Source organism: Hyalella azteca, unplaced genomic scaffold (genome assembly GCF_000764305.2).
Source record: "Hyalella azteca isolate HAZT.00-mixed unplaced genomic scaffold, Hazt_2.0.2 contig3150, whole genome shotgun sequence".
NCBI lineage: Eukaryota > Metazoa > Arthropoda > Malacostraca > Amphipoda > Hyalellidae > Hyalella > Hyalella azteca.
In genome coordinates this window covers 136,935-206,506 of record NW_025933402.1, presented here as the reverse complement: position 1 = coordinate 206,506, position 69,572 = coordinate 136,935, and the positions used below count along the sequence as shown (strand labels likewise).

General features: G+C 38.8%; 2 protein-coding genes across 3 annotated transcripts; one reads left to right on the top strand and one right to left on the bottom strand.

Annotated features, from left to right (window-relative positions):
• The first annotated feature begins 10,452 nt into the window (after positions 1-10,452).
• Positions 10,453-29,433, top strand: LOC125177552. The gene is made up of 12 exons (XM_047879476.1): positions 10,453-10,849; positions 11,243-11,382; positions 12,435-12,470; positions 13,333-13,797; positions 13,929-14,240; positions 14,885-14,980; positions 16,507-16,673; positions 17,277-17,549; positions 18,268-25,762; positions 26,332-26,514; positions 27,448-27,697; positions 27,981-29,433. The coding sequence occupies exons 1-12, from the start codon at positions 10,810-10,812 to the stop codon at positions 28,994-28,996; spliced, it is 10,473 nt and encodes a 3,490-aa protein (XP_047735432.1). The 5' UTR covers positions 10,453-10,809; the 3' UTR covers positions 28,997-29,433.
• An 11,379-nt stretch (positions 29,434-40,812) lies between these two features.
• Positions 40,813-43,431, bottom strand: LOC108672172 (ras-related protein Rab-7a). Of its 2 annotated transcripts, none has more exons than XM_018159800.2 (4): positions 43,170-43,431; positions 42,545-42,742; positions 41,671-41,915; positions 40,813-40,998 (listed from the first exon to the last, which is right to left on the bottom strand). In XM_018159800.2, exons 1-3 carry the CDS (start codon positions 43,356-43,358, stop codon positions 41,676-41,678), a joined length of 627 nt encoding a protein of 208 aa, XP_018015289.1. In that variant the 5' UTR covers positions 43,359-43,431; the 3' UTR covers positions 40,813-40,998; positions 41,671-41,675. The 2 variants fall into 2 exon arrangements, with proteins under 2 accessions (XP_018015289.1, XP_047735434.1); XM_047879478.1 differs by lacking the exon at positions 40,813-40,998 and adding an exon at positions 41,599-41,631 and having other exon boundaries at positions 41,694-41,915.
• Positions 43,432-69,572: the final 26,141 nt, after the last annotated feature.

Here is a 69,572-nt window from a genome sequence, read left to right as displayed (position 1 = left end):
TATTGCAGATATATTAATTACAAGTTGGTCTTTGCAAATAGATAATTAGTTATGGAAAAAGGTGTCTCGTAAGATGTGTAACACTACAACTCAACTACTCAATCCGCAGTCATTACTTGAATACTTTGTATAACAACTGACTTGGCATTTTTTGGTCCTAAGTGAGTCATCCTGACGCAGTTTTAAGACAGGCAGGGTGGTCCATTTTTTGCAGCTCAGAGTGCCAAAGTTGTAGCAGTGAGTTCGCCGTGTTGCGGGTCAGATCCCAGCTACCTGCGATAATCCTGTTCACGTCGATAATGGGACCGGGAGTTAGAGCACAATAAACTTGAACAGTGAGTTGCGTGTTCGGGTCCGCAATAAGCTGTGCATATATCTTCGTTATGTTGAATCGGTGACTGACTTAAAAATGTTCAACCATGAGTCACATTAACAGAAAACAGGCTGGTGTGGTCCTTCGTCACCACAAGTCTTCAAACCGGCAATACAAATGTCGTGCCGAAATTGCGGAATCGGCAGCCAGTTTGCTGAATATGTAGAATCGACCAACATTTCTATACTATACGAATCTGAGGTTAGGTCAGCCAACCAAGTTTATTTTTAATATGTACGTATAAAGGTTCTTGACCAAACTTGACCTATCCTTTTAGAACTCTGTCAATTTATGTTTTCATAGTTGAACTTTATGAGGGGGCATGGAACTAGTGAGAGGCAGGGTGGCCTAGTGGTTACAGTTCAAAGTACCAAGATTGTCGCAGAGAGGCGCGGCTTCGATCCCAGCTCTGTGCGCCAGTTTCTGGTCAGAATCGGCGAGGAGGCCGGGCGGTTAAGCACCGTAGAATTTGAATCAGTGAGTTGTGAGTTTGAGACCGCAACAAGCTGTGGATGTTCTGCGATGTTAGGAATCGGCGACAGGCCTACGGCCTAATTAACGCTGAAACCGCTATTATTTATGAGGTTGACCCACGTTCAACCTTGTGTTATATTGACCACGTTCAACCTCACGTCCATACTACTTCAACCGTGTACGTACTAAGTCTAACGTCCGATTTTCTGAATTAGCAACAAATGCTGGTTCAACAAATTCGGCAAACTGGCTGCCGATTCCATAGAATCGGCAGTTCCGCAATTTCTTGATGACATATACATTTATAAAGCTGGGTATAGGGGTGGCCCAGTGGTTAAAGTCCATAGTACCAAGATTGACGCACTAGAGAGGCGCGGGTTCGATCCCAGTTCTGTGCGCCAGTTTCTGGTCAGAATCGGCAAGGAGGCCGGGCGGTTAAGCACAGCAGAATTGTAGCAGTGAGTTGCGAGTTCAAGCCCGCAAAATGCTGTGAATGTTCTGCGATGTTAAGAATCGGCGACAGGCCTACGGCCTACTAAACGCTGAAACCGCTATTATTATTATAAAGTCCTCAACCATGTAAAGGCCTACCGGTAATCATCGCTGATATCGCTATAAAACTAAACATAAGACAAGCATATTCAAGTTATCCGCGGTTTAGGAATCACTCAACCTCGTCATAACGGTTGCAAGCTCAATACCGTTTCTCATCGATTTCTGTTCACGTTAATTCAATTCAAGCATGATGGTTAAAATGATCCGTGAACTTGCTTCCTTCGTGCAATTCCATTAATGATGAAATATTTTTTTTATGTTTTTAAATACATCTAAATGTATTAAAAATAGATGAAACAACATATATTTGTTGTCAAGGTTCGATTAATTGATCGAATTCTTTGTGTTACAGTGATGCCACTGATGTGTGTGACAGTCACACTGTGACTCACAGTGTCCAAACGACTCACAGTCTGTGAGTCGTTTGGTTGGGCCAGTTTGGCTGTAGAATCTGTCTATTCATGCTATTGCACCATTAACCAAGTCACTACGTGAGTTCGTTCACTCCCATGATAATTGTTAATCATGTTATAAATTGATTTGTCAATCATCAATCTTGAATCAAAATAATATGGTTGATCAGAGACTCAGAGTCTTTTTCAGAGATGCCACATTGTTTTTCAAGTAGGGTAAACTGTAAACGCAGTAGCATGGTGGCAGGGAATTATTGTGAGTACTTATGCGCCAGACTGGAATAATGGGCAGGAGTCACCCGTACAAGAGCAAAAACCACCCGTCAACGAGGGTCAATTTTACCCGTGGCCATGTATAATTTCACCCATAGTGGCAAAGCAGAGAGTTTTTTAGACTCTTCCTCAAGTTCATTTTTGAGTCCTATAAGTAGACCAGTAAAGTATCTTGGATACCAGAATTATCATACATAAGAAATCTGTTAAAATCTTGAGTAAATGAGGAATTTAAAAATGAACTGATTCTAAAAAATCTCTGGTTTGCCACTATGATTTCACCCGTAGCCAATGGCCATGGTTTTCTTCACCCGTGGCCATGGATAAATTTAACCGCGCCCGTAGAGCTACAATTTCAACAGTAATGGCCAAAAGCCCTTAAACAGCACATCGCCAGAAAAAATTCATTACATGTAAGGCTGTACTGAATTCGTCGTACCTTTTCTACTGGTGTCAGTAGCGACCTTGTAACTTCTACTGAGCACAATGTTTTCTACTGAGCACAACGTGTCTTTCAGTAGATTCCTCTTGCTTATCCGTGAGTGACGCGCACAATTAACAATATTGGGATTTTCTCTGTGTTGCCTGACGTAACGTTCATGCCGAGGCCGATTTCTGACGACCTGCAAACCTGTTTCTAGTTGCCACTTGCCTGGAACGTTTTTTTTTCAAGGCGGAACGCTTTTTTTTAAGTGAACCTCTAATCTTAGATTTCCACTCTGCCACCCAGACCCAGTGAGTGAGATCATTGAAAAATGTGTCAAAGTTGATAGTTGACCTTGCTCTACCAAATAGTGATAAACTGTTTGTGTAGAAAGAATATTATGGTTTGAGACTCTTAAATAATATGTCTGTGAATATATTAGGAATCCTTTAAGTATACTTGCCATACCCAGGATGGTGCTGTTTTCCGCGGATTAATCCAGCGTATAGAAGGTTCTGAGAACTTGCCCCGGCGTACGCCTTGGCGTACATCAGAAATAATTTGTGTACTTGAGGTACACCCCCGGCGTACATCAGGGAAAATTTGTGCACTTGGCGGCAGCGCAGACACCCAACGTACATCAGGAAAAATGTCGGCCCTGCGGCGTATCGCAGTACCGCCACTATGGTACCTCATACAATACACGCATACATTTCTAGGGCTGTGAGCGCAGGGCATGGTAGTACAAATAGAAATTGTTAGCTAACACACAAATTTATTTTAAAAAAATATAGATACACTTACGGTACTGGTATATAAGATTTTAAATGTTTTGATACTTTTTTTCGTTTCAGATTCTGTGGCCAATTATAGATGCCGACACACTAATGTCGGCTGGGAACAAAACGAAGTCCGATATCCGCTGCTGCGATTGGAGAATCTCTGCTCTCCACATCGCCTTTATCGAACCACTACAAGCAGCTGCATTTTGCAGAAAATATTCCCATCGTTCATTCGATTAAATAAATTTATAAGAAATTATGTTGATATTTCCTCTTTCCTTCACGTAATTAGTGAGAATCAAATTTTTAGTTTATAAAAAAACTAGATGATACATTACGAAGTGCGCAAGCCGTAATGGATCAATCCATCAAATCCTTGTCTTGATCGAAAAGGGCGCTAAATTGTCAAAGAGCTAAAAAAATATTTTGATAATAAAAATAGTTACGTTTGTCGAAAATTTATAACACGTTATAAGCACTAGCTTCGAGAGGAAGGGCATCAATCAACTACGTAGAAACACTGATCTGGTTACGGTCACTTGTTTAATGGTTACATTTTTTATCATGCAGGCTGAACTCATCCATCCAGATTCCATTAAACAATCTTGAATTAACAAAAACGACGTAGCGCGTAGAGTCACCACCTCTGAGTATACCGTGATTGTAGTGTCAATTGAGTGTCAATATACTGTAGTGTTAATTGAGTGACAATTACTTTCTGTACCAGTAGAACAATTCACCAGCCGGTCTTCAGATTCTTAGCAAGCCTAAAATATTTTCCAGACCACTGAACAGATTCCGATTTATCTAATTAACTGTTGACATAAATTTGAAACAACTTTCAATGATAGTTACGCTGTAACAAATTTTTTTATTCACCTCCCGTTACTATAACCTCAGGTTAGTAACCTCGCGACAGGTTACTAACCTCAGCTTTAATACCGTCTGGACCCTTTTGGGACAAAACTTATACCTAGGGTTGCTCTATTAGTAAATTTTACTGGTTAGGAAGAAACTGGTCAATTGTCAAAACAGTATTTGGAAGAATTTTTTTTAGCGTAATGGACATGTTACTTCTATGCAAATAATCTGCAAGTGAGGACCAGTTTATTTTATAATGTATCAAAATCTATAATTGATTTAATTTTTTCACTTCTGAAATTGAAAAGTTCTGTCAGAGCGTCTCAGAAAAGTTCTCTCTGACGCTTTAGGCAACATTCGCTTTGGTTATTTATCACAAAACTTTAACCTCGAGCATCGACAACAGAGTTCACGGCTTCAAACTTCCTGGTGTTTTCCTTAATCCAGAAACAAACAGGCCCAAATGTAAGTATTTCTTTTTCAATCAATATAAACTCTAATTTCAAGATTTGGATGATAATATAATGGACGTAATGGCAAACGTCGTACTGCATAATTAATTAATTATATTGCTGAAGCTTCTAAGCCGAAGCAATATTAAACTTCAATCGTCTCACTCACAGTAGTTACTTGGTTGTGACTTTAACAGAAACGATCTATTTTATGAACAAAAATAAGCTAGACTAGTAAGATCTAGACAGCAGCTTTGCAATTTCTATGTGTCATGCGGTAATAAGACTTTTAAATCGTACGTGAGAAGCTCGGCATTGCCGATGACGATGCTGAATTACTCCCCATAAGTTGGGACGCGGCACATTTTCTTAACTTGGTATTTACCGACTTGCGTGATGACGAGGTACATGGTCTCTATTTGCACTGGTTCATTAAGCGCGCCAACCTTTTCGCTCACCTGTTTGGACGCGGGCACGCTGCTCTCTAGGCTGCCTCTGAAACAGGAGCTCGCGCAATTTCGGCATTTGCAGTGCAACGGTTTGCCAGCTCGCCGATTAAGTAATGGGACACAATTGCATCCAGCTACCTGGAGCTACACAACGCGTTCCGTGTGGATAACAAGGAGCTTCAATATCAGCTATTTCCTATTTGGTAACGACTTCGTTTTCGACCTGTGCTGCCTGTTGGAGCTCATGGAGCCAATTCGGTGGCTAATGGAAATTGCTCAAGACTTGCAACTTCTTCACTGGAAGATTGCCGTGCTTTGGCCCAAGGTCTCCGCTTTCTTGTCGCAGCGCGCTAAAGAATTTCGCCTCGATGACTATCCACGTTTGAAAGAGAGCTATGAGAACGTGCATCCAGGTGGTATCATTGGTAGGTACAAAGGTGTACCTCTACTAGAGGGATGGCTGGTGGAGTCTCAGAAGGGACTCCATCAGGCCCAGTTGTTTGGCGAGTGCAATAACAGAAGGATATGGAGGCGAATGAGGTGAGTTTTGCCTGTGCGCTTCATCGGAGTTTCAATCTGCGCATCGCCAAGTGCATCGGTGAAGCAGGTGCTGATTTTGTTATTTTAGACGCTCCTTCCATCGTGCGCCAGCTCGCTGAAGAAAATCTTGAAGAGTTCTTGGAAGAGTACACTCAAACCTTGGCAGCCATTTGGCTAGTTAACCTGGCAGCAAGACACGAGAATCTTGAATCATCTCTGAACGTAAAGCTCGCTCAAAAGTACATTGCACCCTACAACATAATAACAACGTAATAACAACCTGGAATAGTCTGCCCCAAAGTGTTGTCGACGCCCCATCAGTCAACGCCTTCAAAAACAGGCTGGATAATCACTGGAAGTCCCTCCCCTCTCTCTATGACCCATCCTGCTACCACTAGTGACTTGGTATCACCACACGCACATGCAAGTACCATGCAGCTAGCAGCACAACGAGCGACGAACATGGCCCAGGAGGGCCTCAAACGTCAGTTCAGTTCAAGTTCAAGTACATTGCTGCTATTCACGAGTCTTTCTTATCTGGTGTTGGCAGGGATAATTGGCTGACACCTGCTGTCACCCTGTCAGGAATGCACTGCCCTATTTAAACTTACAGATGCGATCTCGGAAACATTATACTCAATGATGCGGTATCAGAAGCAAGAGGGAGGACAGCACGACACTCTGCAATGGCGGGCAAAAGTTCGATGTATGCTACTGCCTGTCGGTAGTATGACACTGGAACGACTGCTTGGATAGCGCGGCAGGCAAGGTTTTTCTACGCAGGTGTTCGCAAACATGGCCTTCGCTCCCACCGCAGCCCTTTTTTACTGACGTCCGAGCTACTAGATGCGACGTGAGCAAAGTCATCGACGTAGGCGTCTTACTTCAGTGTTCATTTGTTGGCCTAGCTGAAACGCTGGAGCGCAAGTGGACGAGTAAGAGGAAGCTCTCGATTGATAAAATTGTGCGATGAAACTTTTTCCAACATGCTAGGAAAAGCTGTAGTTGATACAAAAATAAGAACAGACGCTTCTATTCAAAATTTCGTGTAATACATAAAAGTTTGAAGCTAATCAAGAATAAATTAATAATGCATGAATTATACAAAATGTAATAAATAGAAGGTAAAAATAATTAATGAGAAGGGTAATGATAGTCGAAAGCTGCAACTGATTTTCCTGGACCAGTTGTATTTGTGTTTCTTTTCGGTGCTTTGTTTTCCTGTGAAAGGATACTACCACTTCATTTTTGCACAAGCACCAGTCTATGAATTATCAGTTTTCTTGCTAAAGCTTCATTCTTCTTTGCTTCGTTTATTTCCTTATTTTTAGTTGCTGATGAATCCCCCCTTCTTCTACTGCTGTGCTGTCTAATTCAAGAACAACGCTTGAATCTGTGGTACAGAAAAAATATGAAAATCCATGCATATACTTATCATCGAGCGGCAAAGTCTTGATGCAATATAAATAATGAAATTCATAAATTGTAAATATTTCATGAAAATGTACATGATTATAAGTCGTAAGAGATATGTTCATGAGCGTATAAAACAAAGAACAATGTAAATAAATATAATCAGAAATAATTAAAAAAAAATAATCGTTAGAATCGTTCCACCCTACGTTAAGTTGTGGTAGACATTGCCTGTCATCCCACAAAACCACAATTTAGTGGATTCGGTGTTTTGTAACATTTTCGTTGGGGCTACATGGATGTGTCTTCTAAGCTCCCATAATCCCGTTGGCATAAAACAACAAACTATAGAAGAAGATAACATTTCTGTTGTGGCTTTCATACTTACCTTCAATACCTTGACTTTTTATTTTGTTTGGCGTACATGCTGCATTGAAGGCTCCGGACCTCCGGCGTACACGCAGCACCATCCTGGGTATGGTATACTTGTAGGCCTATTTGCAGATTTCAAGTGGTAAATAAATTAATAGATGATTAAGTTAAGAAACAGATTTAGACACATAGAAACTAACTCTGACACAACTTGAATTGGACACACACACCTCATTCCAAGCTGTGTGCAGAAATTAAAATTTTCTTAATTAAAAGCCTAATAGCTGTTAATTAAAAGCCTAATTAAGTAGTGTTCAATATTCAATAGTGTTCTAATTCAAAGCCGTGTTGTATTCCAATACAGCTCACACAGCAATCGGAATTCGAACACAAGGATGTTGGAATTACATATTAGTAGAGTTTGAAGCGCGGCTGGAATTCGTCTCACAACGTGCCAAATTTAGTTACACACAGCGTCAAAATATAGGGATTTGGTAGGTTTGCATTCTAAAGGCTTTTAAATAAATATGGCAACACTTTGTGACGTTTCATCGTTGCTGGCGCGTAGTGGAGTGTTTTCAGAGTCACGTAAAGCAAACAGAACGCAAGTAACGCATAGGGTTATTTTTTTATAGTTTTTCATTTCTCGATGCGTCCTTGATGTGTCGGAATATACTGCGTTTACCCTTCTTGAAGTTACATTATACTTCTATTAGTTCTATGCGTTCAAACGGGGTAGCCCTAATAAGGGACAAGCGGCCGGAGTAATAAAGGACAGCCCTCCAACATTTTGTAGAAATGTAGTACCGTAGCAGCTAATTTAGGCTAGGCCTAATTTAAAAATTTAAAACTAAAAATAGTCGCCTAAAAAATCAACATTTTTCTTATCTATATTACTATATAGCATAAGCCATAAAGCAAGTTAAGAAATCATACATTTACTACCTCTAAACAGGGCTGGAAAAGTCCTATTTTTGTCTGAAATATCGCGGCTCTAATATCATATTATTTCAGTAGGTATGAAATCTCGCGGCTCGAATGTCATAATTTTTTGTTTGATTGGAAAATCGAGGTTTGCACTTCACAAACATGTCACTTCATAAAATTTTCAACTTCCGCAATCCGCATTGCTTTACCGTTCCTGCCAAAATATCCTGCAGAAAAAACATAAACATTGTAATGTAAACAAATCAACTAAATGTTTTGTTGAAGATTGCGCATAGTTGCGGTCATGTCAAAGCGGTCAGACTGCATTAACACATGCTCAACTTACAGTAAAGTCAAATTTTATTGTTGCCATTTGACTGTTTTAGGGTAAAATTAGAGATTTGGGGTAACACTTGCATGGACTTTGTAAATAATTTGCGCCTTGTAAATGGCTTTTCATGGCCTAGATATGGAATTCACGGCTCGGTTAAATGGAATCACGGCTCAAAGAAATGGAATCATGGCTGGCAAATCCATAAAACAACGGCTCAAAAAATTCAGTCGCGGCTCACCAAGTAGATATATTCCATGCCTGCCTCTAAAAAATCCCTGAAAAAATTGTGAAAAGTGAGATTTTGGAAAAGTAGCTCTGCTAAGGTCTGTAGCTAGCAAAAAATTTTTTGCCATATTAAATAATTTTACTCACATAAAAGTTGCACACCTATGTGGGCTTGTAAGTGTGATTGACTGAATTTGGGTAGCTCATGCCCCCAAAAAATGACAGCAATTTTGGTGTGATGATGTAATAGGGACACCTTCCCGGGGGTAATAAAGGACAACCCTAAAAACACATTTACAGCAGAACCTCAGTTTGCAAAGGCACCAGACGCCAAGTAGCAAAAAAATCAATTAACAACAAAGAATTTTGATTCAATTTACTATGTTAAATTATTTAACAAATAATTTTACTTAACAAAAAATTCATGCACATACTGTCATCACAAAATTGTGCATAGAATGTCATAGATAGAATTGTGCACTGGTCAACATATTACATAGAATGAAAAGTAATTCACCTAAACTATGATTTCTTTATTATAGTGAACTCATTTGACTCAATTGAAAATTAAAATGGTGCAAAATTACAAGCCATCCTGTAGGCTGTAAGCTCACAGTTACAGAAGAAATGCTATATGGCTGCTGAAATGAAGCTTGCAGGGGACAAGGTTGTTGTCAATGCTCAATGGCATGTCCATGGATACAGTAATATCACATCAATAATATGGTAATGTATGGATATGGTAATGTCATATCAATAAAGAAAAAAAACAAATATAACAGAAAATGTCATTTATTCTACATCTACAAAGGAAGAGGAGGACTTCATAGTACTGTTAGTAATGGATGAGTACACTCTGCATGCTTGAAATGTTTTAAAATTGTTTTATTTCAAGTGTCCCTTATTACTCCGTTCCCAGGGGTAATTCAGGAGGCTTTTATTTTGCTCCTGGTACCTTATGAATAGCATATGGAATTTTCCCAATTTCTTCTGTAAAAAAAGAGAAACAACTTATTTTTATCTGCAATTTTATAAAATTACTCCTAAAACAATTGTTTTTGCCTGCTATTTTAGGAAACTTCTACCTGATGCATGAAATTTTTCAAAAGGGACTTGTAGAACTCAGGAATAAACTTGAAAAAGAGTCTAAAAAGTTGCTGCTTTGCTACTATGCAAACAGGATTCAAATTTTCCTACTTATTTGGATATCTCCTGGCTTAAAACTGACAAATTTTTTAATACAGTTGAAATTTTGCATCCAGATTTTGCACATTTATTAACAATTAGAAGGTAATTTATCTAGCAAGAATCTCGAGCTTCCAAATGTTGTTGGAAAGCTCTGGTTGCTGCTTGAAAGGTAAATGTATGCCAAGCCTGGTAGCAAATGAGGACATTTTTCTTTTGGGGTCAGGTAACCTTGTTTGTGTCAATATAATATAGGTATGCCTTTTCACTCCAGTCCTTATTCAAATAGTGTAAATAGTAAGTGATGAAAATACAACTTAGTCTGTTTAAGAATTTGCTAATTTTTTTAAATCTCTTGCTTCAATACTGCCATTTAACCTCAATAATATTTATGTTTACAGCCATATTCAACAGTTATGGAACATATGGATTTGTGGAAAGAGTGTGAATTTCTAGAGAAAAGCTTTCTATCATAACATAAGTACCTTCTATCTAAATTTGAATCAATATGCTGCATCTATCTGTTGGAGTGGAAATATGGTCCTTAATTTTTAATGAATTTAATGATCTCTGAAATTATCTGCTGATGTTTTGATAAAAACATAAAATGAAGATTATCCACTCATTATTTATATGATCTATGTTCAGCATTATTTATTCAAGTTTGAAAATTCCAATGGTGTGTCAGGGAAATGAATGTCATCCCTGCAGTTGTAGAGCATCTGTGATGCTTCTCCTTGTGGGGATTACAGCACTCATGCCTACTGCTTTATCGGCTCCTACTCTGCCCCTTCATGGTGAGTCTTCACTTATAATGTTGACCAAGTGCAATGTTAGCATCAAATATTCTATATCAATTTTACTTAAAGTATTATGGTACATTTAAAGGCAAATTGTCATTAATTATGACCGTCATGTGGCATGTGCATAATGAGATTTTAGAAACTTGCTTGACATTGACTTTATTATGAATATTAGAAATTTTTTGTTTATATCATTCCAAAATATTCTTCCATGAATACAACTTTGCTTTAATATTTTATAAAATATGATAACTGTGTAATGGAACATACAGCAAGCAGAAAATAATGCTAGCAAGCATTCAAATAATTAATGAGCAAAATAAGAGTATAAATGCTGTCACAAAATATTTTGTTCTGCCAGTGTTGATAATTTTATTATGATTTCAGATGATGCTGGGATCGAGTCTTACTTGTCAGGCTCGAGTGTAGTTGCCAGCTGGCAAGTGGTGGTCTTGGCGCTGGTGTGCATTGTCTGCCCTGTGCTGGTGCTCACCATGTGCCTTTGTTGCGGCAAATCAGTTTTCAAGGTTTGTTCTTGCAGGACAAACAAAAACAAAAATATATAACTCAGTACTCACTGCAGTGAGTGACAGAGCGCATTTTCTTGCCAACGAAAACTTGAGGTCACGGACGGATGGACAGACAGACGGACATGGCCAGCACAATAGTGCATTTTTTCCATAAATGAGAAAATGCGCTAATTATATACATGAGGTTCTCCCAATTATGATGACCAATGACCCAAAACTTTAATTTTTTCATAGATCTCAGACCAAAGGGCTCCTAGGTTTCTCGTCCTTTGGTGTTATCAGTGTCTGCCTGATCCCCCAATTTTCTGATAGAAGACTCTCCCTGAAAATGTAATCATTTTTATTGAAATTGATATGGCAAAAGTTATTTCAGCACAATTTTAGTCTTTCCTATTCCTATTCTATGCTTGTTCTTATTTTAGACATTGATATTGAATTCTCCTGCTTAATAAATTGAGGCTTAAATACATTGAGAGGGAGTTATATATATGTACCGTATAGCATAAATTATTTAACATTCAAGAGACATGAAGTAGGAATCCATTAAATTAGGAAAGCTTTCTTTTTCCAAAATATCCTAATATTTATGATCTAATTGATTTTAATAAATTTACTTATACGTGTTCATGTAAAATTATGTCAATAATAATGGGTCACTCCTAACAACATTTTCATCCATTTTATTTTCTAACTAAATTTTTCTCTTTATATTCACATTTCTATAATCTAATGGATTTTTAACATTTAAAGTAAATTGTTTTAAAAATAAGGGTCCTTCCATGCCTACCAACTGCCATTCTGTACCTATTGCCCACACTGCCACTTCCCTTTTACCTGCCTGTTCCTATATCCTCTACCTGTTTGTCATCTACACGTTTCACATGGTTGTCATCTACACGTTTCATATAGTTGTCATCTACACGTTTCACATGGTTGTCATCTACACGTTTCACATGGTTGTCATCTACACGTTTCACATGGTTCTCATCTACACGTTTCACATGGTTCTCTTGGTTTCTTGTCTTCTAATATGACTTCTTGTCTTCCAGTCTACAAGGTTTACAGAATCTACATCCCAAATACCTGTAAGTTTATAATTACTTAAATTCATCTAATTTTGTGAATTAATTGCCAAAATTTATCTGTTTTTTTTTTAAATCATATTGCTTAAATTTTCTGTTTTTTAAGAATTTATTGAGTAAGTTTGCAATAAATTTGTTTTGCCAAAACAAATGAATTTTTGTGCATAGATTTATAATTTTAACTGCAAGAATGCTTGAATTATGAGTCTCGAATTACTAACTGGCTTGGTAATAAGGAAAGGTTCTTGAATTCATGAAAGTTCATATACTCTGTGCATTTCAAGTTTTATATCCTTCTCTTCACTGGGAATAATTTCTATGACAAGCTTAAATTTATTTACGTATATGTTTTTCTTATAATACAAAATTGTTGTTTGAATATTTAATTCTGACGGAATCCTATTTGCCATTCTCTCTTTCTTGTAGAAATGGTACGTTGTACTCGGCACATTTAGCTAATAATTTGCGTGGTTCTTGCTTACAATTAACTCAATTGAATGTAAATTATTTGTTTGTTTCATACTTTTCTGTGAAATTATATTGATGTATTGTAAGAAGTGTACAATGATTTTTATTGAAATTATTGTGTTAATGAAGCATCGTTAATGCAGGAGGTGAGAATTATATTGATGTACGGTATTGTAAGTATATGATATAATTGGTACTATTGAAATCATTGTGTTAATGTAAGAGGTGAGAATTATATTGATGTATTGTAAGAAGTTTACCTACCATGATTGGCTCTGAAATCATTGTGTTAGTGAAGTATTTTTAATGCAGGATGTTAGAATTATACTGATGTATTGTGAGAAGTATATGCTATTGGTATTGAAATTATTATGTTAATGAAGTATTGTTAATGCAGGAGGTGAGGAACATCAGCTCCCAAGTCTCCCAGGACGTCCAGCTGCATGGCCTGCCCCCCACCCACCAAGCTCCTCTACAAGACCAAGTTCAGTTCGAACCTCTGCCAGATCTCAGCCATGTTTGGAAGCCATCTCACTTCCCCAGCCCAACTGCTGCTAGATTTTCTCAAACATTTGACGAAGATTTCTCTGAAGATTCCGCATCAATCGTACACTGGTTTGGTTCCCCACACCAGAACTTCCCCCGCCGCCAGCTCCAGTATGTCCGACAGATCGGCATGGGGCGGTATGGTTTTGTGCTGGAAGGTCGCGCTGTTGGTCTCTTCACTGACCACACCAGCACCCCAGACTCTTGTACCTCATCCCCGAGATCGCTGCCCAGTCCTTCATCCCAGCACATCCCTGTGGTGGTTAAGACTCTCAGAGAGGAGGCTGACCAGCAACTGCAGGCTGCGTTCCTCCAGGTCTGTAGTCAGGGGCTTTCATTGCAAACTGAACCTTGATATACGTTTAACTTGCAATCTTAACATATATCCATATATAATATTTTCTACTCTATTACTAAACCTTTTCAAATGTTTTTATTCTTCACCAGGAAATGGCACCATACAGAGTTCTTGATCACCGGAACGTTCTTCGGGTGCTAGCGGTGTGTCTGGAGAGTGCGCCGCTGCTGGTACTGTTACAGTTCTGTCAGAAGGGCAGCCTGAAGCGCTACCTGCAGCAGGAGGGTAGTGCCCTTACACAGCGACAACTGCTGACGATAGTGACGGACGTGGCGGCAGGCTTGGCTCACATGCACCAGCACAACTTCTGTCATGCAGACCTCGCCGCTCGTAACTGTCTCGTTGACGCTGACAATGTCGTCAAAGTTGGAGACTATGGCTGCAGTTTGGATAAATACAAGGTGATACTTCAATGTTGTCTGCTGTTTATATGTTGTGTTTGAACTTTTTTAGGCTATTACTCATCTCACAAGTATGGCTGAACTTATTTGCTTGGCAGCGAGCAACATTAGCGATAAATCATCACCCATAGTGCCTTTCTATTTTAGTCCTTCAAGCCATTGTAACAAAAGCCCCAAAGTTAAGCGGAAAAAGTAAGGAATCCATGGTCACTCTAGTGGAAAAGCATGTCTGCCGCACCTCACGCATATTTATCACCTAAGTTTTCATTTTTGCCGTCCCGGCCCTGGTGGTAAGATGTTCATGCCTTGCCGTACACGTAGTATCAGTGGTAGTCGTATCAGTGGTGGCCTTCGACTGGCATGTCGTTACCTTGAGCACCGAAGTGGTATGGAATTTGCGTGTGCTCAACCACTTCATTTGCGTATGGTACCCAACTTGATAGGTAAATTGCCGTAACTTCAGTTTGTTGGCGTTTAATTCTAGCCTACAGAACCTTCTGATATAACACGTTTCTCCTCAGGTCAACTTTTATTCTCTGGTCGTATTTAACGCAATATTACCATGGCATTCCTAGGTACTGAACAACATGTTATCATCGTAAATTGTATGCATTGTTTAACGGATATTTTTTTCTCCCCTTGAGGCTGAATATTACCTGGCTGGGGACATCGCTCTTCCTCTGCGCTGGTGCCCCCCTGAGAGTCTTGTCTGCACCCCCACCACCATTCACACCAGCCGGGTCAGTTCATTTACATTTATTATCTTTTTCAATTTTACTATTATCTATTTCAGAATATAACATGTATGTAAATCAATATGTGCAATAGGGAAAAAATGAGAAGTATAAAAAATGAGAGAAGTATAAACCAGTGCCTATTCACAGCTCTCCACTAACCCGTTGGATGAATGCGATCGAACGAAGTATTTGCATATAACTGGTATATTTGCATAACTGGTATATTTACATAACTGGTATATTTGCACATACCAGTTTCATAGCTCAAACCTTCTGCTCGTCGTCTAACATTTGCAAGTTTATATCATGAACTGAAAAAAAGTATTTTCACTTTTGTTTTCTGTATTTGTTATTTAGTTTCTTTAATTTTTCCTTATTTGAAATCTTGTAAGATTTCTCTCTAATGATGTTCTTCCAGGCTTTTAGGAACGTCAGCTCATATCCTTCATAGATCGCTGCTTCAAGTCTAATGGTTTCGAACCTTTATTTTCTACGGCTTTAGAACTTTAATTTCAACGATTTTGAACCATTTGTTTTCCGTGGTTTATTTTCACACGTTACGATATTATTTATCATGAAGGGTGTGATATCGAAAATAAAATGAAATTAAAGCTCGATCTTCTCGAGATGGAACATTACAAAATGAACAACGAGGAAGAATGAAGAATGTGACGTGTACTTGTAAGGCTCTCAGATACTAACATTCCTAGTAGATACGTTTATGATTAGTTTCCGCACCCACCTTGATGTTTAGGGGAAATAAAATTTTCCATCGTTATGAGAAAAGGCATGAGGCCTAAACAAACGGGCTCCCGTTTTCTCCTTGTTACTCTTCTGCCATCATCCAAATTAAAGTTTCACAGATTGGGTAAGTCATTTACAATGAGCTCATGTTTTGCGTTACGATCGTTTCAAATGCCTTGTTTTTTATAAAGCGGTGAGTATTTAATTGAACTTAAAACTTAACGAGTGTTTTGATTGCTGTCCACTTGTCCTTTCTTAGCCTCCTCGAGATGATAACGCCTCTTTCTCACCTCTTGGTGAACGCCTCTTTGATACGAGATGATAACGCTGCCTCTTTCTCGCCTCTCAGGAACTTTCTGCCACGCGTTCTTTGCCATTTTTTCGCCGCATCGAAAATTCTGTGATGATTGAGACCTTTCACCTTGTTTATGATCAATAACTCTAGTCTTCTTTTTATGAGAAATCTTCAGAAATAAGCCTCGGTAAGGTTCCAGTCGCTCTTATTCCACCACATACCGGTACTCTTATTTCACCACTTGCTCTTATTCCACCACTTCCACTTATTCCACCACTTCCACTCATTCCACCACTTCCACTTATTCCACCACATCCACTTATTCCACCAGTTTCACTTATTCCACCACTCCCACTTATTCTACTCATTTCACTTATTCCACTTATTCCACCACTTCCACTTATTCCACCACATCCACTTATTCCACCACTCCCACTTATTCCACCACTCCCACTTATTCCACTTGCTGATGAACGCGTCATTCGTGCAGGTGAACACGTGGGGCAACGTGTGGAGTTACGGCGTGCTGTGCCACGAGGTCTACGTGCTGGCAGCGCACTTGCCCTACCCGCACCTGTCTGACGAGGAGGTCCTCCAGCAGGTCGTCGTGCAGCAGACACTCACGCCCGACCTGCCTGCCGACCTGCACACTCAAGTGTCAGTTCCTTGGCCTGCCATGTGTAGGATCTTTGGCCTGCCATGCGCAGGATCTTTGTCCTGCCATGCGCAGGATCTTTGGCCTGCCATGCGCAGGATCTTTGGCCTGCCATGCGTGGGTTGTGTGTGGCTGTTGACCCCGGGATGTGCGTGGCTGTTGACCCCGGGATGTGTGTGGCTGTTGACCCCGGGATGTGCGTGGCTGTTGACCCCGGGATGTGTGTGGCTGTTGACCCCGGGATGTGTGTGGCTGTTGACCCCGGGATGTGTTCGTTAACATCCTTGGATGCTTAGTTTTTTTTTTTCATTTTTCGCAATTAAAAGTAAAGTCTGGATCATGAAAATTATTATTGCCATTTGGCTTGGGTGATGTTATTGTTGCGCTTATTTTGTTCAATATCTTGAACACTATTGAACACTATTTGAAAGTGTTCAATAGTGTTCAATAATAGCGTTTACTTTCCTGGAAGTGAACACTATTGTTCAAGTGTTCACTTGAATAATATTGCTGAGTAAATAGTAACTTGCCCTCCATACTACTACAAAGTAAGTAGCCAAGTATCGTTGTGTTTGTACCTGAGATAAATAATCGACGTATTGCAGGCGTTGTTTGATCCAGCAATGCTGGGTGCCGGAGAGCAGCCGTATCAGCATGACAGCCTTACACAGCGGCCTGTGCCAGCTGTTGCTGCAGCTATATGGCTTCCAGCATCCCTCTAGTGACCCCGACAGCCTGCCTTCATCCCTCCATCTCCCCTCCTGCCCTCGCTCACACGAAGATGACCTGGAGGAGAAGTGGAACAAACTGGAGCGGCTGGAGCGAGGAGCTAAAGATCACAGTGTCTCTGCTGTCGCGTCTCCTCGAGAGCAGCTAAGGTATGTGATGATCTTCAATGTTGTTTACTTCGTATCTTCACTCACGGGTTCTACATTAATGCGGTTTTGTTGGTCATTGATGACAGGTGCGAAAAAATTTGAGTTACACGCCTTTAAATTTTCGCTATCCCATTCGTTTTATTCCTTTCGCGTGCAAGCTTAAAAATAAACAATAACTGAAATTTCTGAAGCCAGTATTATATGATATATTTACTTGTATTTATTTTTAAAAGTTTTGCATATTGCAGGAGTAAATCGTACTCGAAGAATTTATTGAATGCGATCACTTCGCCAGTTTTCTTCATTATAATTCAAATTTAGTTTATGAAAGTGTAAAGAGTAATAATTCAAATTTAATTCATTATATATATTTATGTTTTTTATAAATTTATAATACAAAATTGTATTCAATCGATTTGCATGATATTAATGTATTTATCCGTCTTTAAAAAAATTGCGGATAGAGCGTCAATTCCATTTTCCGAGACGAATCATTCATTTAAATGCTCTTATTGCTATTTTCTGTTATGATAGGATGAGATGCGTATGGAAGGTATGTCAGATAATCGCTGATTGCCACAGGCATGACAACGTAGACTCAAACACTGACCAGTGTTAATGGATTCACATTAATGTTTGATAAATTATCTGGTGAACCTTGGTGGGTGAAATATTTATTCCATGGGAGAGTGGGAGTAAATTTTTTCTTCTGGCACAGGTTTGAAAATGACTTCGTAACGTCCGTGGACGAAGATCTGGAGGCCAGAGTGGCGGCCACGTTTGGGACGAGCGCCCCGTCGTGGCTGGGACTAGACCCTGACCAGCCCATGGACAGCCTCACCAGGGAGATCAGCTCAGCCATCCAGCGTCTGGACGACGCACTGGCCCTCCCCGCTCAGCTGGATGCTGAGCTCGTGAATTCAGCGCCGCCCGACGCCGAGTGTGACGACCAACTTGTTCCTGCCTTCGTCATCGGCAAAGACTCGCTGGTGACTCGAGCTCCCAGGAGCCTTGCTAGCCTCAGTGCCAGCACCTCCAACCTCACCAGCATCGGGGCCGAGGCCGCGACGCCTGCTGAGGCGGGGCCTCTTGAGTCCATCAATAAGTTTGTGCACCTGAGTTCCAGCGCAGGGTTCATGTCGCAGATGGGTCTTGAGGACGATGGTCTTAGCTTGCGGCTTGAAAAAGGCGAGTTCGCTGAGCTTGTTAAGCAGAAGAGCATGAGTGTGCAGAACCTCATGAGACTAACGGTCGTCAACTTTGATGATGACTCGGGAGAAAGCGACTCCTCGTGCAAGTTTAGTCTTGGCCACAAAAATATGTATCAGACAACTTCCGAAATTGAAATGCCTGGCAGTACTGATGAGAAACAGCCGCTGGCATTAATAGGCAGCAATAGCAGCCTCTTGTCCTCGGCATTAAGTAATGAAAATTCCACTCCAACTTGCTCGTCGTCTGTTCGGGATCATTTTTTAGTGGCAGCTAACTCCTCTGAGCTGCTGCTTCAGGAGGAGTTGTCAGAACGCGCTTCTTCGTCACTGACGGGCGACGGCAGTGAATCTAATTTGCTACAAGAAACTGGGCGCAAAAAATCCACTTTAGATGCTCACGCCCTCTACGAAAAAGACATTGTGACCGGCTCAGTCGACTCGCTGGCTGGTGGCTTCAACATAGGCTTGGATGATGCGAGTAGCCAGGACGAAAAAGACCGGCAAGTTATGGAAACTAATTTAGTGCAGTCAGATCTGGAAATTCCGCGCTACCAAAGCGACGGAGTAAGTCATGTAAAGAATAGTTCCAGTGACAGTCCATGGACATCCGAAAATTCAGTTTTTTCTTCCAACTCAAAGAATATAATCACTACTGAAGCTCACATTTTCGCAACACCCGACGTAACGCTAGACGCTTGTCACAGCCTCGGGTGCGGCAGTGAAGTACAACAACAGGATCGTGCTGCCTACGACGGCTGTCTGGCCCCTCTACCTGATATCGTTGTACATGATCAAGTCACTCACAACACAAGAGTGAACAATGAGGCTAAAGTCAATAATAAAGATTCCTGTTCGGTTTCCGTCGAAACCGAAACGGATTCTCTTCGGCTTTCGAATGACAGGCTAGGAAATTCTACAGACTACGAAGATCTGAATTGCAATGAATTGTCTCATTCTCTAAGGAAAATTAGTACTGTGTTCGACAATACTGGTAATGGAGAGAGCACTCCCGGAAATTCACCAGAATCTGATCTTGAAATGATCAAATTTGACTTTAATGCGTCACTTGAGTCGACCAGTGAGATGAACAGTTCCCTAAAGTTTGACTCTGAGCTGAACTCAACGTTCACTATATTGTTGAGTAAAGATAATCAGAGCAGAGACAGTGAAACATCAGGTATTGGGACAGGCGCAGCCACAGCGTTTGATGAAGACAGCCCGAACTGCAGCAGCATTTTCGCCTCTGAGAGGTTCTCGTCGGACAGCGTCTTTCTGGACGGCACTTTTGACATTGTGCGCGAGGACTCGACTCGAGACCAAGCTAGCAGCCTCGAGCTGCAGCTGGCAACCGCGCCTGAATACGCCTGCGCAGTGCTTGCTTGTGACGGGGCTATTTCAACTCCAATAAGGACGGAATGTGAAGACGTCTCTGTCACAGGAACTGAAAATAAGGACGTCACTGTCCCCGTAACTGAAAATAAAGACGTCACTGTCCATTTAACTGAAAATAAGGACGTGACTGTACCTATAACAGATAGTGGAAACGTCAGTGCCTCACTATCTGATAGTAAAAACGTGATTGTTCCCATTGCTGACAGTGAAGACGTTATTGTTGCCATGAGTGATTGTGAAGACTTCAACGTCAAGAAGGCCAAAGGAAAAAATGTCCCTGTTACTACGGCTGGAGATGAAGACTTCCATGTCCCAACGGCTGGAGATAAGGATGTCTCTGTCTCGACGGCTGGAGATGAAGACTTCCATGTTCCAACGGCTGGAGATGAAGACTTCCATGTCCCGACGGCTGGAGATAAGGATGTATCTGTCCCAACGGCTGGAGATGAAGACTTCCATGTTCCAACGGCTGGAGATGAGGATGTATCTGTCCCAACGGCTGGAGATAAGGATGTCTCTGTCCCAACGGCTGGAGATGAAGACTTCCATGTTCCAACGGCTGCAGATAAGGATGTCTCTGTCCCAACGGCTGGAGATGAAGACTTCCATGTTCCAACGGCTGGAGATAAGGATGTCTCTGTCCCAACGGCTGGAGATGAAGACTTCCATGTTCCAACGGCTGGAGATAAGGATGTCTCTGTCCTAACGGCTGGAGATGAAGACTTCCATGTTCCAACGGCTTTAGATAAAGATATCTCTGTCCCAACGGTTAAAGGAAAAGACGTCCCTGTAACGGTGGCTGAAGGAAAAGACGTCCCTGTAACGATGGCTGAAGGAAAAGACGTCCCTGTCCCAACGGTTAAAGGAAAAGACGTCCCTGTCCCAACGGTTAAAGGAAAAGACGCGTCTGTCCCAACGGTTAGAGGAAAAGACGTCCTTGTAACGAAGTCTGAACGAAAAGACGCCCCAGTCCTCATAGCTGAAGATGAAAATGTTCTAGTCCTGACCGCTGAAGATAATGACGTCCCAGTCCCGATGACTGTAACTGCGGATAAGTTTGTTCCGATAACTCCAAGTACCGACTTGCTGGTCCCAAAAACTGGAGGCTCTGAATCGAGCCTTTTTGATGTTCATCGGGAATCTTTTTCTACCTTAGAAAATTCTGACTTTGCCGTGAATTTTTCCTCTGACGTCGTCCATGAGATACATGCTCGTGATGGCTCTGTTACCGAGGGATGCTCCTTCTCGATGGCTAAGTTATTCCCCTTGAATGTTTTAGATTGGAGCGTTGATAGCCTGCCTCCCAACAGCATCCTCGACCGCCATGCCGGTGGACGTCGCTCTGTGAACAGCGCTGTCTTAAGTCCATCGAAGACAGAATGTCCCGCCGTGACCGAGGAAAATATCATAACTGGAGTGACAGAGACGGGAGTTGTTACAGAGATAGGTGATGATGGTGCAGTTCTTTCTCCAATTATTCCTATAGATTCACAAGGAAGCTCTAATGATTCTAGACTGAATGACGAAACTATCGCAGTTGTGAAAAAATCAGAAATAGATAATTGCAACGATGTGTCGGATCATGATGACTTGACAAAATTTATGGATGTTGGATCTAAGACGTTTGAAAATGATAAGGATGACGCTAGAGAAATTGTATCTTCATCGGATGGAGATGCTGGTTCTGAAAATATCTTGTCAACATTCAGTGTTCCAAGCGATGTATGTAACGCTGAGGCATTTTCTACTCCGGAAAATAAGCCTGGATTTACCATGGACGCAATAAATGATCTGTTCAGTGTGGATTCCAAGGAAGTTCATATTATTCATCACGACTTATCCGGTGCCGATATGAAGAATGAACTCGAAAACGGCGTCTCACCTTCTGTTAACAATTTATTGCCTCTCAAGTTGATGTCAAGTCGTGGTTTTGACAAAGACATTGTCAATGCTCATTCCAGCTCTGGAAATGAAGATAAGACCGCTCCTCTCGATGAGGAATGCAACCTAGACTCATTGAAATATGATGCCGCAGCTGAAGACAATAAATCGATTTCTCCAGAGTCAGATAGCAATGCAACTTCGATGACGGATCAAAGATGCGGGCTTCTGAGTGCAGACAAAACCGAAAGTGATGCCATGACCGCCTCATCCACGAGCATCAACTCCGACATCGCTATCATTGACACCCCTGAGGCTGATGCCAACGAAGGCGATTTCTGGCAGCAGCAAATGTCAGCCTGGAAAAATGCTGCCCAGGAAACTCGAATGCTGCTCTTGCAAGCGGCGACTTCTTCCCCGATTACGAAGCATGATGATGTCCTGAGATCCGGTCACCAGGCCGGTGACGATTTCCCCACACCCAGCAAGTTGACAGATGCTGACATTGACACGCTCTCGATGACAAGCTCCTCAGCGTATTCTATTAACGACCGGGATAACGACTGCAGCTTTGAGAGTTCGCCCTGTAGAAAGAAATACCCTGTTACTCCTGCCCACGCTCATCTTGGATTGAGGTCTGCCGACAGCAGCTCCGACACATCACCAGTCTGTAGCACCGCGAGGTCCCGCATGTTGTCTGCAGATCCTGGGCTTGCAAAGAACGAGCGAAGTTCTTTCCCGTCACCTTTTAAGAGGCCGTCCATTCCTGCTTCCCCCTCGTCCAGTTGCGGCAGCGAGTCTCCTTCAGGGGTTCACAGCAGCTACGTGTCATACGCTGACGAGGCTTTCCATGACTCTGAAGGCGCAGATTTACTTGGCTATTGTTCTGAGGATCTCAATGCTTTGAGGGCTGAGCTCTCACTTAAGCTTCCGCCTTCTCCCCGGGAAAAAGACGCTTCAGAAGCTTTCATCGGTGGTGCCCAAAGTGAGGCCAAGGATTTCGACGAAGAGGGCTCCCCTGGCTACGACTACTCCAGTTGTGGGGAGGATGTAGAAGTAATCGACCACACCCGAGATCATGTGATTATCAATTACCGTCCTCCAACAACTCTGTCCCCCATCAAAGAAGAACCCAGTGGGTCCGTCGGATGGGACTCTATGAACATCGATGATAATTCAGTGTCCACGTACAACAGTAGCATTGAACTCGTTGAGAACGGCGTCGATAATCCTTCGACTTCTGCTTCTGGTCTTGTTAAAATTGAGGACTCAGCCGTGATTTCCTCAGTTCAGTTTAACAATAAAATATTTAATTCCGATGACTTGAAAGAACCTGATGATGATCAAAGTTTCCAGTTGAAAATAGCCTCGGAAAAGCTTGTTGACAGAAATAAGGTTTCGGAAGAGCGAAGCGTTTCTCAACCTCCAATTTCTTCATCGAGTGTAATAATGACGGCGAACAACGAAATTATTCCCATGGACCGGACGAGTTTGATTCTTGAAGACCTGGAAACTGAAGAAGATGAACGTTTGGTCTTGGTTTTCACTCCTCGTGACGATCCGGAGAAGCCCCAGACCCTGGACTCGGAAGACCTGCTGGTGGTAGATCTTGACTCGAACCAAGCAAGCCTCGTCGAGACCCCTAAGCCCAGGTCGTTGTTGGCATTCGTCCATTCACCGCCGATGTCGCCCCATGTTCGCGATGTTCCCCCAACATCATCTCTTGGTGAAAAATCTTTTGTCACCGAAACGGAGGCTTTGGAGCGGTTGCACCAGGATTATCAAGATGATGTAGATCAGGATTCATTGCCGTATGAAGTAAACTCTTCTAGCGACAAGCTTTTGTATTTAAAGTTTCGGGAGAATTCATCGGATAACAACCTTGATGCCGGAAGGTTGCGATTGGCCAAAGAAATTCCGAGCTCAGGACCGAGAAGCATGGATTGCGTGCATCTAAGTGACCCGCTTTGCGACATGAATCTGGACTTTGCTTGGCAGCAACGCAGTTTAGACAATTTAAAGCTTGGTGAGTATCATCCAGCGCCTGAGAACGACAACTCAAATGACCCTAGTAGAGATGGCGAGCTTCTCGAGCATAATGGATGTTTGACGACCAACTCTCCTAACACAGCCAGTGAAGGCACGAGTCATTCTTCTGGCCTCATGTTCCGCCTGGGGGTTGAGGACAAGGATGCACCAGAAGAAGGAGTGTCGCGATATCAGCCTTATTTCAGCACCTCCCTCAATTCTTTGTCACAGCTCGACAGCTGCGTCCTCTACGGGGAGGATCATGTCTCCCTTCCTTACACCGTCAACTTGCAGTCGCCCGATGGTCCGAGTAGAGGAACTGAACCACAATCAACCAACGCGTCCAACTTCAAGTCACTTGATTCTGCGGTGAGCTCCAAAAATGATAGGCGCCGGCCAATCGCCGAAGACACGTTCATCAGATCAGAAGAGATCGACTTGAAAGACAAGATGGTTCGGGAGTTGGGGAAGCAAATTGAGTGCGTGAAGTCTTATAGAAAAGAGAAACGCGCACAGAGTGGAGACGAAGAAAGTTCTGATGAGGAACTCACTTCTTTCAGTTTGGGTTTGCTGACGCAGGCTTGCAATGGCTGCAACAACGGGGATTCTGCTGAGGGCTCATTGCGTCTTTCAGATGACGAAGAACGAGGTTCTCCTCACGATTGTAACGGCGTCGACAATGTCGTGCAATCTAATGACCACGGCAGTATCGTGCACTACGACTCTGACGACTACAGCGCTGAGACGGACTACACGGGGTCTAACGAGCGCCGCGTGTACGACGCTCTGCGGGGCGATGATGACGTGGCCAAGTCCAACGACCTCATCCCCAGGCCCATGAACCCGGAGCCTGCTGAGCTCAGCGACATCCCATGCACTCCTTCGCCCTCCATGAGTATCGATTGTTCTGCCGGGGTTCCGACTGCAGATGAAGAATTGAACTTGAGTACTGCTTCAAGTGAGGTTCGCACGCCCGTTAGGTCAATTTTAATTGCAGGGCCTGGAGCTAAATTTGACACCCATGCAGGTTCGGACTCAGACATGTCGGGCACAGGTAACGAATCTAAACACTACCGGGCTTTCCACTCGAGCTCCTTGGTGAACACGGAAGACACTGAGTCTGCAGAAGATTTAATTGAAGATCTTAGCATCGGAGAAACAAAGTCTCTCTTTCCGAGTCCTGTAGTAACTCCTGGGATGCTTGCAAGCGTTCGGTATAGAATCGATTCGGGTATTCCCGTTGAATCTCCTTTATGTGCGACTCGATCTGACCACCATGACGCGGGAAATGAAAATTATCATGCGAGTTCTCAACAAAATGACAATAATGACAACATTAATGACTCTGTCGATATTACTACTGCCATAAAGGATGAGAACAACACTTCATTGCATCCTGGATATAGAAATGAATATTTTCCTCCTGGTAATAACGACAACAGCAGCCGTTTTCCTACAATTAATGATAACAATATCAGTGTTGTCGGCGTCAGCAACAATGACAACCTCATTGCTGACAATGTGGGAGCTCGGGATGATGTTTACTCCCCCGACTGGGAAGAAGATGATGGGGGTGAAGGCAGCCCCAGCAAGATGGGTGTTCCTGACGTGAGCATTGACAGCGGGGATGACGAAGAGGCGCCCTCTGAGTCCGACGCTTCAGAGGACGACTCCAGCAGCAGCGGCGAGTTTGTGTGGCAGGTAAGAGAGGGCGAGGCTGACATAACTTTATTGAGAGCTGACATAACTTTATTGAGAGCTGACATTACTTTATTGAGAGTATGAACTACTAGAGAAATCTCGGTCGTACTATCGAAAATAGTTAAGAGTTCGTAACTCCTGTCACTGATGGCTCAATATGAAAATTTCAAAACAACTTCTGGTCACCAGCGCTTGCTTACGACTTTTAGCTAAGGTGCTGCTTTTGTTAAAACTTTGCCTGAGAGTCTCTAGTTCACGCTAGTCCGTTACTGCCTGCGTCACTCAGAGCAGTTTTATTTATTTACAATAGTTCCCACTACTTGTGTAATTATCATTTATTTATATCATGTGTTATCATTTATTGACTGGATGGGTCATCATTTATTGATATGATGGGTTATGATTTATTGATATTATGGGTTATCACTTATTGATATCATGGGTTATCATTTATTGATATCATGTGTTATCATTTATTGATATCATGTGTTATCATTTATTGACTTCATGGGTTATCATTTATTGATATCATGTGTTATCATATACTGACTTCTTGGGCTGATGTGCAGTCTGGGGACGCCCCCCTCGCTCGCCCCGCCCTCCCCACGAGCATCCCTGAGGAGGCTGGGGAGGACCAGGAGGCTGGGGAGGACCAGGAGGCCTCGTGTGATGAGGACAGCGAGAGTGGGGAGGAGGAGTTCACCCCATCCTTCTGGGACGCCTCCCGCACCCCCACGCGCTCCCTACTCAAGGTGACACAACTTCCCACCTAGTTATCTATTCTCTATAGCTGGTATGTTCTTTCTAGGTATCTATTCTCTATAGCTATATATTCTTTATAGGTATCTATTCTCTATAGCTATATGTTCTTTATAGGTATCTATTCTCTATAGCTATATATTCTTTCTAGCTATCAGTAATCCTCCCTGTTTATCTATAATTCGCCATGTTATCTATTCTTCTTACTACCTATATTGACTATTATATTCATCCCATACTTGTATGTTGCATGTTCAATAAGCGTTTATTCTTTATCGCTTCTTACGGTTATGCCTTCACTTATTTGTTCGCGTTAACATTAACTCATTAACCTGTTATAGGGTTTGAATATCAATGGTTGATCATCCCAACACCGAGCCTTGACGAGAGAGCAAACTTATTTTCTCTAATTATGGAGAAGTTTTTGGGATTTATTGATAATAATTATTTCTAACTGTATAATCAATCTGAAATTTTGCGTAAAGTCGGAGACAGTGCATGAATCAATTGACAGAATAACTAATTTTGAAAATTTAGAATTTTTTTTCTTATACCTATACCATAAAAAATGGTAAATAATTTTTTGTGTATTTATAAATGAAAAAAAAATCAATTCACTGTACATGTGTAACATCGGAGGCACTGCCTCTTTGGACGTGTTGTCTTTAAAAGGTAATTTTTAAAGACAACACTTCGTACCCCTAGGACTAAGTTGTTCATAACTAGTCCTGTTTATTTCGATATAATGTTAGGTCTTGTTTAGGTTTTATGTCTGTCTTTGAATTTTGACTTTTAAAGTGATTTTATTCATTTTTAGTTTAGTTCGTTTTCAATATCGATATGGTGAATTTTCTTGGCGTTTTCTTTGCTTTTAAATTCCTTGTGTCCTTGAAGTTACACACTCACTACCCCACTCCCCCTTGCAGTCCCAGGCGCAGTCCCACGACAGGTCGGTGCACTGGAAGCGGCAGCGCCATCACCGCGTCTACGAATACCCTCCTGAACCTCCACTCCCCACCTTCCCTCCCCCTCCCTCTCACAGACCTCTCTGGGACCCCCCCATGACCCCCTTCTCCCCCTCACATCACCAGTGGGGGATGGAGTATGCGCAGGGGGATGCATATCCCCCTCCCCCTATCCGGTCATACATGCAGGGGGGTTTTTTGCAGCAAGATGGTAAGTATTGAATTTATATTTTGCTGTAACTTTTGATGGGAAAATAAACAAATATGTTGTGGAAAATAAACTTATTTTCAGCTTTTTTTGGGTGCGAAGAAGAGTCCGAACTTAAGGATGTGATATAAGGAGTATATGCAAGGTACAATGCAGTCTGACGTTCCATTTGCATAAAGAATGTAAACTAAGTATTTCATTCGAGATATTCTTTAAACTGTTCCACTTTTTCCGCTTGTTAGGCTTAGTGATGAATGTATGCCTCAACAATACTTTGCTCGTGCAGGTTTCTTGCTCGATGACGGTGAATTTTACAACCCTGATATACACTACAACTTCAGCCAGTCTTCCTTCACCCCCGCCGAGTTCTACCCCAACGACAACCCTAACCCCAACCTTACAAATTTCCATGCCAACGAAGCTTCAAACATCACCAGCCTCCAGTCCCAGTATATGGCGACATCTGGCAACAATATGGCGGCATCTGGCAACGATATGGCGACATCTGGCAATGATATGGACCCGCAGTTGCCACCTACCCACGAACAGCTTCAAAACATGCTATATTGTCATCAATTCCCACCAACCACTTCTAGTGTTGAGTCATCTTCCTTAGTTCATCCTCGGAACAACCTCGGGAAACCTCCACCAGCTGCCAGCAACGTGCATGAGGCAAAGATGGAAAGTTGCACCGTGATGGATGTTAGTGGATTAGATAACCAATCAACCGTGGATGAAACCAAAAGTGCAGCCAGTGTTGGGGAGTTAAGGCACCTCAAAGAGCAGCTTAAACTGGATATTCCTACACTAGGAAGCAACGAGAACAGTGGCCCTGTGTTCCTAGACTCCGAAAGACATTCCCTTGCTGAAACCGAACCCGTAATTGATCAAGATTCAGAAAAGCGCTCGATTTTGCAGTCAGAAAACGGAGGTGGCTCGAAATTAGGTCAGGACTCTCGGGATGTCGGTATTTCTGAGCGTGACGTTGGTATTCTTGAGCGTGACGTCGATATATCTGAGCGTGACGTCGATATTTCTGAGTGTGACGTCAGTCATAACTTAAGACCACTCGGCCCAGAACTCAAGTCTCGTAACGATCGCTCTGCAAGTCCAAAACTTCCGGAACAATCAAATTGTTCATTATCTGAGTTTGGGGACATAGATCGTGTGCAAAATGAAGAAAATGATGACGCAGCAAATAATGAAAATGATGACAGGATTTCTGAGGATGGTGACATTGTTGAAGGTGATCCTTGTAGCTGCAAGCCTTCGACAAGTTCAGCTGTAGTTGCAGCAACTTAGTGGTACTCTAAATACTATTTCTCTTTAGGAAGTTTCACAAAATATTCTTTTAGTTTTTGAAGTAGCTTCATCTTATTCATGTAGATTCATGCACCGATTCATATAGTTTTATATTATGGTCATTTTAGCATGTAGACGTTTATTATATGTGTTTTAGTGCGCACTTAGTTTACAATAACAGTGAAACTTCAGCGTGAAACTTTTGTGTGGAAATAATATATTTACTGAGGGAGGGCGTGAAAACGAACGTAGTGATTTGTCTGTAACGTGTGTACTTATTTACTGACATTCCACTCAATCAATCGTGTACACATTAGTACAACTCCTTGCCAGTTGCTATGAGTTTGTGCTGAAATTATTTTCTTGTTAGTGTTCCTTCAATAATATTAGTATTCTTTCTTGCTGTCTTGTTGAATGTTGCTAAATTATTGTGTGGTCATCATAATTTCTTGTACGTATTTGACCTGCTTTAGCGTCAACTTTAATCTTTTAGTTTCCTTTTTGACTTAGCCGTCAGTTACGTAGAATTAGAATATTATTACGTACCAACGCAAAAATTCATTACCTAGAATTACAATAAAATTCATTTTAGTGAAAAAAAAATCATTTTAGTAAAATGAAAATTCTAAATATTGGCAGTAGCAAATACGAAGCATGTGTGGGGTCTCACTCCAATCGTAGCGAAGTTTTCTTCGTTAAAATTTGAAAAGAATGTTCATTGTTTAAGTCTAAGTGCATTTGTAATATTTATATTTTAAATCAATCCGCTATTTGAATCTCTTGATGATTGTCATGACATTTTATGTTTCAAAGTTAGTTAAGGTACATTTTAAAAGGTGTTTTTGGTGAAACTTGCCTGTTATGTTTAATTGTATTTATATAGCCTGGGTAAATGTCTGGGATAATTATTATGCATGGGGACTGTTCTACATGAACGTGATGTTCTGCAATGATGGAAACTTCGTTAATACAACGTGGCTTCAATCCTCGGGTATGCTTTGTCTTCTTTGAGGTGGGAGAGGTGAAAAAATTTTCTTTCCTGTGCTCATCCTGATAAGTTTATTAATTGTTTGAATTTCATTAACACTAATAATTTTCTGTGGGAATGGTCCTATAATAATTAGCTCTGTTGTTCCTGATAAGTTATAATTCGGTGTTGAACTTCATACTTCATAAATTTTCTGGCTGTCGATCGTGGTTACATTGTAGGTCTTGTTTTGTACGACGAACAGTTTGCTCGTCCATTTCAATTGTTATGTAAATGGTTGTTGTATTGTATTTTATGTAATTTGTTATGTTTCCATTTGTGGTCTTTATTTAAATTGCCTCCACTTCTATGGTGCAACTTATGACAGAGGCTATAATTTGCCTGCAGCCTCGTCATTTAACTTCCTGATAAGGTTACCTCTTCGTTCGCGTAAGATTTATTAACGTCCAAGATCCATTTACAAGATTTGCGGAAACTTGAATAATTGACGGTTCTATCTGAGACCTTCCGCTCCTTGTGGGTGATGAATGATTTTTTTATTTCAGAAACTTACTATGACTGAGACCTTCCACCTCTTTGCTTTTGTTCATCTTGACTTTCGGTGCGAGCTAGCTAAATAGCTGAAGCGCTAGTAAACCTTTGGCCACTAAACCAATCAACCATCATACTTTTAGTTCAAACTTTATTCCATGGGCTGACTTTTTCATGCATGTATGAATGTGCATTCACGAACTGCTAGTTATTGTGGCTCTAGTAATTAGGTAACCTCACTCGAATTCAGTCTTTTAGTAATGATGTTATGTTGCGAGTCATGACAATGTTGTGCAATTATGTTCGCATTAATTCAACTTTCTTACTTTTGCAAGAAAGTCCGATTATTAATTGCAATTACCATTATCTGTGATCCTTTCCATCTGTCGTGAGAGGTGAATATCGCTACCATTAAGGGGTGGCACCTATACTACCGTACATCTGGACAGCTTACTTTCTAATGCATCTATTATGGCAGCTCGAAACCTATACAAGATTTGAGGTCGTCTACTGAATAGCATTGTTGGAGACACTTGTATGTATTTATATTGGTCGTCTAGTAGGTACTGGCCCTCGTGTTCTAGTGATAGTTATATTATTAGTACATTAGTGGTATGTAGGAACTAGTATTAGTTACCATGTCGCTTAATCTATTATTTTAGTGAAATTTATTGTGTGTGAGATTAGCTTAGAATCTCTTCAAAGTGATCACGAAATCTCAAAGGTTAATGATCCCGATATTAGATAAAAAGTTTATCTGATTGTTGCTTAAATTTAGTATATTCATAGGAGCCGTTAAATGCAATTGTATGCATTGTCTTTTCACTATAAGCTGTGGTGCTCATAAACAGTTAGCAGTGAACATCTTCGTAAATGCAAGACAATACATCTTGCTTTGCTTTTGCTGTCCAAAAGCCATTTATTTTTGCTCACACTCCGACATTTTATTTAATAATGAGAATTGAAAAATTTCTATTGCCTGCTCACGAGTTTCATGCATTTTTGTAGCAATTTTAAGGCGCCACGAACTACATTTTCACTGATTTCGAAATCTATATTGTCGATGTTGGGAAATCACTCCTATTTAAATGTTCGAAGATGTCCAGGAAGAAACACTACGACATTCTGTTTGCTCTCACCAAAGCGTTAGCACGTTCTTCACTTTCTATAGGAGATAGCTAAATAGCTGAAGCGTTGGTAAACATTTGGCCACTAAACTAACTTCTATCCTGCTAGTTAATCTTACTATTCTAGAGGATCCTGATGCTGGACTAGAAGGGACAGCAGAGTTTTGGCTGAGCTCGCTCTTTAGAACGACTTGCACTGCCAGGCGTAGCAAGTATACATCATCGTTGTGCTCGTAGAATTGATGAATTCTTATTGCATATCAGAATAAATGATAAACTGAAGATAATCAATAATGTAACGGTCAACTATCTCTAATTTATTATCTCTAATTAGGCAGTAATGAGATAAATTATATAGGCTTGTTCAGTGTTGATGATAAACCAGAATAATTATGGCCTATTTCGGTACGTTGCATCGTAGGTCCTCGCTTCTGTAAATAATTTTCTTATCTTATGAGCATAGACGGGGAATGCGTGCACAGATGTCTAGTTAGCCCCCACTTATCACTACTAGTTGCATGACTATTAGTGTCGCATATCTATTTAGACTGATGGTGCCTATGCAATAGTGTCTTATGATCACAGCCGTCCATGTATTGCCTATTGCGCGTATCGATATTGGTTCGCTCACTGAACCTTTTCCTTGTATGTTACTCTGGTACGCTCAGTTTCATCTATAATATTGGGAACGTGACTTTGTGAATGTGTCTCGAGTGAACGTGAATGAGACACATTCACGTGAACGTGAATGTGTCTCGAGTGTCTTCGCATACAATGAATGAGCCTTGCATTTTTAGTACTTGTAAATCGTGATGCAATATCATCATTACTAGTGATGTGTACCGAGGTGGCATGTCTCTAATTGGTGTCTGATTGTCTGTTATGTCTCATGTTGCTCCTCTTGTTGCCTCGTTGTATCAACCTTGTCGCGGAAAACTTTATTTGTATCGAAATTACTTTTTCTCGGGTTTAATCACAACCTCTATTGATCTAATACTCGATAAATGCAAGTGGAGTTATTTATTTTTCTGATAATTTCTTGCCGAGCTTCTCAAAAGAAGCTAGTCCGCTTAGCCGTCCGTTTTGATCCCCTCAATCCAGTCAAACTTTATTGTCTAGAAATTACTCGTCAACCGTTGGATTTATTTTAAATTCAAGCGAGATACAATTATTTTGAAGTTTTCAATTATTTCATCTGTCAATTTCTCTATGCAAGTTGAGAGAGAGGGACGTAAGGGTGGTTCACATTGAGACCGTGGTTCGAGGGCACCGGTAAACACCGCCACTTATAAGATAATGACCTTGAAACAAATATCATTCAATCACTTATATATTAAGAATTGTAACATAACACTCTCAGAAATATTTTACATGTCCTCTGTACTTTATTTAGTTATAAAGCTCGTACGAATATGAATTATTCTCTTCTAAGGTCAGGGTTCGTTGGCAGTCATGGCCTCGATGTGTTAGGTAGCTCTATGTCACCTGCTTTGCATTTTAGTTCCTCGTATAAGATATTTATCTGCCTTGAATCTTAAATGCTAGTAGAATTAGCATTTTTGTTGGTGGGTTCGAAACCATTTGTTATTGTGCTATTCATTTATATTGCATCTGCTCGGCACAAATTGTTCGGTCTAAATTTAAGCAATAATTCGACATGAAGAACCTATCTTCTGACGCTGAGCCCATAATTTTCTTCACTAAAAGACTTCAGCCCATGATTTTCTTCACTGCTTGAATAATTTCGTTGCGTCAAGTTCTTGTTAGTGATTTCAGCGCCTTTGAGTAGTCTAATTGGGAGTGAGTGACACAAACATTATTATATTATTGACACAAACAGGTCAGTAATAAGTGACGGATTGAGACCACTTACGAGAAGTGACGTAATTTGAACGTTTTGATGTTTACTGTGTTAGTGTTATTGGTATGTCTTGTGCTCTCGTTTGTGACGTTTTCTTCAGTGTCTGCAGCTGAGTCGTAGTGATGGTACTCTTTTAGGTTAAATGTACATAGATTCAGATTGTCTATAGTAGATATTGATGCAAGACGATACCAAATCAAGGGTCACGATGCCTTAGGTCTCACTGTATTTAAGCGTTAATTCTATTATTTTACATATTTATATCATACACAGTTTAATATTGGAATGTTCCATTAAATCTTGTTCGCTACGTTTATTATTCGCTGTAGGTAACATGCGATGAATATCGGAAGCAAATACTTATCTCAAAATCATTTTCATATCACTCCGTTAACATTTATGGTGGAATTGTGATCCTTCTATTTTACATAACGCATCCTATTGTCATTAACAGCTTTCCGAATCTTCTATCACACCGGCGGGACTGCTAATTATTTATTATTAATAATAATATATAATTGTCTTTTTTCTCAATATTTGCCAATTGTATAAGTGTGATACTTGTCAACTCTTGAAACCGAGACAGGTTTTCAGCGCGATGGAACCAAGATTTGTAAATCTTTCTGCATATTATTCGTGGGTTTTTTCCAAAGCGATTAACTACTACAGTGTTGGAATCTTTTAACGTATATTTATATAGATTTTTTAAGGTGGGGCCCGAGGCATCTGGTGTAGCACTAAGTCCTCACGTAGCTTTGGTTTAATTAATAATCGGTTTAATTAATAATACGGCTGTTCTTCAGTGCATTGCTTCACTTAAGTAATGCACTTCTTAACCAAAGACATTTTGCAGCTACTAATCCTTTCTCGTCATCATTTATCTTTAGTATTTACAATTTATGAAGTTTCTATATTTTCCTTGCTAAACATTAGTTGCTAGGAGGCAGAAGCCCGTGTTTAATTTAGCGTATTTTTATATTATATTTGCGGTATGTGTTCAGGCGTTGCTAGGATATGTATGTCATTCTTAAGAGGCGGGTTGCCTACATTATCCTGGATTGGTTATATAATTACGTAAGTCTCTCAATTAGGTCTAAATATTCTTCGATTTGCAATTAAGTGTTAATAGTGATTTCAAACAATGCAACCTTGAAAACTCATGGGTATTTGAAAATATCTGTGTTAGTGCACATTAATTGAAGCAAGAACTAAGAAATTTGTCATGAAATTTACGTTTTCTTGGCGAGTGTGAACAGGAAAAGTGAAACTTCATGTAAACTGATCAGAAGGAGATCGAGTTTCTTTAGTTTGACTTTTAACAATAAACGAGGATATTGAAAAGTGAATTTCAAAGTTGGTGTGACCAACAGCATTGACGTAACCCTGAATCTCAGATATTCCATTAGAATCTCGTGTACTGTCCTTCCCTTTGGACAATTATTTCATTATTGTAATCATAATTCACGTATTTATTTATCATAATTTCACATTAATACCGATAAATGTTCTTCTCAGTTTCGATTCACTCTTCACATTCACTCAAGCTTTTGATGTGGAGACAAATCTCTGATACTGCATGACGTTTCTAGCTCTTAGTTAACCTCACACGAACTGCTAGTTTTTGTGGCTCTAGTTACTAGGTAACCTCACTCGAATAGTCTTCTAGTAATGATGTTATGTTGCGAGTCATGACAATGTTGTGCAATTATGTTCGCATTAATTCAACTATCTTGCTTTAGAAATTACCAAACGTGGCATGGGCACGTTCACCGGGCACCTTTCTCTAGTATCATAATTGTAATGATATTCATTGTAATGATAGCTTTATTTCGTGGAAGTATTGGTACTCGTGTTAATAAATGATTTGCAAAAAGACCATAATCTATTTTACGTCCATCTATAGAAACTTGATAGCTCTGTCACGGTTTCAAATTGACAACATTTTTAAAGAGAATTACGAGCAGTTAGCAAGAAAGAGATTTCAAAAAATGCAACCGTGAAAACCATATGGGCATTCGAAAATATCTGCGTCATTGCACATTAATTGCTTCAATTAATCATAAAATTTACATTTTCTTGGTGGATGTGAACGGAAATGAGCAAAACTTCATGTAAATAAGATTAAAATATTTAATAGAGACAACGGCCATCAGTTGCTTGCTACAAATACACGAAAAAAAATCGACACAGACAATGACTTCAGGAGCTAAGGTCTTACCAGGCAATCTCTGATCAGCTCACAAGACTGCACAATAATCAGAACGACGAGAAAGAGCGGGACTGATAATCAAAAGAATACAAAGAGGGGTTTCGTAATCAAAATGTATACCTATTACGCTACTGAGGGGCATGGTTGAACTAGTATAAGGTTGACCCATGAGAAGCTCATTTTTGCGGATGTAGTTCGTTGTTCGCCCGTGACGTCACTGATCTCAGTGACGTCACGGGCATTAACCAATCACCGAAATGCGATCAAACCAATCCGTCATGGGAATGACGGGTTTGTTTACGTTTCTCTATCTCAGTGACGTAAAGACGGAACTTCTCGTGGGTCAACCTTATATAGTTCAACCATGACTGAGGGGTGCTCACATGGGGAAATAAGAATTATCCGTATAATAAATTTCTCGTCCGAAGTTAATGAAGCAGTCATTAATTCATCTTATTCCTAAATAATGTTATCTTCACGGTTGCGCGAGACAAGAAATCAACATTCTTCTATTATTTGCATTGCAACTTCAAGTTTACAGCACGACGCAGTCGTCCATGCTACGATGAAATCGTACGCTCAATTCTAATATTTTATAGACCGACATACATGTCGGTCTATAATTTATGTATTACATATTACAATTTACAAGCCGATTATTCCTGCTACCGACTGTGGTCGCATCTTATTGATTTTTATAGGCCAACATAGAATGTGTACATATTACAATTTTATATGTTGATAATCCCTGCTACAGACTGTGGTCGCAGCTCATTAATTAACAAAAAGTTCCTCTCGTTAAGTCAAAGTGAAATTCCTCAGAAACTGGCGTGTCGTCTGGTGCATCAAAGTATCGGATGTGGCATCAAAATTAATCCATACAGATAGAAATAATAAAGCCTATATTTCCCTGCCAGACCTCTTAGCATGAATGCCGTGAAATACAAGTCAACCAAAATCATGTACATGCTCGGCAAAATGAAGTAGGAATAGTAATTAAAATTCAACGGATCTGCGTACTCAAATTTCTCGCATTTCGGAAATTCTACAACCCGAATATTTAGACGATGTCGTAGTTACTTAACAGCATCCATAGGTACCAAGGTAAAGAATTCTGGCTGGTGTTGCAAAATGTAGGTCGTATTTTTTCAACATAAAAAATTTTCCTGTCGAAGAAAGTATAAACGAAACGTGAAGTATATAGGCGAAGAACCTGTGAACAGTAATTTTACTACTGAAAGTCGCGTGGAAAATATGAGCGGGAGAAGACAAGTTTGAGACTGAATTTTGAAATCCGTTAGTTATCACGTCAAGCCTGTTTAATTGGCGATACAAATTTTCAAGCAATCAAGGTACATGAGCATGAGAACTTGCAATGAAATCAAAATTGTTTTCATCTGTCAAAACTATGTGAAATCCTTCACTGGACCACCCAGGCATTAGGAACGATTCAGGAACCGTAGAGGCGGTTCCTGAATTCAGGAGCAATTCAGGAACCGAAATTCAGCATGAAAAAAAGCGTCTTTTCTTGGTCGTTCAACTGTACAAATAAAATGACCCCTATTATAGAGTATCTTATAGGACGAACGGAATAAGGTTGTGGCAATATATAATTGTTCAAAAATACACAAGTATAGTTGAGGGGTCACAAATTAGACTAAATAATAGGCTAAACACATAAAAATCCGTGTAAATAGTTTGAATTCATACACTTGATTACATAATTAAACAAATAATAGATTTATAAGTATAAAGACATTTTTACTTAATGTTGAGAGCGCATTAGAGAACAAACAAGATGAGCGGCAAGCAGCAGAGCCGAGTTAACAGATGGCAGAGGATACTCTCTCAGGAAATACTTGGAGGATACTCTCCCAGGAGATACTTGGAGGATACTCTCTCAGGAGATACTTGGAGGATACTCTCCCAGGAGATACTTGGAGGATACTCTCCCAGGAGATACTTGGGGGATACTCTCTCAGGAGATACTTGGAGGATACTCTCCCAGGAGATACTTGGGGGATACTCTCTCAGGAGATACTTGGAGGACACTATCTCAGGAGATACTTGGAGGATACTCGAAGTTTTCCAAATTGATCAAATTCGTGCCGAATATTGAAGGATTCCACGCGTGTTTAGTTTTTCGTGCACTTCTCCACAGTCAGGAAAGAAATAGCAAGCAAACAATTGGTGTTTATAGAAACACCGCGTCCTGAGATGCCAAGTTCGGAAGTGACTGGGACACAAAATGCATTATAGCTCAGGTAACAAAGTCTAACTAGATGATTAATATATAATTGTTATTTAATTATAGAGGAGATAAGGTAGCTCGGCATCAATCGACCACTCCGACACCATGACCATTTCTGCAGTCAATATCGTGGCCGGTGCAACTGTTGAAATTCACTTCCAGGGATCAAAAATTCTGGATGTAATACGAACCAAAAATTCAAATAGATCTACAAAAATAGGATTAAACGATGGCCTGGGTAACACATTGAAGTGATGGAACAAGAGTCTGATGAGAAGCAGAGGAGAAAATAGAAAAAGAGAAGGCCTGCTGCTGGTCTTTCACTAAATATTTGCAATAGATCTACAAAAATAGGATTACGCGATGGTCTGGGAAATACATAGAGAAGATGGATCAAGAGTCTGATAAAAAGCAAAGAAGAAAATAGAAAAAGAGAAGGCCTGCTGCTGGTCTTTCACTAAATATCAGCGGGAACATAACAAAACCCAAAATGTTATAAATGACTGCACGAAACACGGGGAGATTATGCGATTGATGCTTACTACAATATTCATAGCGGTACAAGATGTGAGATATATGTACTACTTATCAACGTAACGAATAACAGTCAGACATCATTCACATTACATTTTCATCATGAGAGTAACGCAAGTATCATCAGTTGGTGATTACCGCGGATACGTAGCACGTCCAAGAGACCTTGACACGTATGTGCAATACCGGGGGAATAGGCAAGAATAATACCATAGAATGCACCGACAATCTCACTAACAAATAATCCACATTCTGGCAAATTATGGAGCCCTTCATAAACTTTTTCTGGGGTATACACGACACGTCGCATACTCTTTTGTTCAGTCAAACTCGTAATGTAACCGCTTCTATTGAAATTACCCTACATAAAGTGGGAGTAAGAATAATATTGAGTTAGAGATGTGGCAAATGTCCACAAGAATAACCGTACAGCATAACCAACATTTGAAAATCCTCCTTGTGGGGCAACGTTGCCCGAACGCGCGACCAGAACAGCAGAAAAGAAATAGGGCAGCCGGGAGCACATGTGAAAAAATAATTCTATTTACCACACGTTAATCCGATGGCGTTTACAAGCAGTAATTAATACAAACTATGTCGCGAATTTGACCAAAGTTCTTGCCTTGTCACATCTTCAAGACTATGTCACGGTCGCTCAAGCTCTACAATTATCGCACTTTCTGGTCTACATTTCCCAATGAGTTTTGCTAATACAAAGAAAGACCATGACCAGATTGGCCGACTCTTGACGTACACTGAACATGAGTTCAGTGTATGATTGATTGATTTCAGAAACTTTACTTAACCGAAAATTTCCACGTTTTTAGACTCGCTAGTCCCGGTGCTGCGGCATACGTGTGGTTAGACCATACGTACAACTTCAGTCATGAATACCACTTAATAAATGAATCCGAGCAAATGAATCTTATAACTCAAACATCATACCAAAGAAATACTACTTTGTAAAGGTGATGTGATTAAATATATATTCTATAGTTAAATTTAAAAATTGTCATGACGCATCTCCCGTCTGAGTTAATCAAAATCAGATTATGTCAACATGACAAAAGTATATCGTTGAGCAGCAGATACCGAGGAAATATTTACTATTGCGAACGGGGGAACTTGCCAATGAATTTAGTGATGCATCCAACACTATAGAGAAAGTAGGTTGGTAGACACTGCGAGAGAAAATATAAACTACAATTCAATATCATTAACAAATCTAAAATAATTAACATAGAATCTAAATTCCGTCAAAAAAATTCTGCATTAATTCTAGGCTACAGTGGAAAAAGACTGCATGGAATTGAAGAATTGCTCTCAAGTGGCAGCAATGAAATCAAATAACTATGCATAAAGTTTGAAAAAATAATGACAAATTTATGGGCGAAGCACATGGATAATAATACGATAATACAATAGAAGGTAAGACAAGTCCTGGTACTTATTTACAGCGGGGAGCTCTGGAACGCGAGATTCTGCTGGCAAGTACACCTCTCTGTAACACTTCTGATTGCTGCGCACTCAACGCTTATGTCCTCAACGGTTCATAACAAACTGAACATCTGGGCCTATACTTTCAAAAATAGTTAAGAGATCGTAAGTTCATCAGCCAATCATTGACGGCCTTTTAAGCAAAATCCACCAATCATAGACAAGAAAATAGAGCGTAAGTACTTACGTTCACTTAGCAAATTTTGAAAGTATGGCCCCTGAACAATAATTTTGATAAGAAGAACAAGTATCTGCTCAAGACAAATGCTGCCTTTTGGTGATTATTGATCCCAGGAAATATGTAAGTAATTTTGAAATATTATCAATTGAAGCGACTTTCATAGCATGTCGTACTGGTTAACTTGCATCACTCCCGGAAACATTTGCAAAGTAAGTAATTTTGAAATAGTATCAATTGAAAAGACTTTCATTGCAGGTCGTACTGGTTAACTTGAATCACTCCTGGAAACATTCTCAATGTAAGTAATTTTGAAATATTATCAATTGAAGAGACTTTCGTAGCTTGTCATACTGGTTAACTTGAATCAATTACACATTCTCACAGCAGAAATACAAGAGTGCGAGATCAAGTGTGAGGAGGAAACAGGGTGCGCTTGCACACTTTAGCACGTTAAGTGCGGGACGACCCACGGGTGGGTGGCAGGGTCTTTTTTCCGGATAAATTCCGCGATTTAGTTTTTTTTCCATTGCGTTTTTCGACAAAAATTTATGATGGCAGTACTGCTTCGTTAAAATATGAAATGTACGAAAAAATGGAAATTTAATTTTTGCACCTGAACCTACAATTTTAGTAATATATTTTGAATTATAGGCCTTTTTAGCAGCGGACTTGGCCGTTTTTAGGCCAGCTGCCAGCGCTATGGGTCGTTGCCGCACTCAACGTGTTAAACAGATTACAAACAATGCAGGACAGACCAGCGGCCTCCACGTCGTCTCTCCCACGTCCGCTCACATATCACATGATGCTCCACAATTACGCTTATCTGAAAAACAACAAAATTATTACCTATATGCAAGTTTAATTAACTGCTTCTATAAACTAGCATTAAATGATCCTATACCATATGGTAGCTCTGGGACCATATTACTACTGGTGGGTTCACAAGGTTTGTTCTTTCTGATAATACTATCACTGTTCAAATCCAGAGAATAATGGAGGCGATTCCATAATTCAAATTCGTATTGACATTCAAATATTGGGTTAAAAATCCAATGCATGTTAAATAATTTCATATAAATGTTTCTTAAAAGTCATTTTTTGCCCAACAAAAAAATAAGACATGCATAATGCATATACATCAGTATGTAACATTTATTATTTGAGAATTATTTTAATTTAAAATCAATTAAATTGAATTAGCATAATTGATCTCAAATCTGTTTATCATTGGTGAACTTGACACTCACCATCATTAACATGCACAAGAGTCCTGTTTGTTCTGTTTATCATCACTGAGCTTGACACTCACCATCATTAACATGCACAAGAGTCCTGTTTGTTCTGTTTATCATCGGTGAGCTTGATGCTCACCATCATTAACATGCACAAGAGTCCTGTTTGTTCTGTTTATCATCACTGAGCTTGATACTCACCATCATTAACATGCACAAGAGTCCTGTTTGTTCTGTTTATCATCGGTGAGCTTGACACTCACCATCATTAACATGCACAAGAGTCCTGTTTGTTCTGTTTATCATCGGTGAGCTTGATTTGGTCAGGGAATTCGTTCACAAGGTCCAGGTCCTGGTCCTGAGCGAGGGCGTTACGAGCGATGGTCTGGAAGGCGAGCTCGATGTTGATGGCCTCCTTGGCGCTCGTCTCAAAGTACGGAACATCTGACTTGTTCTGGCACCACTGCTGCGCCCGCTTGCTTGAAACTGTCCGGTTCTCTAGGTCAACCTGCAACAAAAACTTATTTAATGGAACTGCATTTGTATATGTTCTCAATTTTTCTGTTGAAAATTTTCCAGAGATAGTCTGCATTATTTGAGGTTAACGCATGCCACAGAAGCAAAATCTACATTTGCCAAAAAAAAAAAAAAAATAATAAATTTAAATAAATGTAGAATCAAGATTTCAAAATTTAAATTTGCTCTGCGTATTCATTTTTAATTACAAAAAAGTTACAAATTTCACCTAGAATGCTTTTAAACCAAATTGTCTAAATCAGAGTTATTATTGGGCATTGCACTTGTAAAACTTAGATTATTTTACAAGATTTTCAGTCATTGCTGATCAGAACAGGACTCAAACGAAACCTTTTCACAATTTGGATACAAATTAATGACAGAGCTCAATACAGGTTCTCTTTGCTCCAACAAGATAATAAATGTCCCATTAAGAGCCACAATTAGGTGAGAATATATAAAAAATCAGAAATAATATGAATCAATAGCATTATGAAATTATTCATACTATGTTGTTAACATCAATGTTACCAATAAATAATGAAACCTTGAAGGGCAGCAAAATTGCAGAAAATTTTTTATAGGGAGATAAACTTCATTTGTATTGAAGCAAGAATTAACCTTATTTCCAAGGACAACAAATGGGAAGTTATCAGCATCTCTTGGAGATGCCTGTATGAGGAACTCATCCCGCCAGGAGTCGAGAGCTTTAAAGGAGTCAGGAGATGTGACGTCATAGACCAGCACACAACAGTCAGCTCCACGGTAAAATGCAACTCCCAGGGACTGGAAGCGTTCCTGACCTGCTGTGTCCCATATCTGCAACAGTCAAATGGTCATTTACTGTCTGTTCTTAATAGAAACTTGTTCTGTTAGTCTCATCAAAGCTCTTGAGTTATTTAAATTTTAACTAGGTACGTATTATTAAATAAGTAGTAACCATACTTTGTATTTCAAACGAAATCTAGAGAGTAACAAATCTCATTAATTCAGAACAAAATGTGTTGTATCTAAAATCAACATCATTTAAATATTTCAAAGACAATAAATTAAATAGCTTTTTGTCATCATAAAATTTGAGACAATCTCAGTGCCAATTGAAGGCGTTGATTTTTAACAATTATTAAATAAGTAGTATCCATATTTTGCATTTCAAACAAAATCTAGAGAATAACAAATTTCTTGAATTCAGAACAAAAAGTGTTATACATAAAATTAATATCATTTAAATATTTCAAAGACATACCTGCATTGTCACTAGTCTGTCATCAACCATAACTTCTTTGGTGAGGAAGTCAGCACCAATAGTAGCCTTGTATTGGTTGCTAAATTTTCTGTTGACAAACTGGTTCATAAGAGATGTCTTTCCAACTCCCGAGTTTCCTAAAATTATGACCTTTAGCAATGCTTTCTTGCGACCACTACCAGTAGACATGGTTTTTTTAGTTTCTTTCACAGCTTCAGTAATAAAGAGAATAATAAAGATAATGTAGCAAAATCTTTCTGCTCGAAAAGAACGAAAAATGTTCCATTAGGTACAAGCACATAGGTATATAGGTATACAATCTGGGTTCTTAAAATAGTACACACTGGGGCATATAATAAAAAAAAAATAAAATAATGCTAAACATTACATTTCATGCCACATTTATATAAATATTGCTGAGAAATTTACTCAAAATTGCTAAAAAAAATATGGTGCCTGACAATAAAAAAAACTGTAGTATGGAAGACAAGTACAGGTATTTATTTAGTCATATATACCATCAAATGGGGTAATAATGAACAGGCAAGGTAAACCAGGACAGTAGTACTCTGCCACTGCATAAAAATTTTATAGCAGCAAAACTATTTAATAAATTGCATAACTAAAAACAGTGGTGTAAACTTCAACATTTTTCCTATCTATGTAGCATAAAGAAAGTTAAGAAATCATACATTTACTAGCTCTAAAAATTCCCTGTAAAAAATAAAAATCCCTGAAAAAAAGTTAAAAAGTGATATTTTGATAAAGTACCTACTTCTGCTTTACAGTAAAACAAAATATTTGCCGTATTAAAAAATTTTGTTTACAAAATTTGCAAACATGTGTAGTCTTTAAAATTTAATCAACAAAATGTTTGTACCTCAATCCAATACAAAATGACAGCTATTTCTGCATGATGGGGTGATAAGGGACACCCCCAGAACAATATGGGACACCCCTAAAATGCATTTACAGTAGAAGCAGAGCCTCGGTTAGCAAAGGCTCCTAGAAAGCTTTTCACAGACAGACTTTGGTACCTAGTGCTACCTACTTCAGGCTACTTGTTACAAGGCAATTCATGTGACATTAGTTTCCACATTTTACTTGAAAATTCTCATTTCAGGTGCTGAATTTCACTTGTAACAAAGCATGGATATAAGGAGATACAACTTTTATGATGAATTAGTAGCATAAATGCATGTCTTGGTCTTTACATTAGCAATCAATTTCAATTGACTATTCTATTGCATACCATACATTCAATTGTAACTACCAATTGGTTCTAAAAGCAGTTTTGAGTGACAAATATTGCCAAATTATAATTTATTTCACAATTGTAAATGACAAGATAGATACTTTGAAGTTTATCAATGTTAACAGCATTGAAATCCAGGCCAAAACATTACATTTTGATATTTTTAGACATATAATGACCAGAGCTGGGCAGCGCTACTTAGAAATGTAGCGGCGCTACCACTACTGCTACATACTCTAAATGTAGCAGGCGCTACCGCTACACCCACTAGATTGTAGCGAGCGCTACCGCTACAGTAAAATGTAGCGCCGCTACAATAGCCGCTACAATGGCCAAAATTATTGAAAATCTCTAAATATTTATTGTTCTGCTATTGGGATTTACTCATTAACATTTAATGATAATAAAACATTTTTAAAACATATCAATGCAACTTTATTGCAATTAACCTAACCGAACTAGTGTGGGCTACCCCAGGGTTAGATACAGTAAGTAAAAGTTACAGTTATTTATATGTTTTACCTTCCCTACATGGATGTGTACTTTAATCTACCACTCTAAAAAATTATCCACATATACCTATAAAAATCAGTCTTTTATTTGTATATATGTAAAATAACTGTAAGCAAACTGAAAGATGAAAAAATACCTGTAAGTGATAACTGGTAACAACTTAACAAGTAACAACTAACATGTTGACTCTAGTAACAAGCTGAGGTTGACAACATTACACCGAAATCTTTCATCAGTTTCATTCTGTAATTTATATTATGTAAGGTATGTATCATGCTGGCTTTTTGATATTTAATACTATTAAATAAAATCTGAAGGCTTTATCAATAAATGTAGCAGTAGCGCTGTAGCGGCAAAACCTCGTATCACTACTTAAATATGTAGCGGGCGCTATCGCTACATTGCCTTAAATGTAGCGCCGCTACCGCCTACCGCTACTGAAAATGTAGCGGCCGCTAGTAGCGGCCATAGTGGTAAAGCAGAGAGTTTTTTTATACTCTCCCTCAGCCTCAAGTTTGTTTTTGAGTCCTATAAGTAGACCAGTGAAGTATCATGGATACCACATACCAGCATTATCATACATAAGAAATTGGCTCAAATCTTCAGTAAATGAGGAAATTAAAAATGAACTGATTCCAAAAAATCTCTGGTTTGTCACTATGAACTAGCGGCCGCTACATGTAGCGCGCTACTGCCCACCTCTGATAATGACTTAAAACCAGACTTCTATAAGTACTTTAATTCTGAAAATGTTAAATTTCTTGTCCATTTATTCATGGAACTTTTGTTGTTGTTGTTGTTGAACGATGCTGTCTAATGTTTATTTAATATGCCCTTTTGTCTTGCATGACTTGCAAGCATAGTGGCAATTGGCAAAGCAGATATTTTTAGACTCTTCCTCAAGTTCATTTTTGAGTCCTATAAGTAGACCAGTTAAGTATCTTGGAATCTAGAATCATAGTGGCAAAGCAGAGAGTTTTTTAGACTCTGTCTCGAGTTCATTTTTGAGTCCTATAAGTAGACCAGAAAAGTATCATGGATACCAGCATTATCATACTTTAGAAATTGGTTAAAATCTCGAGTAAATGAGGAAATTAAAAATGAACTGATTCTTAAAAATCTCTGGTTTGTCACTAACTCACTATGTCTAGAATTATCATACATAAGAAATCTGTTAAAATCTCGAGTAAATGAGGAAATTAAAAATGAACTGATTCTAAACAATCACTAGTGACTAGTTTGCCACTACCCACTAGGTATGCTTGCAAGAGGTGGTGGCCCATGGTGCCTGCCGCCTGGTGGTGCTAGGTAGTAGCAGTTAGTGTGCTTCACTAAAATTTATATGGTATTTTTCTAGAGATTTTTTTCCTTTTTAGATATATAATTTTCATTATGATTGAAGAATTTTTTGTGCATATTCCTATTTAGGGTGATACTACTGACTACTGACTCGCATAGTGGCAAACCAGTGATTTTTTAGAATCAGTTCATTTTTAATTTCCTCATTTACCTACTCAAGATTTTAACAGATTTCTTATGTATGATAAAAAAATTGATAATTCTGGTATCCAAGATACTTTACTGGTCTACTTATAGGACTCAAAAATGAACTTGAGGAAGAGTCTAAAAAACTCTCTGCTTTGCCACTATGCAGTACTGAGCAGTGATGGCAAATGGCAATGAATGGGGCATGGCCCGCATGGGGGTATCAGCATTCAGCAGAAATGGAAAAAAGGAATGGGTTAAAAAGAAAATAATTCTCATTCAAGTATAAAATCAAGCAATAGATCTCCATGGCATAGACCAACACACGTCACAACACATATTTTTCCTTTATGCATCAGTCTCAGCGTCTGTACTCTGTAGTTTAGTGGCTCAAAACGTGATGATCATACGGATGATACGCAGATACGGCATACCCATAATTAAGCGTGATATTGAATCAGCTGATTCATTGCTCCAATGAAAAAAAAATTAAATATATCAATAGGTATAAATGTTAAATGAGAATGCTCATATTAAGAAACAATTATAAATTCACTTCCCTAACCACTAACCAGTACAGTAACGTCAATTTAAAGCACAATTTAATGAATAGGACTAACAGCCAAAGCCTTGAACGATGCAATGTGCGCAGTCAGAGAAACATGACTTTGACGTCATGGCAGTGAATAGGTAGTAATAGTTAACAATTAAACGCTTAAACTTGAAACAATTCAACCTATCGAGAAGAAAAATGCATTAAAACTCTAAAATTTGAATAATAATAAATTATTGTAAGAAAAAGGCCTTCCTCACACAAAAACATTAAACAAAAGAACCACATTACTGGAACCTAAGAGGGGAGGAATGCACGAAGATTCAAGGTAACGACACACAATGCAATTTTGCATCAACGTCAAAACAAGATTATTAATTTATGAAATTAATTACATAAATTAGATTAAAGAGCCCGATGATCATTCTGAACCTTTCAGATCTATTAATGTTTATAAACAAAGGTCCTTTAATGAATTACGTATCGTTATAATAACGTTATCATTATTGAATAACCCACTTCCAATTCTATTTAGTGGCTGAACATCAAGAACTTACTTATATCTATATCTTTAGTAATTTGGTTGCCTAAATTATGGAATATTATTCAATTTGAGTGAGTTAGTTTTATGTTTTAAGCATGGCAACGCAAAAATATGGGGTTGTTCATGAACAATATTCACGATACTTTTCTTCTCATTATATCACATAATATTATAATTTCACCCAGATCTATTCGGAATTGACAAAATAATGCGTGATATAATTAGAAATTACATAATACGTACTGGTGCGTTACCTGTCGTGGAAGGCTACATGTGGTTAAGGGGGTGGATAGCTTGAGGTCAGCATAGCCCAAGTCCACAGTGCGATTCATATACCTTCCCGAGCGTAACGCAGCCGGGCATCTTCACGGCTTTTGACTTGAAGCAGTGGCTGTGTTGTGCAAAGCGGATTTACTGTTAGCCGGAGTTACCCACAGCTCATTGATCTGAGGCTATGTGTAGATATTGCATGCTGATGGTTGGCGTTGGGCCCAGGGCCTGTTTACGAGTCCATTTTCTTACCCACGGCTGCGCTCCCGTTTAAGGCAGGGTGGCCTAGTGGTTAAGTTGCAGGGCTTTAAATATTCTGCGATGTTAAAAATCGGCTATAGGCCTAATAAACGCTGAATCCTCTATATAATATCAATATTATGTTGTGCATGCACAATAAGTGTACAGGTTATACGAGAACGCGCCATTTTTCTGTTCTCTTCATTGTCTTAGTCGGCGGTTCTTTTTCTTGGAGTTGGTATTCCTCTTGTGCAAATTACACGTCGTGACGTCACCAAAGCCTGCAATTTTCAGTGACTGTTCATTATTAATTATTTCATAAAAGATTTAAAATATATTGGGTAGCTCCATGTTTGAGGGCTTCGAGGAGATTTAAGGGAGGATCTTCCAAGTTTTGTCCATTTATAAACGCAAAACAGTAAATCCCATGACAACTTTAAACCATGAGCTAAATTTACGAAAAATAAAATGCGTCATAATAGTCATATCGGCGTAAAAATTACATTTAGCGAATTAAAAGAGAATTTTTTTAAATAGAAATCCATCTCACACTTGAATTAAATACTTTTCTACACTGCTACAAAATTGTACTATCTTCAAAAAGTCTCATCAAAACTTCAGTCGTGGACCGGCGATGTTTAACCATCACAGTGTACGACACCAAAAATTAAGTTTGGTCGCAGGACGGCTGGTCAGTCACGAAACGCGAGTGAAAGCCATTCTCAAGCACAGCGACTGCCAGCATTGTTTCTTGCTTCGATCCTACAACGGTTACGTAAGCCATTACGAACTCCACGACGACGCGCACACAAACCGACAACGAACCCACAATTAAAAGTGATTGTCATTGAGAAATGAAACTTCAAAAAAGTGATGTACTCGCAAGGATTTTTGTCAGACCAACTGCCTTGTCAGAAAATGAATTAATGAATGTAAAAAATTACACATCAATGGTGTGCCAATCTGGAGTCGGCGTATTATTTTGTGCAGCGGTGCATGGGAAGTAATTTTGCTTTACGTAGTTAAAAATATAATAATAATAATAATAACAATTATAATAATATTGTCTTAGAGAAGGAGAACTATAAAACATGGACAATTGGCAATTTCATAATCCCGTAACTAAGAATCCCGTTAACAACCGATGAAGCTGACGAATAGTAATTAAAAAATAATCCAATCGAACCCACATTTTATATAAAACACTGTACTCCGATTTGACTCTCGTTTCAAAATATGCAAAAACTCTTTTGCAGTTTGAAATTGATTTTCACGAACCAATTTATAAATTAAGTTTCAATACTTGATCCAATCCTTTCCGCTCTTCCCTCCAATCCTTTCCAATTCTCTCACCAAGAATAAATTTTCAGGTCCAAGTAATATCCCGACACGATAAGTATCCTGGATCGATACGCATCGCAACAGCCCCTATATATTGCGGCGCCATAAGTATCCTGGATACGCGCCCCAACAGTATAAGTATCCTGGATACGCGCCCCAACATCCCATATATATTTGTTGTGTCAGTCTTCAAACACACCCATGCACTATGGCCTTACAATTTATTTAAACATCATTAAATAAATTCAGATTTCCAATTTTTATTGGAGATTTGACCAATTCCCAATTTGAGCAATAACGCAAAAATTATTATTATGACACACGGAAAGAAGATAGTTCAATAAAAAACCGTACAAAACAATCACGAGCTCTGGTCTAACCTACACTTGGTGCGGTCAGAGCGGCAGTCCCACGATCAGTTGAGTTGACCTCAGCAGCAATTTGCTCTCTTGCTGCCTCTTGCGTGGCCTTCTCTCGCCCGCCGACTGGCAAGATGCGTGGCGCAACAATTCGAACCTAAACTGTAATTGATGATCCCTATCATTGCTTGAATAATTTTTAATGAATCGCAAACAAATGTTCTGAAGTTTTACACGAGACTCTTTCGACGCGACGGTAGTTTGTTATGATAGTTTCATAATGCATCTTTTTTTTTTCAAAATTTAATGGATTATTCCTCGTCGGATTATTTGCTACAGTAAAATTATAAGTGAAAATTGAGTGAAACATGCAGTCAATAAATGTTCAGAAATTATTGTTGCTAATTAAAGAACTGGTAAAGTTAAATCAGCTACTGGCGGCAGCTAATTTATCGGTGCGCCCAATGGGACGAGGTTGCCGAGCCTGTGTGATGAGCGGCGCTCCCTAAACCGACTTTCATTAACCTATCGCCGCTCATTGAATCCCCGACCATGAGACGAACACGATATTCAATGGAGTAGGAGGGGCTGTAATGAGGAATAACACTCCCGCCGTATGATGTAACGAGAAAGAGGATCCATTCCTCAGCAGTGCTTAGGACGGACCAAGACCCATTGAGACGGACACGATATTCAGTGGAGTAGGAGGGGCTGTAATGAGGAATAACACTCCTGCCGTATGATGTAACGAGAAAGAGGATCCATTCCTCAGCAGTTCTTAGGACGGACCAAGACCCATGCTGACCTACTGAGCCGCGTTCACTCAGCGCCGTATGCCCCACGTTAGTTCTCTTACGCCATGCATTTATTTAGTTATATTACTACTATGCTTCAGCTTTAAATACTTACTTATATGTTATGATATCAATTAATTATGTAATCTCAAGCAGTTGGTTTGAAATTATATGTATTTATCTTCTAGATCCCCGAATCCAAACGTGAATGTAAATTATAAAATCTTTGAAACAGCATCTAGCGCTTGAATGCTAGGAACTAACAAGTGAACTATAAAATTGACGGTTCAGAAGGGTTTGGGAGAAGCTTTTTTTCGACGATGTGAAGGTTTAGGCATGAATTGCGTCATGAATATTGAGTCAGTTACGTACAACTTTACTCATATTGCTGAGTGAACGCGTAGGGTCAAGCAGATGAATGAGATCTTGAAAGATGCGGGCTGGGTCAGGTCTTGCTTCCTGGGAGAGTCGGGAGAGGTAAACATCTGCAGCATAACGGCGAGTTTTGCGTGGAAATTATGGGGCATTATGTTACGGTTTGTTGTCATTATGGGGCATTATGTTACGGTTTGTTGTCATTGGGAATTATGGGGCATTATGTTAGGGTTTGTTGTCATTGGAAATTATGGGGCATTATGTTAGGGTTTGTTGTCATTGGGAAGTATTATGTTAGGGTTTGTTGAAATTGGAAATTATGAGGTATTATGTTAGGGTTTGTTGTCATTGGGAATTATGGGGCATTATGTTAGGGTTTGTTGTCATTGGAAATTATGGGGCATTATGTTAGGGTTTGTTGTCATTGGGAATTATGGGGCATTATGTTAGGGTTTGTTGTCATTGGAAATTATGGGGCATTATGTTAGGGTTTGTTGTCATTGGAAATTACGGGGCGTTATGTTAGGGTTTGTTGTCATTGGAAATTATGGGCGTTATGTTAGTGTTTGTTGTCATTGGAAATTATGGGGCGTTATGTTAGGGTTTGTTGTCATTGGAAATTATGGGCGTTATGTTAGGGTTTGTTGTCATTGGAAATTATGGGGCATTATTTTAGGGTTTGTTGTCATTGGAAATTATGGGGCATTATTTTAGGGTTTGTTGTCATTGGAAATTATGGGCATTATGTTAGGGTTTGTTGTCATTGGAAATTATGGGGCGTTATGTTAGGGTTTTATTTGTCATTGGAAATTATGGGGCATTATTTTAGGGTTCGTTGTCATTGGAAATTATGGGGCATCATGTTAGGGTTCGTTGTCATTGGAAATTATGGGGCATTTTGTTAGTGTTTGTTGAAATTGGAAATTATGAGGTATTATGTTAGGGTTTGTTGTCATTAAAATTTATGAAAATTATGGGGCATTTTGTTAGGGTTTGTTGTAATTGGAAATTATGAGGTATTATGTTAGGGTTTGTTGTCATTGGAAATTGTGGAAATTATGGGGCATTTTGTTAGGGTTTGTTGTAATTGGAAATTATGAGGTATTATTTCATGGTTTGCTGTCAGTAGCCACCACGATGACGTAGCAGCTGAATGATAGAGACCGGAGAGAGAAAATCTTGATGACGAAATGGTGTTTGTTCATGATAAATGATATGGCAGGAAGAAAATGAAAGCGAATGGTGAAAAATGGATAGCAAGAAGATAAGGTAAGCATTGTAATGGTTGTATGACGAAGAAAAAATGCGAATTGTTAAAATGGCAGGCGGTAAAAGGTAAAGTGAACGGTGAATGTTAATAAGACGAAGAATTTAAATACGAATGCTTGAATTGTAAGGCAAAACGGCGAAAATTTTGATGGATTAAAGATAAAGAAGTAAAATGCGAATGGTTATAATGGAAGGCAAAACTATTTTACTTAGATTTTTAAACTTACTAGGAATTTTTCAGTTGAAGAGAAAGGAAAATTAATGGAATTATCTGTAAAAAAGGGATGAATAAATGTTTATATCTCAAGTCCCTAAAAATGGAATGGGACTCATATTCACAAGAGCAACAACTTTCAGTATATATCCACAAAAAACATGCATATTTTGCCCATGTTTTTCATTATATATCCACAAAGAACATGCGTATATTTCTCCATGTTTATCATTATATATCCACAAAGAACATGCGTATATGTGTCCATGTTTATCATTATATATCCACAAAGAACATGCGTATATGTGTCCATGTTTATCATTATATATCCACAAAGAACATGCGTATATTTGTCCATGTTTATCATCATATATCCACAAAGAACATGCGTATATGTGTCCATGTTTATCTTAAGCAAAAACTCTCTGTGATTTAATGCTTTCCTTGACCTCTGCAGAGGTCGTGCCCTGGCCGAAAGACCATTTAATGGGCGTGGGGCAACACGTGCACATGACATGTGTACATGACATATGTACATGATGTGTACATGTGACTTGTACACATGATGTATCGCCTATGCATGACGTGTGCACATGACGTATGTACATGATGTATACATATGACGTATGTACATGATGTGTGCATATGACTTGTGCACATGATGTATCGCCCTTACATGACGTGTGCACATGACGTGTGCACTTGACGTGTGCAAATGACGTGTGCACATGATATGTGTCGTCCATTCATTACGTATGTACATGATGTGTACATATGACGTGTGCACATGATATATCGTCCATACATGACGCGGCACACGACGGATCGCCCATATGTATACTGGACAAAATTTTGCCAATTTAATCTAAATTATATAGGTAGGCAATAACATTTATGTTGACAATGAGATTTCAGATTAAAAAAGATTTAGGGCAAAATGAAGTTCATTTCAATAGGAAATAACACTGGCCAGTTATTTCGTATATATGGATACATGCGAGAAGAACTTGAAGCCGTACAAAAGTTGAAAACTAAAATTTAGCTGCAAAATTTTTTATTTCTTTTATAGAGGGCTCATAATTTTCAGCAAGTTGGAGGGAGATTTGGAAGCTGAAATGTAACAAATGCAAATGGTGGCCTAATGTACAGAAACTAATATACAGAATCAGTATCAACAGTATGGTTGATACTGTTGATAATAAAGCAACTCAGGTTCGTAAACAAAGATATAACGACTTCCTATATGAGACGCTATAGGATTCGAAGATAGCGCGCAGGAGTCAACCAATGCTGCCACGGACTCGCAGGATGCTTAAGGATTCCTTGAGGAAGCTTTGAAAAAAGAAGAAATTTTTCAGCTTGTTTACGAGGTCAAGTAGCAATGAGTTAACCCGGCCAAAAAGTACGCCCCACGGCATAGGTAAAATGTACAGAAAATCTTTGCCTTATTATAGTTAACTATACCCGACTTCTCGGTCTAGAGCCACAGAGATCAAATGAAACTGAAGTATTTTCATAATAAAAATTAAATTCGTCGTCCTACCATATGTTGTCGATTATTTTTCGTACACTATTTTTTTGGTAGTCCTTGCTAGATAAAGGGTTAGCTGGGGTCAGGTTAAGGGGACCCTCAGGATGTACACGGGAGCCACGCCCCCCCTGACATTAGCATGACAGAGCGACATTATGCGTACGACTTGCTGAGACCACACAGATGCCCTCTCAAGGCCGACCTTAGGGAAAGGTGTAGACTTAAGTATAATTGTCAACACATTTTTTTATAATAGAGTTGAGTGTAATATTAGTAGTATAGAATAGTATAGTATCTTCGGCATTAAAGAATAGGCCTGGATAGGCCTGTCGCAGATTCTTGTACTTTTCTTGACTATACTGGCCTTTTGATCAAATCTTTTCAACGGACGGTAGATTTATAATCGCTTCTAAATTTCAGTTGTTCCGTATATAGGATACGAGGCATTTTAAGACTAAACATATGCTCCTGTATGGCCTTGTCTAGTCTGTTCTTGAACGCGTTCATACTCGGAGCGTCAACAATATCTTCAGGAAGGCAGTTCCACATGTCGGTGACTCGAAGCGAGAAGAAATGTTGTCTCGTGGATAAGTTGCACCGCAGTTTTTTTAGTTTATAGCTGTGGCCCCTGGTGTTGGTTCTTGTTTCAAATTCTAGTAATCCTTCTGGGACCTTGTATAAGCCATGAGTATACTTGTATACTTCAATGAGGTCACCACGCACGCGACGATAGCGGAGACTGGGAAGCTTCATAATCTTCAATCTTTCTTCGTAAGACGTGCCCTTTAATCCTGGAATTATCCTTGTTGCACGTCTTTGAACACTCTCAACTAAATTTTTATCCTTTTCAAGTCTCGGTGACCACACAATGTTTTCAAACTCTAGGTTCGGGCGCACGACAGAGGTGAACAACAGCTTCATCGTTTCTATATCTAGGTACTCTTAGGAGCGTCTGATCAGCCCAAGCAGTTTATTGGATGTATTAACTTGCCTTTCAATATGCCTATAAAATTTTAGCTCCTTGTCGACACAAACTCCAAGATCTTTTTCCACGCAGGACTTCTCAATCATAACCCTTTCGTTGCAACCGTGTCTTCTCATGCTGTAAGCTTGCTGTTCATTGTTCTTGCCGAGGTGAAGTACTTTACACTTGTCAGCATTGAAACGCAGCTGCCACGCATCAGCCCAGTCAACTAAACTATCAAGATCATTTTGCAGTTGCATTTTATTTGACACATCCTTAACTGTTTTATAAATTTTTGTGTCATCGGCATACATGGAGCACACGCTTCTGGTAGATCGTTTATAAAAGCGACGAACAAAACTGGTCCAAGAACGCTTCCTTGCGGTACGCCACTGCGCACAGTTACCCAGTCTGATACGGTTCCGTTAATGCTGACACGTTGTCTTCTGCCTAATAGGAAATTCCTGATCCATTGAAGTACATTTCCCTCTATTCCCAAAGAATTCACTTTACGTAACAGTCGCTCATGCGTAACACTGTCAAATGCCTTGGAAAAATCGAGGTACAGTGCATCCACTGGCACCCTTTCGTCCAGCAGGCGAGTCCAATTATTCAAGGTAGACAGGAGATTATATAGTGGTGCATGATCTGCCAGCAATAAAGCCATGCTGACAGTCTGATAGAAGATGGTTAACAGTCAAGTGATCTATAATCCTATCCCTCATAACCGATTCCATCACCTTACACACAACACTTGTGAGACTTACAGTACGGTAGTTATCTGGGTTGCTTCTGTTACCTTTTTTGAACAGGGGTGTCACTTGGGCTTCTTTCCAGTCGGCCGGCAAAGTCCCTTCGATTAAGGTTTTTCGAAAGAATACTGTTAAAGGGCCGGCCAGGACGGTTGCTAATTCGATGATTTGTTGACATAGTATTTGTTTTAGAGTTAAGTATAATTGTCAACATATTTTTTTGTAATAGAGTTAAGTGTGATGTTTGTTGACATAATATTTGTTATAGAGTCAATTTTAATGTTTGTCAACACATTTTTTGTAATAGAGTTAAGTGTAATATTGTTGACATAATATTTGTTATGGAGTTAAGTGTAATGTTTGTAAACACAGTATTTGAAATAGAGTTAAGTGTAATATTGTTGATATAGTATTTGTTATGGAGTCAAGTGTAATGTTTGCCAACACATTATTTGTAATAGAGTTAAGTGTAATATTTGTTGACATAATATTTGTTTTGGAGTTAAGTGTAATGTTTGTCAAGACAGTATTTGTAATAGAGTTAAGTGTAATATTTGTTGACATAATATTTGTTAAAGAGTGAACTATAATGTTTGTCAACATATTATTTGTAATAGAGTTAAGCACATTATTATAGCAAACCTATTGCTTTGAGAGTATTCAATATCTAAAGGTATTCATAAGGATAGGACATAAGGGTGCATGGAAAAGTTTCGGGTGAAAATTTGTTTGGAACCTTTCCTATTGAGGAATAATTGTTTATGTGGCAGCGAGGTTGTAGATTTCAGCGCGTTTTGTTATGACTTTGATTGATTTTGCGCATTAGTTTAGATTTTATAGCAAACAGACGTTGTCTGTTCTCTACATATAGCTTAGCTATTTCAACAGCTTCTATTTCTATTTGTGATAGGTAATAAGTCTATGGTTGATCCTCGTCGGCTAGGAAAATTTTCCAATAGATATTAGTATCGTTATTAATATTTCCCGCGTAGGTTCAGCAACTTCATGGAAAATGAATCTCGAGCGTACTTATGGCCTTTACTTAATAATATGGCCCAACTTAATGACTGAGTACTTCACAAATACGTGAATAGAGTACAAGATTTTGGTATAACAAATATAAAATTTCGTTCCCTACATCGTCTCACTACTCGCTACCTATAATACATAGGTAGCGACAGATACCTATAGATAACATATATAGGTATCTATCTTAACATAGATAAAATTTCGTTCGATACCTCGTCTCACTACTCGCTACCTATATAATACATAGGTAGCGATAGATACCTATAGATAACATATATAGGTATCTATCTTAACATAGATAAAATTTCGTTCTACTACTCGCTACCTATAATACATAGGTAGCGATAGATACCTATAGATAACATATATAGGTATCTATCTTAACATAGATAAAATTTCGTTCCCTACCTCGTCTCTAAGAGAACAAGGAACACTGTTAGAAAAGTTACCGTTAACGGTATTACCGACGTTTCAGTGGCCGGTCGGCACGTGAAAAGAAACACCATGTCGTCGTTTTTATTCTAATTTACCACCAGAAATCCGTAAAACATCTGATAAAAACGGCGAAACAGTTTATTTTCACGGGGCGACCGGCCACTAGGACGCCGGTGGGACCGTTTTTTCACCGTTTTTTCTAACAAAGAAGTTCGAGCTAATATACCAGAAGCATGTTCTGCCGCCTTTGTTCACAGTTTATAAGAGGCGCGTTATTAAGCAAGTAACGTGACGGTCAAAAAACATGTCGTGCTGGGTAAATACATCTTATCTTAACATCCATCAACATCTGAAAGTGAGAGGCATGTCTTTGTCTGCAAGAAGGCTACGCATTTTAGCTTTTTTAGCTTTGCTAAAATCTAGGCAAGTCTTTGTCTGCAAGCAGGCTACGCATTTTAGATTTTTTAACTTTGCTAAAATCAAAACAAGACTTGTAAATGTGCAGGTGTAAATGTTTGTTGAGGGCTCTTCCACGTACGAATTTATTAAAAGGATTCCATGAGCTGAATAAAACATATTCTTTTTATATGAAGCAAATGCTATAGAAACATATGAAGTAGTTAGATGTTATTATATATATATCTAGGATACAGTTATGCGTTGTATCGCAAGCCGCATTCATACTTTAGCGTGAAAAAATAAAAATTATTTTGAAGTAAAATAACTTGAAATCAAGTTGAACATTTTCAACTCAATTAAATACCTTAAAATTAATTGAACAAAAATTTACGTGAATAATTTGAAAGAGATTATTCATGACCAAAACGAAGTTTTGAGTATGAGGCTTACTGGCGAAATTTCGATCACCAATAGTTTAATGGCAAAGAAAATGCATAGTAAATTCAATATATATATACTTTACGTTGTAAGCTCTTCGTCAACCAGCTTCATATAAGCTTAAGAATGTGGAGAAAACAAATATAATAAAGAAATAAAAGTAAATGTTCACAAGAAAGATTAGGACCAGTGCAGCGAAAAAACACTTATCGCTCTTCACGTGACTCATGTTACGCCTTAAGTTTATCACGGATATTAATAACGTTTATTTCACGTTATACATATAATACTGATCAATACACTCACTGCAATCCATGGAATAAAAGTAAAAGCTCAAAATAATCAGGTTACTACTGTTTGTCACTGAAATTCACTGAACAAATTAAAACAGCGACGTGCAGTGATATGACACGACGATGCAGATACACTCATGAGCATGACATGACGACGATGCAGATACACTCATGACCATGACATGACGACGATGCAGATACACTCATGACCATGACATGACGACGATGCAAGTATACACTCATGACCATGACATAACCCATGACCATGACAAGGCTCCCACTTGGCAGTAATTAACTGATAATTGAACTGCTGTTATTAAAGATTGGATTACACGAGGGCTTAACTATCTGGCTTATCAGGGAGGCAGTTTGATAAGGAAAAATTTAAGATAAGAAAAAATGCGGTAGCTGCCGGATTCCATCGAGATAATCACGAGGTGATAAGATATGCAGAGCTATTATGCATTTTATTTCTAGTGAAATATGTGGGTATTTCATGGTATTTTCATTAGAAATTAACTCTTTTAATTTTTTACTAAATTCACTTTAAATTGACTTTAAAATTTAAATTACCTTTTGAAAATTTTGAAACTTGTTTTCATTTTAATAGGAGTTGGAAGAGTGGTAAAAGCACGTGCATTGAGTTTCGTTCGACAAATTCTAACGCATATCCTTTGATGATTATGTTTCTAGCGTGCTTACAAAATATATATAGTTAGTTTTAGTTGCGATTTTCGTGGACTCTAGAACAAAAAAAGTATGCGAAACACGGAAATGATTTATGTTATAACTCGATGAAGTTAATTGAAACAATGCAGATTTATTGATGCTCATTTTGGGTCACATGGCCTGATATCGATAACGGTAGAGTTTATTTATTTTTAGATGCCGAAAACAATTGTTATCTTGATACAAGTTCAATGTATTAATGCTAAAACCAACAATCATTGTAGGCAATACGATTAACATAAAATTCAACATCATTGTATCATTATAGAACTATCAATCATCGGAAGCGTTTATATAGAAACGTCATTAAGTCCAGCAGCCATCTAAATCAATCGTCAGCTATGGAAAGATCGGGTTCCAAAGGCCGGATCCCTTGTGAATCAAGTCACGAAAAATTCAAGAATCGGCAACAGGCCATGGGTCTATTTCTTCAGTGCTGACACTTCTATTCTATATTCTATGTAAAATTCTCCTCGTCGGGACCGCTTACGACCATCGTAAATTTCTCCCACTTACGACCATCGTAAATTTCTCTCACTTACGACCATCGTAAATTTCTCCCACTTACGACCATCGTAAAATTCTCCCACTTACGACCATCGTAAAATTCTCCCACTTACGACCATCGTAAATTTCTCCCACTTAATTAAGTAAGTCTCCCGTAAGTTCCGGTGCTGCGATACCCTGGGGCCTTACTTTAAAAACTCGCTAAGTGAACGTAAGTACTTACGCTCTATTTTCTTGTCTATGATTGGTGGATTTTGCTTGAAAGGCCGTCAATGATTGGCTGATGAACTTACGATCTCTTAACTTTTTTTCGAAAGTATAGGTCCAGCTTCATGGTCGTATCTTAGTCGTGATCGTCGCACCACTAAACCTGATCGTCTCAAGTCAAACGTAAATTGCGATCAATTTGATTAAATCAAACAAATTCTCTGACCCTCCGATGCACGAGTCAAGGCTTGCAAGTGAAAATGAAAGTGAGCCTCAGTTTTAAGACCCTGTTTCACCCCTTACATTTTCGCTTCTGCCTATAAATATATTATATTATATATATTATATCGTATTATAAATATTTCAATAACTTAAAGAATTATATTATTATGCGTATTTCACCAAGTGACACTGACAATTAAGGTTGTTATCAATTAATGGCGGAAAAAAACGATGCTATATCCCAAGTAATACCTTCCTTTTGAATTAGTTTTAAATGATGATGAATGATTCTAATAATGGTGCGAGCGAGATATTTCATCATTCATTGCCATGCAGCTATGGTCGCTGGTTGAATGTACGACTATAAACATTCGTGTAGAACGAATTTTCGTTTATAATTTAGATCAGAAAAGTATAGAAAATATTTCAGTTTCGAGAGGGGCGAATTCGTGAACAATATTATTGTGCGTGTAACACCCGTGAGAACGATTGAAAAAATCGGGTGAACATGTAGACTGGTGAGTGTAGCTGTACAGTACCGACTCGAATGTAGGTCTGAATGTACATGAATGTAATAGGGTGCTGCACTAGCAAGCGAGGTCCTTGTTGCACTGTTAGAAAAAACGGTGAAAAAACGGTTGTTTTACGGACTTTTAGTGTTAAATTAGAATAAAAACGGCGGCACGGTGTTTCTTTTCACGTGCCGACCAGCCACTGAAACGCCGGTAATACCGTGAAAATAAACTGTTTCGCCGTTTTTATCAGATGTTTTACGGATTTCTAGCGTTAAATTAGAATAAAAACGGCGAAACGGTGTTTCTTTTCACGTGCCGACCGGCCACTGAAACGCCGGTAATACCGTTAACGGTAATTTTTCTAACAGTGTGCCGGTATGTGAAAGGAATACAATCAGTACTTATATTATTATTTTGCTTTTATCGCAAGTTCACAAGGAATTTAAAAGTAAAGAAAACGCCAAGAAAATTCACCATATCGATATTGAAAACGTTTTCATTATCAATATGGTGAATTTTCTTGGCGTTTTCTTTGCTTTTAAATTCCTCAGGAATACAATCTTGTGAGTCGAGAACATTTTAGTTTGTGTCCCGCGCCATTCCAAACAATTCCAAATACTTTAATATACATTAATATATATTAATAATACATTAAATAATTAATGAATAATATAATTATTAATTATAATTAATTATAATAATTAATTAATTAATAATACAATACATAATTAATACATTAATATAGATTAATATATATTAATACATTAATATTACAATTCCAAATACATTTATATCCTATTACCGGCACGAACTATCTCAGATTTTTTCACTGTTTGATGAAACTATTTTCGACACAGAGAGAATTAGTTTTGAGTAATATTTTTCAGCATATTTCTCCTTGGCTATAGTGTGTCAAGAAGATGTTGCTTCAAAGACTCTCTGGATCTTCTGCCTAACGCAATGCTCTCACCAGTGCACCGTTACAGTACAGCTTTTAGTACAGTTCACAGTCTTGAGTACAGTGCACACGTACAGCCTAATTCAGTTCTAGCTCCATACGTGATCGTTCGCTCGCCTCTGACTCCCCACACTGAGGGGAATGTGTGAGATTTTTCCCTTTTCTGGGTCATCCTAATGCAGTTGTCTCGGCAAATGAGCGCTACTGCAGAAAATGTACCACTAATCTAATAATACGACACATTTATTTATAAATATTCAATTTATTATTTTATGTATTTAGTTAATTTATTATTTTATTATTTTATTTTTAAATTTTTTTAAATTTTTAAATCAAAATTTACATTTTTTTAATTTTTCATCGAAGCTTCTTCCCAATTAATTTTGTCGAGCGCTTCTTGCCAACTTGCCAATATTGTACTTGTACTAGAATTGTACTCGAGCTGAGTGCTGGGAAACATGTACACCTAGAATATAGGCCCACGCTTATCTTTCAACAAGACATATTCTGCGACCTTTAATCTCGACCCAATGGCCGCCATGTAGCTCATGGAGAACACATTCCTGGTGGACGCTACATATGGCGAGGATGAATCACTTTGGAACAGTGGCTACTTACGGAGACCAGGGCCTATACGTTCAAAAAAAATTAAGAGATCGTAAGTTCATCAGCCAATCATTGACGGCCTTTCAAGCAAAATCCACCAATTATAGACAAGAAAATAGAGCGTAAGTACTTACGTTTTGCTATGATCGTAAGTGCTGCTATGATCGTAAGTGCTGCGATGATGATCGTAAGTTTTAATTGGTTGTGAGTTTGTAGACTCAATTCTCAAATTAATTATTTTAACTAAATAAATAAATTTATATATGTATTTATTTCGGAAAAGTCTTACTGTAATCATGATGTTACTTGACTATCATTAAATGAACACAGTAGCTTTACTATAGGTATTCACGCATTCCTTCATTTTGCCTGCTGTGTATAGTGAATTTTCGTTGACATACGTCTTAATAAATTGTATTACTGTAGACTTTGTTGAAAAGCAAAGAATAGTTCTCATGAACAATCTTTTTATTGTTCTTCTTACTTCCATGAATTAGACTTTTTAGAGATTTTTTAAAATGTCTCTTGTAAACCTATTATTCAAAGGTTTCAAATCCTACAAAAATCTAAATTGCTAATTTGAGAAAGAACAACAAGAAAATTATCGATAAAAAGTTCTCTTAAGTCTTCAATAGTACCTTAACAATGGGTTTGGCTTTAAAACCCCGAAAAACCCTTATTCTATGTTTTTTTAATTGCAGTACAACTCCTGCCTCACTACCCTAACATTAAAGTGTACATGCTTGTCTATTTCACTGACTATCCCAGTGTAAAAAATTTTTACTTCATTCAACTTGAAGAGCCACGCCTGAAAAAAATAATGTGTGGGTGCAGCGGCGTGCGTCCTTGAGTGCCCCGTTCACTTCACCATCCTGAAGGTAAGAGCAGGAAGAGGGATGAGGAATGGAGGGATTAACTGAAACTTTTTTTTTAAAAGGCCTCCCACACTCACCATTCCAACAAAAAAAAAAAGAATTGATTTTATTAATTAAAAACAGGGAATGGTTTCATGTCAATGATCAGGGCCCCGACCTTAACGCCTCTGACGGTGGCCTACAATTCTTCTGAAACTTACCGTAGCAATAACATTAGGAATAACACGCGAAATGTGTTGGCAGTAACGGGTCTCACAATGCTGGTAAGAATAATAATGAGTGTTAGGCCGTACCCACGCGGCAGCTCAGGTCCCAACAGATGACCATGTAAGGTCACTAGAATAGCTGCCATTTAAAGAAGCCTTTAACTTCCGTATTTAACAGCGTAATTAAGCCGACCATTTGTGTAGTTGATCATCCTTAACGAACCATTGGCTGATTCATCACAACAGTCTCCAATACCTGTAAAAAGTTAAATTAAACCAAATAATCAACCTAAGAGGAAATTGAGAACTCGATGGCTATTAAGGTTTGATAAACTTCGTCCCATCATTTGAATACAGCTTTTGCGCTCACCATGGCCCAATTGGTGCACTGATTGCGAGAAGATTTAAACTTTTAAGCCGGATATTATTAATAAAATCTGGAGGTAATACATGGACCAATAAGTCAGAGAATATGAGTCGTTACTGGACCAATATTAAGACTTTAATAAGCGAGATTATATAATATCAGACCGTGACCAGTCGTTATCAGACCATGACCAGTCGTTATCAGACCTCTAGCAAATTACGGACCAGGCAATAAGTCCAGCAGCTATCTCAATCAATCGTCAGTTATGGAAAGATCGGGTTCCAAAGGCCGGATCCCTTGTGAATCAAGTCACGAAAAGTTCAAGAATCGGCAACAGGCCATGGGCCTATTTCTTCAGTGCCGACACTTCTACTCTAGTAACTGTACGATCGCGTTTCGTGCAATATTTGTACGATTGCTTTCGTTCGACAATTTCACAACCGTGATTCCTGTCTCAACTAAACGACTGCGTAGATTTATCACACAAATTTATGCTCACAAGAGCCCAAATAAGCATTAAAATACATATTATTGAATTACGTATCAAATAAGTTACCTTTTAATAAATAACCTTTTGTTTGGAGGACTAAATGCCATGACATATAAAGACTACTTTATTATATGTATTTTGACTGTTATTCATAGATCGGTTGCCTCCTGGGGCCTGAAATTATGAACTGGTTATTAAAATTATATGTTTTATAACTATGAATGCTCTTTTTTTTACAAGGAATTTTACATTTATTTATAAAGTTGATGTTCCAGGGCAAGCCGAGGGCAGCAGCTGCGTGTGGCAGCAACAGATGTCAGCTAGCGATCGCGTTAAATACAATTTGTATTTAACAATCTGTATTTAAATACAATCTGTATTATTTTAATCTCGTTAAATACAATCTCAATCGCAGCAAGCTGACATCTTTTAAATACAACAGATGTCAGCTAGCGCTCGCGTTAAATACAATCTGCATTTAACAATCTGCATTTAACAATCTGTATTTAAAACAATCTGTATTATTTTAATCTCGTTAAATACAATCTCAATCGCAGCAAGCTGACATCTGTTAAATACAACAGATGTCAGCTAGCGCTTGCGTTAAATACAACCTGTATTTAACAACCTGTATTTAAATACAATCTGTATTATTTTAATCTCGCTAAATACAATCTCAATCGCAGCAAGCTGACATCTGTTAAATACAACAGATGTCAGCTAGCTCTTGCTGCGTGTGAATACAATAGAAAATTGCGGCTAATGGATTCAATGACGAATGAAAGAGATTATTAACGAAAAAATCGCAAATCATCTTTGACTTTTTATTGTATTAAGTTAAGTTTAAACGTGGAGATGAATTGAGAGTCAAGAACTATCCAGCAGGAGTCAAAAAATTTTTTTCACCCTTCAAGAAATGAAAAAAATTATCGCTTTATCGATGACCACAAAGACGTCGCATGGTCGTCTTTGGTTCATCTGGGATTTACAGGGAGTGATTTTTATGGCTCCCCAGCCATAAAAAAACAGGGGTTCAGGCCACGAAAAACACAGTTTGGGTTAAGTTAACAAAAGAAATTCTTGCCCTGTATGTTGATTTACTTAAATACTTTCCTCCATGCAAATATTGTTGAAACTATAAGTATATATGGTTTAAGCAATATAACTATTGTTTAAGACACAATATATCTATTGTTTAAACACAATATAGCTATTGTTTTAACACGCAATATAGCTATTGTTTAAACACAATATATTTATTGTTTAAGACACAATATATCTATTGTTTGAAACACAATATATCTATTGTTTTAAACACGCAATATAGCTATTGCTTAAACACAATATATCTATTGTTTAAGACACAATATATCTATTCTTGAAACACAATATAGCTATTGTTGAAGATACAATATATCTATTGTTTAAGATACAATATATCTATTGTTTGAGACACAATATATTTATTAAGTAAGACAAAATATATTTATTGTTTAAGGCTCGATATATCTATTGTTAAACACTATATCGAGGCCAGGATAGACATCAATTTTGGTTGTGAATTCAACCATGAAATTCCAGCTCCGATTATTGGGGGATGAACATTTTATCTGTGAATGACAATATTGAAAATTTATTTCATAAAGAAATGATATTAGACATTAGAAATACTTTTGATGGTGTCAAAGAACTTCATTAAGCACCGTTTGATTGTGTAAAATACATTAGCATTCGAAGAACCTCAATAAGCATCGCTTTATTGTTTAAAATGCATGAACATTTCTATAACAAACACTGCCGGCAGCCACGCTAGCGGTAAACGAAGGGAAGGACCTGCAAAATAAAATACCAGGTCTCTGATTTTTGCCCGCCAGTGTCACGAATCTTTGGTCTCTGACGGGCATCTCTGGGGTCAACGCTCCCCACACATCTGGCACTTTTGTGGAGACCTGCAGTCTGTCCCGCGGGGTAGTAGGGGGGTATGGTTGTTGTTATGGGGGAGTCCCGGGGGTAGTAGGGGGGTATGGGTGTCGCCTGCACCCAATGCATGAACAGAAATGAACAATTTTGTACACAATGCGCGGCCTTATTCGAGTGTTGTCTATGAAAGGTGAAAACACACGCGCTTCTGTCGAATAACGTTTCCAAACATCCCTATAAAAAATTAAGTGAACAAATCATGTTGGGTATGAAGGACAGTTTGAAAGAAATGGTTGGATCAGGTTGACAAAAGTGTATAGTTTGGTGATTACTTTTTATTGAAGAGTCTTCGTTGTTAGTAAAATTCGTTGAGAAATTATAAGCTTTCTTGGATGAGCCCTCCTACCTAAATCTTTGTCTGGTGATTCATCAAGCATAATTTTTCTTAAGAAATACTACAATTCTACGTTCAATTGTCGTCTTGAACTTGCAGAAAAGGTTCTATGTTGCAAGTTGTTCTTAAAGTCCTTAAAGTTGCCATAAAATCTCTAAATTTTGACTGTTAAATATTCTCAAATTTAAACTGTTTTGAATACAGGATTATTTAGTAGTTTCTGTAGCATTTGCATGATAGATAGGGTAACATGGGTCAGCGAGCCCACTGCGGGTCACGGGCCCATAGCGGGTTTCTCGCTAAGTATGGCAGATATTGGTCCGTGTTCTCTACCGCCGGTCGACAGTTTCATCGTCAGTGATAGATTTTTTAAGCCAAGAGTATATTTTTTTCAAGTTATGGATATGATTTTTGAGTTGTTAATAAATGAATGAATGTCATATTTTTTGTTACACTTTTCTTACTTTTAACTGTAAAGTGTTGTTTTATCATTTTTAAACGAAAAATATGCAATTGTGGTAAAGGAACCAAGGGTGGGCGCCTTGCCCCAAGCCCATGGGCCCATTGCCCCAGGGGTGGGGCAATGGGCCCATTTTGACACTTTTTACAAAATAGTGTTTCATTAAAAATTGAATAACTCTATAGGCGTCTGATTCACATCATACATTCCTCATTAGTTGTACCTTTGAACAAAACAAAGAACCACCTCGTATCAATTAAAACTTCATCAAAAATTTAGTTTAAAAAAAGTGGGGGGCGCGCTGCCCCACGTTACCCTACGTGTTATCCTATTTTTTGAGTTTGCTTTTGTTTCAGTCAAATAAAATTTATTTTTTTTCTGATGTTATAATCTGATGCGGCCATAACAGAAGTTAATTTGAATAATGAAGGAACGACACTCGAATAAACAATATATAGGGGTGAAAAAATTCTTATATATTGTATTATTTTGTTTGTACCGGTATATACTCGTAAGTTTTACGCCTACAAAAGTCTACCCACTGCCCGGGTACATAGGTACGTACCCATGGTGTCACCCGGACGTCAGGGGTTGAGATGCTGAAGATTGCTGGTGTCAGCAATCCGAAAGGATTTGTGATCTATGAATGATGAAGCAGTGCAGTGAATGGTGATAAGTTATTTACTATGAGAGATACTTACCGTGTGGGTGTGTGTACCATGAGAGGTACTTGCCGTGTGTGTGTACTATGAGAGATACTTGCCGTGTACTGTGAGAGATACTTGCCGTGTGTGTACTATAAGAGATACTTAACCGTGGTACATATATATATGAGAGATACTTGCCGTGTACTATGAGAGATAATGCCGTGTGTGTACTATAAGAGATACTTAACCGTGTGTGCGTACCATGAGCGATACTTGTCGTGTGTGTACTATGAGAGATACTTAACCGTGTGTGCGTACCATGAGCGATACTTGTCGTGTGTGTACTATGAGAGATACTTAACCGTGTGTTGTACCATGAGCGATACTTGACGTGTGTGTGTGTACTTAGAGAGATACTTACCGTGTACCGTGGGAGATACTTGCTGTGTACTGGGATAGGATTCCTCGCAGTGACACAAGAAGCTTGGCGGCGTCCGTGCGGCAGGGGCGCGCCGGTCACTTGCGGTTCAGTTCTTTATTTCTGTTTGCTCAGAGTTCAGTGCGCTTGCAGGCGTGGTGAGGGGTAGACGTGCGTGTTGCAGTTCCGCGTCAACGTCGCGACCGAGATTGTTTAGGGGTGATTTCATCGTAGGTATATTGGATATTATCTGGACTAGTCTTGCCAGGTTTATCTATATTATATTCACGCTGAAGTGACTGTAGTTTTCAGCTTCAGAGGATGGAAATCATAGTGATTTTGAAGGATTAACATGTAAAGATTAATGAATTGCGAATCTTGTATTCATCACATCGTTTTTGTCCGTGTAATTACTTTTTTTAGATTCTTCTCATGAATGCTTAGTTAAATATTTCGTTCATTATATGATATATTATTCTCATTGTTCAAGCATTAAGTCCACTGGAATTAATTAGAGTATTAGAACAATACACGCGCCTGTTATGAGAAAAGCCATGTAACTATAAAACTTTTCATGCTGATTGGTACATATGCTGTCGAATTACGTAGGCTGAAAATACAGGACCAAATTGATAAAATTGATATCTAAAATAGATTTTTCACCTGCCTTACAAGATGCTTAATTCTCTGTTAATGACAGGAATATTCAATTAGGCCTGGCATTAAGTTTCCATGAATACTAAGGACTTGTGCTTTCAATGTATTAATTTGTAACTTCTGATTTGTGATTCTAGATTCTACGAACTGACGATGGAGCTGGTCTCCGAAACGTTTTCTATAAAGATATGAATTTTTGTGGACTTTTCTTTGCTTTTAAATTCTTAGTTAATTTGCGATTTAAGCAAACAAGTGATGTAAATTTACTAAGGACTTGTTTATCATGATTGACTTAATATTTCAGTGCCGTACGCTTTAAGAGTTCAGATAGAGTTCACTACTTGCCTATAGGCAAGTAGTTTTTGAATTTCACTTTCATTTCCATTTGTCCTAACCCTTTTGAATTTGCTCTGCTTTCCAGTTGGTTGTTTTAGCTACTGCACTACACTTGAAAATCTTTGTGAATTAGTAAGCTTTATAATATTTAATAATTCATAGTGTATTACGCTTGTTTTTATTCGTACTATTATTTAATAGAACGCGTTGTGGCTTGTTTAAATATTGAACGTGCTGGCAAATCGTGTGTGTGATCAGAACGATTTATATAAAAACAAGTAAAGAAAATATTATATAAACAAAACTAAAGATAATACAATTGTTATCAGTGTCAGTTCTAGGAGACTAATTGGTGCCAGTGGATCCGTAGCTGACGTCACACTGACGCGTGGACAAAACTAAGCAGTGATTGGCGTGTAAACTCCAGGCTACTGGCAGCATTGGCGGCGGCTGAGAGAAGCAGCGCTTGCATCCAATCAGTAATAATATCCAATCCAAGTAATAATATCCAATAATAATATCCAATCAGTATCCAATCAGCGAGAGGCAGCGCTTGCGTCCAATCAGTCGAGGTAAGCCAACGGCTCGCTGGCTGATTAACTTGACCTCTGGAGCCTAGGTACTGCTACCTATGATGTTTCACTCCTATATGTTCTCCTTAGAGGACCCTATGTGTCCCTCCTAGATGTTCTCCTTATAGGACCCTCATATACGTCCCTCCTATACGTTCTCCTTGTAGGACCCTCCTATGCGTCCCTCCTATATGTTGTCCTTATAGGATCCTTCTATACGTCCCTCCTATACGTTCTCCTTATAGGATCCTCCTATATGTCCTT

What these genes read in the sequence shown, in the direction of transcription:
- LOC108672172 (XM_018159800.2), bottom strand. Translation starts at nt 43,358, where the DNA reads ATGTCTACTGGTAGTGGTCGCAAGAAAGCATTGCTAAAGGTCATAATT. An exon ending in ACAGACTAGTGACAATGCAG is followed by an intron (nt 42,743 to 43,169) that starts GTATGTCTTTGA and finishes TGACTGTTGCAG; the next exon opens with ATATGGGACACAGCAGGTCA. An exon ending in TTGTTGTCCTTGGAAATAAG is followed by an intron (nt 41,916 to 42,544) that starts GTTAATTCTTGC and finishes TTTTTGTTGCAG; the next exon opens with GTTGACCTAGAGAACCGGAC.
- LOC125177552 (XM_047879476.1), top strand. Translation starts at nt 10,810, where the DNA reads ATGCCTACTGCTTTATCGGCTCCTACTCTGCCCCTTCATG. An exon ending in CCACCATTCACACCAGCCGG is followed by an intron (nt 14,981 to 16,506) that starts GTCAGTTCATTT and finishes TCATTCGTGCAG; the next exon opens with GTGAACACGTGGGGCAACGT. An exon ending in CCACGCGCTCCCTACTCAAG is followed by an intron (nt 26,515 to 27,447) that starts GTGACACAACTT and finishes TCCCCCTTGCAG; the next exon opens with TCCCAGGCGCAGTCCCACGA.